Source organism: Crocodylus siamensis, chromosome 4, assembly GCF_052110815.1.
Source record: "Crocodylus siamensis isolate JL-2025a chromosome 4, ASM5211081v1, whole genome shotgun sequence".
Taxonomy (NCBI): Eukaryota; Metazoa; Chordata; order Crocodylia; family Crocodylidae; genus Crocodylus; species Crocodylus siamensis.
In genome coordinates, this window is record NC_143398.1 from 140,840,978 (window position 1) to 140,913,066 (window position 72,089).

Below are 72,089 nucleotides of genomic sequence, written 5' to 3' on the forward strand. Positions count from 1 at the left end.
TGTCGTCTCTGCTGCTTCCTGCTTTTTTGCCTCTTTTATAGATGTTCGTTGGACTGCCTCTATGACACTAACTATGATATAGGCTAAATATACAGAGATAGGATAATTTTCTTTTACATAATAATTGCTAGGCAGATTTTCTTCAATTTCTGCCAAAACAACACTTCTAGATAAGAAATGAAATCTACAGAATGTGCATGTGTAGCTTAATGCCAGCGGAGAAAAGTACAAAGCGTTCATTTTGATTAACAGTTAAGACTTCAAGGTTACAAAAATGTGAGAGTGCCGCACGCCAGTTATACAGAAAAGGGAAAATAATATAAAATATATGCTAAATAATATAAAATAGCTACAGCAAGTATGACAGAAGACCAGTTTGGCTTAACAGGGAACTTTTCAGTAAGCTAAATCACAAGAATAAAGCTTATAAGAAGTAGAAGCTCAGACAAACAACTATGGAGGAGTATAAGACTATTGTTTGGGTATGCAGGGATGAAGTCACGAAGTCCAAAGTGCAATTGGAATTTCAGCTAGCAAGGGATGGCTCTGTGGACATGGAGAGACCAGTAGACGTGGTATACCTTGACTTTAGCAAAGCTTTTGAGTGTCCTACAACATTCTTGCAAGCAAGCTAGGGAAGAATGGGCTGGATGAATGTACTATAAATAGACCACCAGATAGAAAACTGGTGGGATCATTGGGCTCAGAGAGTAGCAGTCAGTGGCTCAATATCTAGCTGGCAGGTGGTATCAAAGTGGAGTGCCACAGGGGTTGGTCCTGGGGTCGGTTTTGTTCAATACTTTGTTAATGATCTGGAAGATTGGATGGATTTCACTCTCAGAAAGTTTTCAGATGACACCAAGCTGGGGGTGTAATAGATACACTGGAGGATAGGGCTAGGATTCAGAGTAACCTATTCAAATTGGAGGACTGGGCCAAAAGACATCTCATGAAATTCAGCAAGGACAAATTCAAAATCCTGCACTTAGGACAGAAAAATCCCAGGGACTGCTACAGGCTTGGAACCAACTGTCTGGGCAGCAACTCCACAGAAAAGGACCTGGGGGTTACAGTGGACAATAAGCTGGATATAAGTCAGCCGTTTGCCCTTGTTGCCAGGAAGGCTAACAGCATCCTAGGTTGCATTAGTAGGAGTGTTGCCAGCAGATCAAGGGAAGTGATTATTCCCCTCTCCTCTGCACTGCTGAGGCCACATCTGGAGTGCTGTGTCCAGTTCTGGGCCTCCCACTACAGAAAGGATATGGAGAAGTTGGAGAGAGTCCAGCAGAGAGCAAGACAAATGGTTAGGGGGCTGGGGCACATGACTTCTGAGGAGAGGCTGAGGGAGCTGGGCTTATTTAGTCTGGAGAAGAGAAGACTGAAGGGGATTCAGTAGCAGCCTTCAACTACCTCAAGGGTGGTTAAAAGAGGATGGAGCTAGATTGTTTTCAGCAGTGAAAGATGACAGAACACGCAGCAATGGTCTCAAGTTGCAGCAAGGGAGGTTTAAGTTAGATATTAGGAAAAACTTTCTTATTAGGAAGGCAGTAAACCTCTGGAACAGGTTACCCAGAGTTGTTGTGGACTCTCCGTCCTTGGAGATTTTTAAGACTGGGCTAGACAAAGCGTTGGCTGAGATGATCTAGCTGGAGATGATCCTGCTTTGAACAGGGTGTTTGTCCCTTCCAACTCTAATTTTCTATGATTCCTGATTTAGTGACACAGCATGCTTTCCTTTTACAGAACTTCTTATATACAGATTTCTCGGCACCTCAATACCAAAAGTTAGTTAACTGTTTGGAGGGAATTCAAGGAATGCCAAAAGTTGGGAGCTGGGAAAGCTTGGAATTAAAGACATGTAGCTTCACCAAGCATTACATAATTTGTCTAATAAGTAATCTCATGACCTATCTCCACAAGTATTAGAAAGAAATAAGAAAGCAAATCTTGCAATTCAATTGTATAAAGGCTGTATATGGCAGAATACAAATACAGTACTGAAATCAATGACAGTCGGTTGACAGACCAGCTCTTCAACAATAATCTGTTATGCATTTCTGCTTCAGCAACGTCTGACATATTTACCCTACTCCAAACTTAAAGCCAGACCATGGAAAATACTGTCTGCAACAGCTAGTGCCAGCAATGTGCCTTGATCTGCCCTGAATCCCAAAATGATGGAAAGACCTCCTTTGTAGCCTTCAGTCAAACACCTAAGCTCTGTAGAGGAGCAGGAGCTCAGCTGGAACTCCAGGCCTTGTATTTCTTCTAGACCAGTGTATGTCTGTATCTCCCTGCTCAGCACCAGGGTGTTAAGAATTGGCCTTGAGAAAGGCTTAGGTCTCCCTGTTCACTGGCTAGGAGTCTTAGGCACTTCAGTAGCTAGCTCTTTACTAAACTAGCCTCAACAATTACTTATCACCAAGATCCACTCTTCTGAGAGGAACGTGTCACACCAGGATTATCCACATGTCTTTACCTCATCATTTAAATAGTAGGCCAAATTCATATTTGGCATAAAAGTGTGTGTGTAGCTCTGGAGGAGCTCAATTTTTCTCTCAGGCTTGGTGAAGTAACAAGACAGGAGCAGCCAGAGGGTAGGTCTGCAAGGTTTTCTATCTCTAAAGGACACTCTTTTGATGATGCTGACTCTTTCCTGGCTTTGTGATCTTTCAGGTATCTAAACAAAGGCCTGATTCTAGAAATAACTTGAGTACGTACTTATCTTTAAATATGTGATCAACACCATGAATATGCAACTGACCACCACTGAGCAATGTTTTCTTCACTTTTTTAATTATCTGGCTTTTCTCTGTATGTGTAGGTAACCAAACAACCATCCTGCAAGCTTCAATACACATACAAAAGTAAGAAATACTTCTAGGAACAGGTTGATCTATAAATAATGCCATAACAACAAGTGTGGTGTCCAGAATTGGTAATTTGCATGTGGGTCACCATAATTTCATGACCATGCACTGCTGCTCAAAAGGACCAAGTCAGAGAGGGCCACCCCTTGTTCATTTCCTTCTGTTGGGTCACACATGCCATTGAAATCAAATTAGCTCTATTTTTGTTGCACAGCATCACAGGCTTATAGCTCACCTCTGTCCATCCCTGGTTTTGTTCACCATTATTCTGTAACAAAGCTTTTTCTTCTTACTTGGGACCTATAACCAAGACAGGTAAAGTGCCCATCTGGAATGCATCTATTTTAGAAACGAAAGCAATAGGAGTGTTTGGCATTGGTGACAACTGTATATGTGGTGGTCCAGGGGCTGGAAATTGTGGTAGCCCTTTGATGTGTTGTATCAGTTTGCCATACTGTGTCAAAACCCTCAAGGAAGTGGAAAAGTTTGATTGATGCTATATGAGATCCTAACAGCATGGTGGCCTAATAGCACTGTGCAGTAGCACATCAGAGCACAAACAATACTAATATGCTACTGTGGAGTATTACTAGGCTACTGAGCAGTAACATCACTTAAAAGGCATTCACCAGCACTAACTCTGGTTACTTCACATTTATTTCGTACTTAATTATACAAGTACTAAATTAAATGTGCAGTAACCATTGTGCATTAATGAATGTGTAGATGTGCTCAGTGAGAAGTAAATTTTCTGTTTCCTCAATAAAGAAGGACAGAGAAATCCCACCAGTAACAAGCATCTCCTTTACCAGTGAAAGTACAAGGAGCAGAAAGTAAGAGCTTTTGTTTGCACATTGAAGCTTAAAGGCAATATGCATTGTTTTGCCAAATACTTCAAAAGTATTGCTTTGTCCTCCTCCTCCATCTAAACCCTGCACCTGAATGCTATAGGAAGATACATGCTAGGTGTTCTAAGACAGACACCAAGAGGCTACACAAGAAATATTAAGTTTGTTTTAACTTTCTGTTTAAAACCATCCAGGAAATGTGAGACTGGTGTACTGTCCCTGTCCTAAGCATGCAAAACAGTGGGGCTTTCATTTTCAGGAGTTCAAGTTGCAGACAAAAAATATAAAACTCTCTTAGTTTGCTTTATCGGGTTAAACATGCAAGTTGGACAGTGAAATATCACGGACCTCCTAAGTGGAGCATGGAATCGTTGTTTTTCAAGGCTTTTCTGTATCTACCCCTGAGCTGCACAGATTCTAATTTGCCATTTACAATGATCCATCCACTGTAACAATTTAGCTTTGTGCCAAGCCATCACCATTCACAGGAGTCTGTTGAAAAGCTCTCCCTATTCAGTCAAAGGATTACTGCCCACCAAAGTGTAGGAGCATTCCACATATACCATATTCTGTATTACCATCAAGCTACTCTGAGATCACATATTTATTAATTTGATTTATATGCCTCCCTTCCCAAAAAACGGCTCAGCGCAGCTCAGAAGAAATGATAAAATAACATATGAAAACAAAATAAATTCTGAAAATAAGAAACTATAACTACCTCCCATGCCCCACAAAAAAAGAACAGAAAAGAAAAGAAAAACTTGCTAAATTCAAAAGCAGTCCATCTCTCCCTACCTATTCAGCTCTGATCTGGGAGTGTTCACCTCTGCTCCACTCAGCATCAGTTCCCAACCCATATTCCCTTCCTCCATAACAGAAAAAAATATTTCCTTATTCTCTCCCTGCCCATTCCCATTCCTTTCCTAATGCAAGGTGTCCTTCCCTCACAAGCTTAATGTCCCTCTCATGATTTTACCTCCATGTCTTGCGGGGAGTCTGTGGCTGTCCCACAAACACACTCATCCTCTCTTTCCCCCCAAAGAGCACATAACTGAATTGAAGCAATTATAACAAGAACTACAATAACCTTCTCCTGTTCCCGCCTCTGTTCTTTGAGTGTTGCCCTTCAGTAATGCCTGCACTGGGTGCCCACCTTGTGACAGCCAGCAGTTCCTATAAACCCACCAAATGGCTGGGCTTTTCACTTTTCCAGATTGGCATTTTAATCAGACATTTAACAGACATTTTAAATCCCCAAGTGTTTATGAGTTAATTGGAAACCAGTATTGAGAGGATTAAACCCTGTGATGTCAGGACTGCCAAAAGGCATTCCTTTTTAAAGGAAGACTGTCATCCATAGATCCTGTAGGTCTTATGGCCTTTATGGGATGATGTCTTCTTCTTCTGTTTTATAGGGGGAAAGGGGTCACATATTACCCTTTTTACTCCTCCCAGTTGAAAAGATCTCACCTGCCATGATGTTCAATAATTATTTTTATTATTATTATTTGCTCTGGTTGTATTGGGAGGAAGTGACACACACACACACACACACACACACGTACACACACACCCCTGAAACAGAAGAAAAATAGGCTCTGCAAGGCACTGCACCGTGGCATGTGGTTATTGAGAAATATGGCACTCCACCATCCCCTACACCCCTTCCTCACGTCACATTGACCCTGAGAATGCCCTCAGGGTAAGAGAGTTCAAGAAATAAATACAAATAAAAAGGCCCTTCCAGTTTCTATGGTTTCAACAAACTTCTCCTTCCCTTGTCAACTACTTTAAACTGTTTTCACCCAGCGGCAATTCCTTTATCCCCTTCACTGAGGCTGCTAGATTCCCAGCCTTCAGTTCCCCAGCATGTTCCCCACAGGGTTTAAGTCATTCCCATGTTCCTCCACATATGAATCTCCCCTTTCCTTTCACTGAAGGGGTTCCCCAGTGGGACGTGCCACTCCTCTGCTCTCCCTCCGTCTGTCCTCCCCGCTTGGGGACCTCTGGGTGTATTCCACCCCTCTGCCACTGACTCCCCCTGCCAGCTCCCAGCTCCCTCTTTTTAGGGAGTCTCACCCCTCTGAGCTGAGCTCCCTCTCACCCACAACAAGTTGCAGTTCTCCATCTGTGTCCAGCCCCTCCAAGTTGGATTCCTTCCCCCTGGCTCCCCGCCAGGTTTGTCCAGTCATGCCTTGCCCCTCTGTACTCCGCTTCTTCTCCCCAGCTCACAGTAGGGACTTTTTGGGTGTGTCCCACCCTTCCAGATCCAGCTGTCTCTTGCCAGCATCAAACAGAAACTCCCCAGGCATGCCCTACCTCTCAGTGCTTGGCTCTCTCTCCCCAGCTCGGAACGGAGAGCCTATCTCTACTCTCCCAAAAGTCTCTCCTCCCTGGCTGTGTTTCCCATTTGGGGTTAGGTCTCCCTCCAGATGAGCGGCTGTCAGCTCTTCTTTCTCTTTTCTGAGGTAAGTATGGAGGGAGAGGAGAGGAGTTGGTTCCCTGGGAATTCCCTTCACTCAGTCCTTCTCTTTCTCATGCAGGCCAAAAATCTTGCTTTTGGGGAAAAAAAGCTGTGCTTTCAGGGCTGTTTCTGCATAGACAGGTAATGAAAATGATATCCTTCTGCAAGTGGCCTTTTCTTTGTTTATTTCTAGCATTACTGACAAATATATATTGGGAAAACCTTCAACTTAAATGCTCCATTGCAGTCAGTAGGAATTTATAGTTCTTATACCAACAGGGCATGTCTACACAAGATGCCTCCCTATTAATCATTCCATCAAAGACACGGTGGGCAAGAACAGAGGGTGCTGATTGGGCCAACTTAGCATGGTAAAGGGGCCTTGGGGAGATTATAGCCATTCTTAAGGACCCCAGCCCATGGCATCATGATTAATTAAAGTGTATTAACACACATTTAGACATGACCCAGCACTAACTTTAGTGCCGGTTCTGCCCAGCCACTAGGGGCTTGTGGCAGGGCTGCAGGGTTTTGACATAAACTTTACTGCCAAGTCTCTGCACGTGTAGACACCTGCCAAAAATCACTTAATGTGCATTAGCTTAATGCGCGTTACATTTAGTCTCACTTGAATGTATGTGTAGATGTGCCCACAGTATTTTAGCTTTGTATTTCTTAGTCCTGTTGATTATGTAAGTATTTACTCTAATACAGCCCAAGCCCATATCCACCAATCCACCCAGTACAAGTCTTCTGTATACTGGTATCTTACTCCTGCAATTTAGCTCTTTCTGGGCATGTCTACATGTCGCCATACAGTGATGTTAGCACTGTGCCATGTTTCAGTGCTTACTTTGGGGAAGTATTAAAAAATGGTACAGTAGCTGCTCATACTGCAGCATATGCGCAGCACATGGTTAGATTCACTAGCTATGTTGCTGTAGCAGCGCACTATATCCAGGCAGTGTGCCACTATGGTGACATACCTGATGATCACATGTAGACCCATGTGAATTTTATGTTGCTATAGCACAAGTCCTGGGGCCGACGCATGTTGTGTGTGGTGCATAGGCTTGACCTGGTACTGTGAGTGCTCTGCATGGTTGATCAGTCCTTGTTTGGTCTGCAGATTGACCCAACAACCCTTATCTAGGCCTCAAGGCTCGATGAGTTTTAGACCCCTTGTCTAACCCACACAGTTTGAGTAAATACTAATTAACCTGAGGTAATTTGCCAATATTCTGCAGTCTCATTAAACAGAAATGGAAGAGGCAGTTATTTATTTTACAGTTTTTCTGATACAAAGGGCATCCAGAAACTTTAAATGTCACAGGTCTTTTATTTGAGAAGAATAATAAGCAAGGAAATCTCCCTGAGAGGGCACAGTGTGGAGTCCCCATGACAGCAGCAGTGCGAAGAAATGAGGCCCACCCGTATGAACTATGATAACCAGGAGATTGGCACAGACCAGTGGTTTGCCGCAACCTCCTAATCTACTGTGTTACAGACAGTTGCAAAGGAGCAGCACTGGAGAGCGGGCATGTGTGCTGAGACCACTGCACATTGTGGAGTGCTGGTGGTACCACTGCTTCTCGTGGATGAAGGGGTGGGGGGTGCATATATGATTTCTGGAAACAAAATGGCTGCTCTCTTGAGGCAGTGATTTCAACCTTTTTTCATTTGTGGATGCCTTTGGAAATTTTGAACGGAAGTATGGACCTCTTTGAATTGTAAGCGTAGGTATTCACATACTTTTGATTGATCATAGTCATCTTTCATAGACCCCTTAGAGTCTCTGGACCCAGACCAGACCAGAGGTTGTCCACAGACCAGAGGTTGAAAATCACTCCCTTAAGGCAAGTGGTCCTAGAAATGTTGAGGTGGATTGCAACAAGAAACAAGGCCTTCCAGCCTCATAGCTAACCAGACTGCAGCTTGGGGCTCCTAGAGCCAAGTGAGAAGGTTCAGATTACTGCTCCCTCCTCCAGTCAAGTGGTTTATCACATGAAGGACAACAATAAAATCCCATCTTCTTCCCATGTCACAGCTAAGCATTTGGAGCAACTGACACTGGCAGCAGCAGTGAATGTTAGATAGATGGCGGGGATGACCTTGGGGTTGTGTATGTGGGCAGGACTTGGAATGGAGCAGGAATATATTCTAGCGGCTTTTCTTCTTTCCTGCTACCAGAGCAGCAGGTTCTGGATGCACAGCCTCCTTCTTGCAAATCCAGGAGAACGGCTCCTCACAAGAAATGCATTTGGCTTCTACTTTAGAGAGAAGTACACAGCACCCTGGGGTTGTCTCTTGGGCTACTGCAAACCTAGGATGGAGAGATATATATTACTGCCTGCTAATCCCACCTCCAGTCCTCAGCAGTGGTGCTTCTTGGGGGATTGGCTGCTGGGCTGGCTTTTCAAGTATATGTCATGTCTAAAGCAATTTGCAAATAAGTCTGTCCTTCATGAAACTCAGGTTCAAAAATCACTGGCAAAACCTAGACAGAGCAGGTCAGCTTCCTGGCACAGCTCTGCCAGCATCCAGTCTGGACATGCCATTCATGACGTGCAGAAGTCCTGGCTCTACCTGCCCATGGCCGTTTCCCAGCAACCCTCTCAAATGGGTCTCACTCCCCCTCTCACAGACCAGAGATTGCAGGTTCCTTCCTTTGACCAGCACTGAGGAATAATAGGAGGAAAAATACTAAAAACCACTGTGGGAAAGAGATGCCAGACACAGCAAAGTGCCCCTCCTGGCTGGAGGAAATCTCATGTGCCTTTCCCCACTGGGGTGTATAGAGAGGATCCTCTCTTCTCTGGCCCATCTCTTCCCTATGGCAGACTCTCTCTCTATTCTTGTTTAGGGCCATTTACCTCCACATTTCTCATGGGAGGGCTATGATATAAAGCAGCATTATTCAACCCACTGATGGTGGAAAGTGCACTATTAGCTCAAATAAAAGCAAATATTTCCTCATGACACAAGGGACTTACAGGTCTTTGGAGAGAGCAGTGCCATCCTCCCACAGCCAGGACTCACTGCCTGCCTGACGAGATAGTCCAATCCAGTGGGGAACATGTGCTAGTGATCTGAAGAGCTCCTGAATGGGAACAAAGCCAATTCAGTTCAACTCCGTCCACCCTTTGTACCTTTTCTTCCACTAGTGTGAGTATTTCGAAGTCTGCTGTGGCTGAAGAGTGTTTTTGTTGCAACTTAGTTCTTTTATCTTCTCTTAGGTCAACTTCAGCTCATCTTTCCCAATGAGGGCGCTGCCTGCGGTTACCTTCAGATCCAGTCACTGCCTCTCCTTAGTGAGGGGCAGGATTTGTTGTCCAGAGATGTGAATGATTCTCTCTGGGGTACCTCATGGCCACTCCCCATGGGAAGGCTTTAGTGGCTTAGGGTATAATCCAAAGCCTAGTGAAATCAGTGCAAGTCTTGTTATTGTTTTTGAGTAGCTTTGGATCAGGCTTCTGGGCACAAAGAACAGGAGAGGAATGATCCAGCCCAGAGATCTTGCACAACGCTGAGCAATGCTGACCCTTTCACATCTCATTTAATTAGATCAGTCAGGGTTAACACTTCTGCTCACACCTTTTTCTAGAATATAAAATCTGTCCAAAGATTGACTGGCTGGAATACTGCATATAATATACCCTGTTATAAAATCCTATTTTTCAGTTGCCAAACTTTTACTGTGGGGGCTGAAATTTTACAAGACAGTTTCTGTGTGGGTAATTTTTTCTCTCTTTCTAAACTGTGGCTAAAACAGTTCAGCTCATTTCTAGAACAAAACTAGAGAAAACTACATGATCTTGCCCATTTTTAACAAAAAGCTGAGAAGAAACTCTGGGAAACTTGACTTTGCAATTTATTAGACACCAGAGACTTTTGAAATTTGCCACGGGGGTGGTTTGTGTTTCAGATATATTCGGCCATGCTATATTTTTTTTAATTGACCTTCACAGAAGGGTTTCAATTGGGTCCAGTAAAGAAGACATGATGCCATCTATTGATAACTCAGGATAAAAGAGATACTGTATAGCTGTTCACCAAATGAATGCCATTCACTGTGCACAGTGAAGGAGGGCACTTGGCAAAAAATGGAATGTGATCATAGAGATAACATCTGTACCATAATGTGTACTCTCAGGCAACAGGGAATAAAGTAGTTGAGACCATCATTCTAGTATTTCTTGACTTTTCAATGCTTGACTTGGAAGTCTTAATAATACAGTTTTAATATAGCTTTTATGGGTAATTTGTTAAAATTCAGCATGTGCCATATTTTTTTGCTATGTTGAGTGGAAACCTCTTGGTGTAGTGACAGATATTTAAACAGAAAAATGTAATGAGGAGGAGTTTAAGAATTGAACTGATGAAGCAATAATCTGACACCAGGTCTATGTCTACTGCTGAACATGAGAACTACATTTGTGAATTGGTTGCAAAGAGTTCACTACCCTTTCGAGCCTGGCAAATTTATTCCAATGTGCAGGAACATCCTTTTTGGGCCATTCCTAGGTGAAGAATTTTTTGCCAAGTTGGCTGTGGTATGAAAAGCCATAAGAGAAGGGTCAATATTTGCCCCTTTTTATCAGTAGTGGTTTTCTACCCAGAGAACCTTGAAACCACCAAGACAGAGTACCAAACCCCATAAAAGTGAATAGTAGTTTTGGAGGGAATCAGTAACTGGGCTCCAGACCTTAAGTCAGAAAACCATAAAGATTTTCCCCTGTGTTTACATGCAGGCTGTGGAAAAGGAGTCCATGCTATTGGGCTTCACCCTAAGAACCACGCTGCTAACTCGCTCCCAGTCCTTGGGTGAGCTATTCCTGATCTGCTGCCACCATGGTGGGCAGAATCTGGCTACACCCTGAAAGAGGGCATTGATAAATGTTTGCACTGCAGCCCCAGCCACAAACTCTGAGGCCAGTTCTGGGGAGCAAAGGCAAAGTGCTCACCAGTTCTTCCTTATTTTTGATGTCAAGGAGTTTGGAGTCCAAAGAAGTACAATAATCTTTACTCTCTTGCCAGGATTTCCATTCATTAGTGAAGAGGTAACAGAAGTGTCCATGTGGTTGCCATTCCTTTGGACATGCACTGGTTGTATCCCCTTGAGAAAAAAACCCCACAGTTACACTCTTTTGAGAACTTCATTTCTGTGTGCTGATGTGTGCAACATAATCCCAGATGGTTAGGACAGGTGTCATTTCATGACTTATGCATGTGCCCCTTGTGTTGAATTGCAGAAAATTGGACCTGCTTGCAGTGCATAACAAGCAAAGTTCACACGTGGGACAAATACTGTTGGGGGTGCATGGTTCATGAGTGAGACCCAGGGAGCACGTGCGGGTTCCAAGAGTGTGGGAGGTGAGGGGAACACATGCGATTCCAAGAGCTGCAGGGTGCATGGGCATAGGGAGAAGCAGTCTTACCCATGCTGGCAACTCCCAAACAGTCCCTGGCTGAGCTGCTGCTGCTGATGCCACAGCCATGCACTCTGCCAGCCCCAGCTGTTGCTCTGAAAGCAGCAACAGCAGCAGCTGGGGACTGAACTGGAATTCCTGGCATGGGTAAGCTGCTGGGCACAGATGCTGCAGAGTTAAGGGGCAATTCCAGTTCCCCCTCTGTCTTGATGCCTGGGGTGGCTGTCCCTCTCACCTACCCGTAGCTGTGCTACAGCTTGGTTATGACTAATGCCTGTCCTTCCTGACAGAGGCCTGCAGCAAGGAGAGATCCCTGTACCTCCCCTGCCTGATACAGGCCTGTACTTTGGTTGCAGCACACTACAATCTCCATTCTGAAGAGTGTATGTGTGTGGTTTAGCTGTTGACAGACAACCAGTCCATAGACAAGGTTAGATGTCTCATAGTCTGGTCCTCACAGAAACCACCTCAACATCCCCATTAACTATTACTGATTCTATACCCCTCCAGAACAGACAGAAGCACTTCTGTGTGTTGCTGGAAAAGTGTTGCTGTCTTCCATAGCTAAAGAGTTGGAGAAATCCACCTGACTGATGTTGGTCCAACTCACTTTTGTTCCCACATCCCATGTAAGTGAAGCATTAAAGGCCAAATCCTATTTCACCTACTCACTGCATGCATGGATATAGGTGCATAAGCATGATTCTATTCTACACTGCCCAAGTTCCTACAAAACCTAATGAAAATATGGATGGGTCGCATTCCTTGCTGTCTTTTTGTGATGCAGTCTTATGAGTACGATAACAGTGTGTTACATAAGCAAATGTTAGAAAGAACTTCTATGGACAAAGGTAGTGTGAAAGAGAATTACACTTAGGTGCCTAAGTCCACTTAGATACCCAATGCAGAGAATTGAATCTGGCCTTATACCTGTTAGGCAAATGTGTAATTAGTTGCTTATATTCTTGCTCTCTATGGTATTCTTTATTATTTGAATTTAATTTACTCCAACTTCTGTTATCCATCTGTCCTGCTGTGGTGGGCAACATGACTACGCACCAACATTCAGGTAAATCTCTGTGTTCCAAGCTAATAGTTTGATGTGATCATGCTAACTACAGGCAGTCCTCAACTTATACCATTTTGAGTTATAACGTTTTGCACTTACAACATTTATAAACTGACACCCGGTTCCAACTTTATGATGTCAGTTTTGACTTTACAACGCTTGATCCAATGTGACACCATGCCAGCAAACAAGTTCACTGTGTCACTCATCTCCCTGGAGAACATCTGTCCAAACTTCCTTGGACACCTTCATTAAGAAAGCAGACAAGACTCCAGAAAAACCTGCAGCCAAGACTCCTGGGAAGACTCCAGCCAAGAACCCATCAAAAAGTCCAACCAAGAGCTTTTCAAAAAGTCCAGTAAAGTCACCTCAAAGAAGTCCTTCCAAATCAATAGGATTGCTATTTACAATATAAATATATTCATGTAGCTATATTACTCATCTATAATTGATCGAGTACAAAATGTTGGGGTATTTTTGGAGAAAATAGGCTATCAGGCCTTGGTTCATTATTGGGCCATTTATAACATTGTTTCTTACGAGAAAATTGGTTCTGAGTTATAATGTTTTGACTTAAGACGCAGTTTTCAGGAACCAATTTTGTTGTAAGTCCAGGGACTGCCTATAAAGCTCTCCATGTGCTATTCTTTAAGTTGTTTCCCATCTTGGTCTGCACAATACAAGCAGCAGCAGAGTACAGGTGTGGGGGGCTCTTACACATCCCTTCCTACCTGGCACTGAGTAGCTGAGTAAAAATGAACAAAAATTATGTATTTTCTTTCTTAAGCCATTGAGGAAGCAGTAAGTGCATGAGAATCAGATGAGCTCTGGTTCTCTTTTTTTCAATGTCAGTATAGTCAGTAAAGCTATTATTTTCTAACATTCCCTATAATGCTCACTCAAAATTTTAAGATTGGGCTGTTATTGAGACCTACATTTTGCATTAATATGAGATATACTGATGGTATACATTTTGTATATCATTTTTTTAATCAACCAGGAGGGGAGCTAAATAAGGAAGACATCAAATTCCACCAAAATGTTTACCTGTGATAGTGGGAGTAGTAGACGCTTTTTGATATTGAGTTATTCCCTGGTGAAGGGTAGATCTTTCCTGATGAATACAGTTTCTCTGGCTTTCACATGGTTGGCATTCCTGGAAAACTTGGATTGACAATAACAGAAAAACAGATAATGCCAGTTAAAACAAAACAAATTGAAATTATGTTTGAATGTGACAGAAATTGAGCTGGAATTATGATGTTGCTTTCTGTTCTTGTGAAATGTATTCTTTAACAGTGATAGCTTTTACTATATTTTTCCATATTCCATTAATAAATCAGAAGTTGTAAATCTTATTCCCCAAACATGAATGGAAAAACCTTCCTGAAATACATATAAAAGTTATAAAATTGTTAGCACCTGATTACCATTCTTTACATTAGTACAGTATCAGCGAATGGAGTTTGACACAAAAATGGATTCAAACAAGAGTAAATAAGGCCCCTACTCTTATTCCTGCAGAACACTCACATAAGAAGACAAAGACTGCTACTGTTCCCAGTAGCATAAGGCAGAGGATCCCCAGAATTCCTCCAATGAACCTCCAGGCAGAGGATGGAACAGGAGAATCTAAAGAGGAAAAATTAATGTAAGGATAAGCAAAGTGAGTCCCCTTTTGGGTATCTGGGTCAGACACAGCTTAAGGTACAGTTGCCCTTACATATGAAAATCACCCAGTTGACCAGGTGTGAAAACTCATACTAACTTTACTGCTTTAGTATGGTGGATGCACAGCAGAGGTACTTTTTCTAACTGCTAGAACAATGCGTTCTATTACCAAACCTCTGACTCCTACATGACATGCTTTACTGCGCAGTTGACTAATTGCCTGGTAAAGCATTACTAATTACATGTGCAGACATTGCACGGTAAATGAGTCAACTCTGTGGTTAATTAGCTACCTAGAAAATTACCTGCACTGTAGTTACTGCACAGTAGTTCATGTATAGACCCTGACCAGAAGTAAATTTGCTTCCAGGCTGCCTGGGCAGCAGGGGGCAGGAGAACAATCCTCTCCCTTAGACAGGATATCCACTTGCCTCTGCAGCAGGCAGCTGCCTCACAATGTCCACTTGCCATACAATGTCCACTTTCCCCAGCAGCAGGCAGTTCCTGGAGCTTTCCCTGGCTGCTCCCAAAAGGGAACTTGTGTAGATGTGCTCCTGGGTAGGCTTACTGTGTAGGCTGGGTAGGATTAGATGCGCTCCTGAGTAGTGGCAGGATTGTAATCTCTGAGGTTGCACAGAGGTGTGATCATTTTTACTGTGCAGTAAGCCTGCTTTGAATTAATAGCACACGTAGATGTACATTCTGTGACCAACATCCTAGATGCTTCAGGCTTCTCAGTGACATGGTACTTGGTAACATTGCAGAGGTATTTTTTTCCCCTTTGTATTCCAAAAACACACTGTTAGGTTTTAGAGTAGAGGAAGAAGCTTGGCTATGAGCAGTAGAAGCAAATTCAGGGTAGCCTCTTGGTAACACTCATTACAATACCTTTGCTCTCATTGTTCTGAGGCCGTTGGTTCTTTTCAGACTTCTGAGATCTTTGGCTCCTCCTCTCCTGTGAAGAAGACTGAAATCTCACCTCTGTATAATTCACCTCTTCTTTGCTCATTTCTGGAGAATAGCAAATGTGGATACTTTCTTAGCGGACAGAGATGGACAGTCCTATTTAATGAAAAATCAGTGGATGAATAAGGCATTCCACCCAGAGGTGAGAAATGAAAGGACACTGCTAAGATTGATAATAGCATTCCATACTACAACAGCAGTCAACAGGAGGAACAGAAACATAGAAAGAAAGGGCACGTTGAATTCACTATGTGAACCTCATCATCTCTCTCTTTCTGTAACCTTCCCTCTATTTATATATATAAACGATGACATTGTATTTTGGTACCTCTAAGTCTCACAAAAAGATATGTAAATGGAACATCCTAACCCTTTTTTATATTAGTCACAATGCTTTACATTGCAAACTTGTCAGGCCTGGGCAGTACCATGCAGCATGTTCATACAGTGTCTGGCACAACAGCACCCTCATTTGCTGGAGCTGCAAAGCAGTGGGGTAAGAAAAATTATAGTCACAGTGGGCCAGGTTCTATTCCATCTATTAGCACCAAGGTGGATTTAGGCACCGATGTACAGCCTTATTCCATCCCTGAAAAAAATTGTGGAACAGTCATCTTACAGTGTATGAGTTACACAGAGCAGTGAGCCAGAGGAAGATGCATCTGCCTTTTTCATTAACATTTTTCCAGGATTTAAGTGGAGTGAAACAGGAACACATGTAGGCATCTCACAAAACACTTTGACCTGCTGGGTGTGACTACACATGCAATAACTCCAGTCTAAGCTTACACTGGTGTAAACTAATTTGGTGTGAGCCTTTTCGGGCAGCCATCTACAAATGCGGGATTAGAGAAAAGATTTGGACCCAGTTTCCTGCAGCCCTGCAATGAGCCCCAGCTGCCACCATGGGGAGCTTTAGGCTCTGGTAGCAGCTGCAAGCACCTGGCAGCCATCTTCAAAATCCAGCCCTGCTCTCTGCTCCCTAACCAGCCCCTTCCTTGCCCGAGAGCGGTGTGCCAAGTGCAAGGACAGGATATGGAAGCTCTCTTTTTGGCTACTCTGCCTTCCCATGCTATGGCTGCTCCAGCACCTGCCCCTGGCAGCAATGACCAGCACCCCGTGCTCCTGCTGGCCAATGTGCTGGCCCTACTGGCCCACTGCACTGACCGCTGCCTGTCCAATGGCTGTTTTGCCCCACCCAGCTCCCCCATGTGCCCACCATCTTGAGTACTGACTGCTGTCCCAGGACCACCATCACCACGGTGCCCCTGCTGACACCAGGGAGGGATTCCACAATGCTACTGCCAGGGCTGCCATCACTCTCCTGGGCCTCCACTCTCTCACATCTTGGTTTGCTGGGTCAGCCAGCACTGGTGGCTGCCAAGACCACATTAACGCAGAGACAAACTAGGCACATGCCTAGGGCCCTGAGCTGCTGGGGGAATAGGCCCTTTGCTGCATGGCAGCTGAATGGACCCATCCACTTCCTTTCCCTTCCCCTCCACTCTGGCAGCTTCACTGACATGGTGACTGCTTCCTAGCAGTGGCTCCGAGCCCCACTCTCTGCAGGCAGCAGCACCAGGGTGGGGAGGGGGGTCTCAACCAGCCCAGGCCCCACAAATTTATTTTTCTAGGGCCCACTAAAGGATTAATCTAGCTCTGGTGCCTGCACATCATCCAGCACACCTGGGATGATGGGCAGTGGCTGGATGGCTTCTGCATGACCCAGACCACCTACTGCGACCTGCCCACCTGCAGCAGCAGCATACCAGCATACATCCAGCCCTCCCCACAGACACCCAGCTGGCCCTCGCTGTGCTAAAGTTGGCCACACCTGCCAGCCTCTGGTATATTCAGCACCTGTTTGGCATGGCCAAGACCACCTCTGGGGAGGCTACCCTGGAGGTGCACAGGGCCCTCCAGGATGTGTTGGGGACAACATACTCTGTGTCCATGAACCCCTGGTGGTGGTGGCAGGTTTCTGTGTCCCAGGATTTCCCAAGTGTATCAGGGTGCTGGACAGGACCCACATCCCTATCACCTGCCCACTTCATGGAGACTGCCCCTACTACAGTTGATTCCATGGTGCTGCAGGCCATTGTGGACCACCATGGCACATTTATCCACATGAGCACCAGCTGTGTGGGCAGCTCCCACAGCACCCACATGTTTCATAACTCCAGCCTGTTTCACAACTCCAGCCTTCATATCCACTCATGGAGAGCATGGAACTTTGTGCTGGGCATGCTGGACTTGCAGCTCAGCACTATCATGATCCTGCCCCTGCTCATCAGGAAAAAGGCCTACCCACTCGTGCCCTGGCTCGTGTGGCCCTACACCAGCCATCTGGACCCTTGCAGGTCCACTTTAACAGGTGTCTGGGATGGACCAGTGCCCTGGTGGAGTGCGCCTTTGGCCGCCACAAGGGCCACCTGTGCTGCCTCACTGTCCGCCTCAAGGTCACCCAGTGCAACCTCTCCTGTGTCATCATCACAACTTGTATGTTACATAATATCCACAAGACCCAGAGGGAGCTGTTCAGTGAGGCCTGGGTGGAGGAGGCACAGCGCACAGAGGATGCCTGGCAGTAGGAGCACCACCTATGGCAGGGGCAGTGATAGTGGTGGGCCCTGCCCCTCCACCAAGGTCCCAGGAAAGCCATACCTGCCCTGCTGGGTCTGGACTCTGCTAGCCAGAGGGGGAGCCAGCTGCACCAGAGGAGTACTGGCTGCCATCACCCCTGGGCAATCTGCCTGCCTGCTGCACTTGCTGCAGCATTCAGACCCGTGGGGGAATGGTCAGAGGACAACTCCAGGAAAGGCACACACCCACCAGTGGGGGCCATAGCACCAGGCATGAGGGCTCTACCTGACCACCTCCTGCACTCCCTACTATAGCCTTCCTGCCCCGCTGCCCATGGACCCCACCCTCCTGCCCACCCCCAGCACCATGCTCACTGTGCACACGTCAGAAGAACCAGCCTTTATTCCCTTCACGTCACACAGAGCCCCCTCCCTCCTCAACAGGCAGAGCCCCTCCACCACCCACTGAACTCACCAACAATAAAAAATCCTCTTTTCTGTGCAAACTACCATAAAAGCTCTGTTAACTGGCACCTTACAAGCCAGCATGCTCTACTAACCGGCATGCCAGCGGGTAAGGTAAAGTGAAACCAGAATTGTCCAATGTGGCATTTCAGGTTTCTCTGAGCCCCCATGGCCCAGGGCAAAGGAGCCTGTGCCGCCAAGCCCCCATGGCCCAGGGGCATAACAGGCTATACAGGACCTGCCTCCCTGTCCCGTGGGGCCCACAGGGCCCAGGAGGGGTGGTGACACCCCAGATGTGACTGGAGAAGCAGCAGCCCAAACCTGGGCCTGTTCAAGCCACTCAATTAACTGGTATATTTTGTAATCTGGCATCCCCCATTCCCGGGGGATGCCGAATAACAGAGCTTTTATTGTATTGATGAAGTGATTTTTGTGGTGCCCCAGAGTGTGGGGTCACGGGGTTTGGGACACCTAGGGGGTAGAGCCTGGGGGCAGATGGCTGGCACCCCAGCCTCCAGCCTTTCCCCCATGGGTCTAGATGCTATAGCAAGTGCAGCAGATGTGGGGCTTGCCCAGGCCTGACAGCAGCTTGTGCTTCTCTGGTGCAGCTGACTCCCCCTCTAGCTGGCAGAATCCAGGCCCAGCATGATGGGCATGAGGTCCTGGTGCCACTTCAGGCAGCTCCAGCTCTGCACCTGTGTGGAGCCGGGGTGAGCTGTGGGGCAGGGCCCAGGCTAGGGAGTTGGGTGGAGAGGCACTGATGTGCAGAACCTGGCTGAGGGGCTCCTGGAGCCTGCAGAGGACCTCCTCCCCAGCCCAAATAGGGACCTGATACAGAGTGGTGTGCAGCTCCCAGGTGGCACACAGGACTAGGGTTGGAGGCTTGGCAGCAGTGGCATGACCCTGACTGCCAGGGCCAGAATGGTATCCAGCACCCAACAGTTGTTGTCTGTGGTCTGCACTGCCTAGCCCAGGATAACATTCTGCTCCCACAGCACCTGGAACCACCTGCACTCCAGGGCTAGGATCTCGGCCTGAAACTCCCGGCCCGCCTAGTCTTTGCCTCCTCACGCCAGTCCTGTATCTCTTCCCACTGGTCCTGTGCATCCTTGAGGGTGATGTCCTCCTCCTGCCAGGCCTTTGCATCCTCTACCACTCCCCCACAACTACCACCAGCCTCTGAAGTAGGAGAGTCCTGTCCTGTGTGCACCCCTGGCACAGCTGACACATCTGGAGGTCCCTGGCAGTAGGCAGCAGCATCCCTGACCTGGCATTCCAGCTAGCCCCTGTGCCCTCTCCCCTGCATCTAGATGCTGGACCTGCAGAGCCATGAGACAGAAGCTTTTTGTGGGAGTTTGCTCCCAGGTCACATCTACATGTGCATTACTGCACATTAACTAACTCCTGAGTTAGCCAGTCTGACCAAGACTCTCCCAATCTAGCTCTCTTTTCAAATTCCCTTACTCCTAAATATTTAGTCTATATAGTGCTTTCATCATGAATTTTCCTTTTCCTCTGACTTTGCTTGAGCTGAACTGTGTTTCTGGTAAAGAGCATCCTCAAACAGAAGGCATCAATTGCAATTTGGTGTCATGCTCTGGAGCTGCCTCTCCTTTGAGGAATTTCCGTTACCGATTGATTGCCATGAAATTCCATCCATTTTCACTTTGCATCTCTTAAGATTTCCTGTGTGCAAATCCTTTTGTTCCTTTTCTTTTTCACGGTCTTCTGATTATTTTTCACCTGCTATGGTAATTTGCCCTTTGATTCTGGTTTTATTTCCTGCCAGAATTGTGAATTTTTCTGGTTATTTGATATTATTTTGCTCTCCTTATTGATGTCTGCAGCATTTTAATGTTTCCTTATTGTGCTTTTTACCCACTTCTAACACACATTGTTAGATATGTTAAGTGCACATACATTTAATTCAGTCCTATATGATAACCCCATAAGAGATATTCCTTATATATCAGTATATTATCATCAATATTTTCTCTCACCTGTCAGCTTTTTCTGGTCTCCAAACTGAACACTTTACTCCTTGGTTAGCAACCTTAGACTCTGAAAATCTAGCTTTCTTTTCAAATTCCCTTACTCCTTATTAGTTAGTCTATCTAGTAGGCCTCTGTGAAACAGCATGATTTCATTTTGATTTCCATTTCACCATTTTGAAGGGACAGCATTTCATTTCAACATTTCATATTGTTTGAAAGCACTGTTGTATTTCGTTTCAAAACTGTTTCAATGCGTTTCAACGTTTCGCCCATAGGCTATAATGCAGAATCATGCAAATGCCTATAATGTTGTCATTTCTTGCCCGATTCAAATGAAAACAGCCTGGATGGTAGCCTCTGCTGAGGCCACAAAGCCTGCCAAGTTTCAAGGAGACAGGTGGAGGAGTTTCTGGGAACCTGCACCTCAAACAGTTCAGAACAAAACTCATGTCACTTGTAAGTGTGAAGGCACAGAGAAAGCTCAGTTCAAACAATGCTTATTCTGCTGTTTTTCCATCCCTCCCCCAGAGCACTGGGATGGGAAGGGACCTCAGGGAAGGATCACAGTCACTGGCCAGCTACACAGTCAATATGAGAGCACTCCTTTCCCCTTTTTCCCCTCCCTCTCCTTAGTTTCTCTTTAGCTGCAAGCAAGTACAACTTCAAAACTCAAAACGTATCAAAACTTTTGAACTATTTTGACTGCCCTCATTTTGTTCTGAGGAGGTTTTGAAGCCTTTCATTTCGATTTCCCTGTTTTGAGTTCAAAATGAGTTGAAGCAGTGTTGAAACGAAACACCCGGCAAAAATTTGCACAGCCCTACTGTCTAGTGCTTTCATCAGGGATTTTCCTTTTCTCTGACTGCTCAAGCTGGACTGTGTTTTTGGTAAAAACATGTCCCAAACAAAAGGCATCACTTGCAATTTGGTTTCATGCTCAAGGGACTGTCTCTCCTTCAAGGACTTTCCATTAGCAAGGGATTACTGTAAAATTCCATCCATTTTCACTTGATTTTCCATGTGCAAATCCCTTTGTTCCTACTCTTTTCCATTGTTTCAGATTATTTTTCATCTGCTATAGTAGCCTGCCCTTTGCCTCAACTGATTCCAACTGATAGTTTTATTTGCTACTAGAATTGTGAACAAGTTCAAGCTATTTAATATTATCTTGTTGTCATTGCTGATGTCTGCAAAATGTTAATGTTTCATTATTGTTTTATTTACTCATTTTTACACACATTACTATATATGTTATGTACACACCAGTTTAATTCAGTACTTTCTGATAGCCCCATAAGAGATATTCTATATACATCAGACAAACATTTCTGTGTTTCACCTTAAATGTTTTCAATACAAATAATTCCACTCAGAACAAATCCATGTGAACTTTTTTTGGAAGTGTGCTCACTTGAAACTCTACGTTAAATGCTTTGTTACTATCTTTACATGCACTTTTTATCACCTCATTTTTCTGAGATGAATGTAGAGATTTTGTTTTGAAAGTTAACACCAATTAAGGATGGGGTTAAATATTTTTCCCACTGTTCATACTTGTTTAGATCCAGGAATTTAGCCCTACCCAACTCCATATCCAATGCAGACAAGCAGGGAAGCAGATTGTACAACTATATACATAAAGCTCTTATGTCAGAGAGAGGCTTTTCACCTTAAATCTTTAAATGTATCAATCCTAAAACTTACGAATGTAACACAGATAAAATGAAAGTTACACAACCAGTTACATTTACAACCATTTTACTGGGGTGGAAAAACAAATGCATTTTCCCAATAGTAAGATTTTACTTATAAAAACCACAGAAGCACTGAGGTCCAATAACTATGCTCGTACCTGCAGTTATTTAAGACAGTGGAGGGCTGAAATGGCCTTTTCTGTGTCTTATCTCATCTGGTCCCTTAAAAGAAATCCTTTTGGAGGCAGTGTGACACCTCAGTCTTCTGACTGTCCAATAGAAGGTGGACTGCAGATGTCTAGAAAAATATATTCTGGTTCAAACTATGCAGGAGCTTCATTGGCAGCTACTTTGAGAAGACCCTGTACACTAATAGTAAAGATACTTTCATCTTTGAGTTAAAGTAATAAAGGTTAGGCCTATGGCATAAAACTCAAATTTAGCACAGCCATTTAAATGATGAATTTTGTAAACTTGGTGTCTCTGGCATGATGAGTGGGCCTCCAACCATTTAGACCCCTGAACAGGGTTTTCCCAGTCTTTTGGAGCAATGTCCTCAAGGTAAAGCCTTGAAGTTCCAGCATGTGGGAAATGTAAAGCAATGACTGCATAAAGCCATAAATTTTAACTCTAACTGCTTGACTGAAGATGCAAAAAATGTATTCTGAGAATCTAATTCTTCCGTTCCTCAGATGAGTCAGCTGCAACTCCATTGATATGTAAATGAAAGGACATTCAAGTAACAGGGCTCTAATTTTTGCTTCCATGATTACAGCCCTTCTAGGAATTAGTCTTCCTACTCCTTCCTTCTCTTTTTGTTCTTTCTGTGTGCAGCCAAGCTGCAGAGAATACAAACATCTTATTTTAGCGTGAACCACAATGGACTGTATTACAGGACGCATATAGCATATGAGCGAGGTTTTGCATAGTTCTCTTGTAGATTTTTCAGTCTCCTAACTGCACTCTTTCCTTACTGGTTAACAATGATATTTTGTGTCTAGACCACTGTTTTCATGTAATGCATCATTTTATCTCTCTAGAACTTTAGTGCTGATTTACCTTTTCTCTGACTTTTCTGATATATTACTAGATCATTCTAATTTCCAAACTTTTCATATTCAGTATTTCATTATCATGTGATTTATCCATTGTGAAGACTGTTAGTACCTATGTTAAGTAAGTTTGGTGCCCCTGGGTGCTACACCAGGGACCTCTATCACAAAGGTGTATGATGTCTATTCCCTTTTCCCTTTGGTTACATCTCTGAGCTGTTTTCAGTAGAGACAACTTCACGTACAACAAAGCCAATTGAATTGCTTTCTCAAATGTGTTTTGTTGAGAATTAGTATCAACTACTTTGCTACTATCTGCATATATATTACATCTTTCATCTTCCCTGGCTGGTGGTTAGTGATAAGAGCTTGATTTGAAAGGGAAGAGAAAGACAATGAGCCCAACATTCTAGGTTGTTAAGATTCTCTCATGTATATTATATTAAGGAGGAATAATCAAAGTAATATAGACCGAGACGGACCTATCTCGACACAACATTTTTACATACTCCAACTCTAGAACAATAATTCAAACTACATAGCTGGAAAATACTCTATTGCTTATTTCCTGAATTAGAAAATTCAGATAACATTCTTGTAACACTGATATTCTAGTCTAACCATAACAGTCCCAGAAGCATCTGGCCATGGAGGATTTGACTTTACCTGCAGTTATTTAGGAAGAGCCTGGAGTGCTGGAAACTGTATTGTGTCGGATTGGATCCCTTAAATCTTCAAAGAAGAACCTGATGTCTGCCTCTGACTGTCCTGGTAGAAGATGGGAAGGGCTAATGAAGACAGAGCTTTCTTATGCTCTGGCTGAGGGTGCACAGGAAATTCATAGCTTGCTAATTTGAGAAGACCTACCCAGATTTTGCTTTGCACTCAACACAAAGGCACTTTCATCTTTGAACTAACATTATACAGGCTTAGCCTCTGGTGTTAATGTCCATTTTTAGGGGTAGTGAATTAAATACTGACTCCAGTAAAAGACAGTTGTCTCTGACACAGAGCAGGAATCTAAAAACTGTACCCCCTGAGGATTAAGTACTCCCTTCCAATTCCCCCACCTCTGCCTTTCCTCATAGCACTGCATCTATGCTCACTGGAGGTACCAAGTTTTTCTTTATGAATGTAGAGAGTGCCTGTGTGCCTCACCCTCTTTTCTTGAGTTACACACAAGAAGCAAGGCACCAGTTCCAGTCTTACAATATTTTTGCCAGTTTTGTCCAAATCGAGTCCCCACCGTCTTTTCTTCTATACGATCACAGAGTATGATGCCAATTTAAAACAATGAAAACATTGAAGGGTCAATCCCTGAGACAGTTTCAGTGTCATGGTGCCTACAATTGCTATGGAAGTTAGGGAGATACTTGCGCTCTTGCCACAGATATTTGAAAACAAGATAGGGTTGTGGACGAAAGTTTCTGCAGTGCCCTTAGCATAAGTGACTGGTGCCTCCTGAATCTGGGGGGGCGGGACTTGCCCTATTGACAGCATCAGTTTCAGCTGTTGTCGGGCGGGGGCACCAGACCTGTCGAGGGGCACATTCACCCCCACGCTCCACCTACCACCTGCCCTTGGTCCTTAGCTAGTGGGGAAAGGGCTTACTGAGCTCCCTAATAGGGAAAAAATGTTCTCACCCTGCTGTCTGAGTCCTCATGCCTGTAGTGTGGGGTCATGGATGAACATCTCCAGTAAAATCAGGCCTCTTTGTGAGAACTTTTGGTATATGGGAGAGGCCACAGAGTTCAGAAAGTAGCAGCCTGTGCTTGGGTGAAGGCTGAGACAACCATTACCTAATGAGTCCTTTGGCTTTGTGAGACCAGAGGGTGAGAGGGTAAAGCTAGTTAATTAAGCATGGCCTGCCAACGTGGTTAATCAATCCCTCCACCAGCTCAGGAGCAGCTTTTCTGTTTAATACCTACAGCTGTGTCTACAGTCGTGTTACAGCCTGCAATGTACGTTCTCAGGTAACCAGCCTCAGTGGCTGCTGTCCCAGGGAGATCTCCTACATTGGGCCCTGCACATGTCTAGCTGGCAATCATTTAATGCTGTGAAAAATGATGATGCATCATCCTGGAAATTCTGACGCTAATTCCCTTTATTGAACATGTACATCACATGTCGTGAGTGCTAAACATAGAGATGGAAATCAGGTTTAAACCCATTAGTCATACATAGCAGAGAAGAATCAAGCCACAGACATTTGAGTCTTAAAATGATTCGATTCGGCAGAGATTCAGCCCAATTTGGTTGCTGAATCTCTGAATCAACTCGAATCCGAACCCTCAGAATCGATTCAGAGAGATTCGGAAATATTCAGAAATTTCGACATAGGAACAGCTTTAAATGTTTTTTCTACATACCTCTAGGTAGCAGAGGCTCGTCAGTACTGTGATGCTGGGGCGCATGAAGGGTCCCACAGAAGTATGGGGGGCTCCTAGTCCACTCAGCAGCAGACCCAGAAGTGGACAAGAAACACTTCTGGTCCAATTCTGGGTCCGCCAGGGAGCGTGCTGGAGGCCTCTTCTGTGGCCCCCCTCCACCAGCTCAGTGACTGGTGCCTCCTGGACTGGGGGGCCAATCAGGGTCCTCCTGCAGCTGACCACTCAGCCAGGGAGGCACAGGAGGCCCCCCCAGTGCACTCCCCGTCAGACCCATAAGTGGACCATAAGTACCTCCAGTCTGCTCCCAGGCTTACTGCTGAGCAAGTGGAGGACCCTCCGCACTCCTGTGGGATGCTCCGTTTGCCCCAGCATTGCAGTGATCTTGAACCTAGCCTGCTACTTCAAGGTATGTAGAAAATACTTTTAAAGCTGTGTCTGTGTTTGAATTGCTGGTTCTCTGAATCAGCATCTAATCTAATCAGGAACAATTATACAAAACAACAAATCGAATTACTGTCCCTGATTCAGGCCGAATCCAAAATCGAAGCAAATGGGGCCCGCTTTGCATACCTCTGGTGTGAAGCTCTGAATACCACATGTAAATTTTCACTGTGTCAATCAAGTAATTCCTTTTTTCTTGTTAAAATTTACAAAGCCTTCAATGTCACTGGGAAGCTCCACTTTCACTTTCACAAGGAAATGCTTCCAGTCTCCTCTTTTAAAAAATGTAACAAGGAAAATGTATAAATATCATTAATAACACTTGAAGGAGAGAGAGGTAAAAAGAGTGAACATGGAATCGTTTTATCATAGAAATGTTTGAAGGCTAACTGCAGAAGTTAGTAGAGAGGAAGTGTAATGTATTTGTGATAATATTACCATGAAGTAAATGTGAATAAATAATATAATCCTACTCTGTGCTGCTGACTAGATACATAATATAGTAGTGAGTTCATATTTAAAGGAGAAAGTCTTATTACTGTGAAATTCTTTTCCTTTATTGAAGTTGTTTTTCCAGTTCTTTCTTCATTTCCATCACAAAGCAAGTGCACCAATGGGCAGGAATACAAACATCATCTCAGCATATTTAGAATTTAAAAGCTTAGCTCCCTGCACATTGAATCAATGTGTATGTCTTAAAGCCAGAGCTGCAATTAACTTTAATCACCTTTATTATTGCAGAAAGTAGGCTAGTGCAGACTGCTACCCTTGGAGCACCATCAGGCATGGCTCACTGGTAAAAAATGCTTAGGGGTGTCCTTGGTACACAGTCAGGATGCATCAAGCACAAGCAATGGATGCGTCCTGGAAAAAACGCAGGAGGAGATTACTTCATATCTTTCTCACAGACCCACAGGGCAGCAACTTCACAGCTAGAAGCATGGAAGGCACCACTTATTAGGACTCCACAGTGCTGGACATGGCTATTAACGGTGACTCTGTAAAAAGCACATGCACATAAGAAAGGGAATTAGCAAATGATGATGAGCAGCAATTGGTGACTGCCTACAAACACTGCCAGCAGTCTCAGTGGCTGGGAAGAGTGGGGTGGCAAGTGGCAACCACCCGCAGACACCCCGGGCAGCTTCAGACGCAGCCAATCTCAGGCCAGGCATGGCCAATCTCAGGGGGTGCAGGTGCACCCGCATGCACTCCCTACGCATCACCAGTGGCTACACGTATCTGTGTAACCTGAGAGAACCTTATAGGAGTGGGTGGAAAACCCCAGAGGGTTGCTTTTCAGAGGGAGTTGACTCATCACAGTGGAGGACAAAAGAAAGTGGGTATAACCACAATAGAGAAAACAGATAGTACATTGTGGGCAAATATACACATGATGCTATGTCGCTGTAGTGATGCACTATGGTGATGTAGCATCCACAGATGTATACACAAGACGAGCAGCTACTTCGCTGTAGCGGCACACTGTCCTAATATAGCGTGCCACTTCCGCAAATTAGTTCCATCCGGTGCAGTATAGGCGCTTAGTGTGCAATGCTTCAGTACTTCCAAAAGGAAGTACTAAAAAAACTGCACAGTTACAACATCGCTGTAGGGCAATGTGTAGATGCACACGGGTAGTACAATCTACTGGCCAGTGCTGAGTACTCACAACCATGAGGCTTACATTGCTATCTGTGCCTAGCACTCACTGGTCACCCCCAGCATGTCATGTTTCTTCTACTTCCCTCAGTTTCCTAGCCATGGATAAGAAGTAATATGAAAAACAACTCTGCCAACTGTTAAAAATGCCATTATTTGATGTCTGGCTGGAAGATGCTGATGTACCATTGTATCATTGTTACTATTAAGCCACTGAACAAATCCTGGAACATTTAAATAATTTTAAGCCTGTGTTGTTGTAGAAATTCTTTCTTTGACCTCAGTAGCAATGTTTGTACTTTTAAATATTGAATAGTCACTTAAAGTCTCAAGATTTGGACCACTTACACACACACATATACACCCCCCCCCCCAAACTCACTTCCTAACATTGAAGGCTGACCCATCTTCCCAGGCCCAGCCATAACTAGTTCTGTTCTTCAGCCCTATCCAGCGGGGTTCTGGGTGGATCACCTGGAACAACTCCTAAAAAGGACAAAGGAAAAAAATGTCACCTACATTTTCAACCCTAATCAGAAATACTATTGTGTTGGAAAACAATGAAGGCAAACAACAGGGTCTAATTCCAGTCTGGACCTGTTCAGTTAGATGAACAATTTCAGATGGGTCAGTAGTCCAGGGAGTTCAAGGGATGGTTGTCAGGATTCATGAAGGACTGGGAATTGGCAGGCAGGGAACATATGGGGGTGAGAAGGGAAGTCCTAACAGCCCAGAGTGCATAAAAGAGGTTGTTGGACCCCAATTCATCACAGTGGTTCTTCCTACACTTGTCAATTTTACATGCAAAGTGGGTAAATTGTGCTGCACCAGATGTCTATTCCTCTTTTACTCTGTAGAGCTGCAGCACAGATTCTGCTTTCCCCATAACCTTACATGACTCAAAACCTTCACATCTCCCAGCAGTGCTGCCATGAGGCTTGCTGTGTCTGAGGTCAGGGTGCATGGGTATTTACCATTTCCTGGGCATCACCGATCACCAGGAGATGAGAACCCTGTGCAGAACAGGCCTCCCGGCTGGAATTCCAATCCTTCTTTGCCCTAGAGAAGAAGTAACAGCTGCCCCTGTAACCCACCCACTGGTCAGGGCAGCGTAGGCAGGAGCTATCTGTAAAGGAATCATGAATACACCTTATCCTCTTTTTCATGACCAAGAACTCCAAAGTCTTTAACAGATACAATGTCTACAATATCTTTTGTCTTCTTAAGTAACACAAAACACAGCCTAGACACCCTCTGTTGATCGCCAGACTCAAAGCAACCCTTACAAGGAACTTCCACAGGCAGTGAGTAGATCTGCTTCTCTGTTTCACCCAGATGTTTCCCATGTATCCTTTCAATAGTCAGATACATGCCAAGGGTGATATGACTAAATTGTGCATTCATCCATCTTAGAAAAACAGGATTTAGTATTTTTACAGGGAGAAGAACTATTTCAAATTATTTCCAGTGATTCAGAGCATATTCCTAGCATTGCATCCTATTCTCTGTCAAAACCCTAAAGACAGACTATCTCCTTATTTTCAGTGGGGTCACTCTGTATTATGTCCAGTGGCATTAACTCCAGAATTAGACCTGTGATGACTTTCCCATAATCACTTACATTTGACTGCTAACGTCACTGCTGTTCCCAAAGCTGCCAAGAAGAGGACCCCCAGAATCACTGTGATGATCCTCAAGTGAGACGATGAAGCTGAAGCATCTTACAGAAAGAGAAAGAACATAAAGATGAGGAAAACAAGATCTTGCCTGAGAAATTTTCTATGAAGTGTAGTAAAGACAGACAGCACCAACACCCCAAATCCTGAACCCCAGTAACCAGGTCTCAGAAACTTTTTGCATGAAAATGCCATTATTTGGACACCCTGTAAATCTGGCAGCCAATGAGTATTCCAGAAAAAAGGTACTTTGTAGGCCTGCCAGCTCTGTGAGCCCTCATCAACAACCACTCAGTTTAGTCCAAGGAGCTGTCAATCCCCACAGCATGGCATAGTGATGCAGAAAAGGGACATTGATATTTTCCTGCTCCAAATATCTAATCTCTTGGACAATGAAGGTAATAAGGTAGGTTTCAAATGAGTTTGTATTAGGTTTATGGATTGGACTTATTTTTATAAATAATAAAGCATAACTATACAGGAATATACCAGACAAAACTTCACATGTGCATTCCTCAAACTGGAATATAAAATCTTTTAATATATCACTTGGCTCTTTGGAAGAAACTTGGCCAGAAATTAAAATAATATATCTACAGGTTTGTCCTCACTTCAGAAATGCCATACCTGAGCTAGCCTGGATAACATGGGTGTAGGTTAACCAAGACAATATAGGTCATGATAGACTAATTTACTCCCTTTTTAATTAAGGCTGTATGCAGCTCTTTCATTCCTACCTGGATGGATACCAGAATCTGATTTGTCTAAGTTAAAGTTACCTTGGGTCTCATTACATTACCAGGTAATCACTCTCTTTTACCCTAAGTCCTGCCATTCTAAGTACTGCCATTCATTCCTGAATTTTTTAACACAAACATATTCAACCTAGAGCAAAGAGCTGCTGCCCTACATGAAAAGTCCTACTGGAATTTAGAGATTAAATACTTCTGATACCTGTACATCTTCAGAAAAGAGTTGAAACCTCGCAATGGAATATAAACCAGTGTGTTTGTCCTGGTCCTGTATACGAATCTCCTGAAATGAACATGTGTGGTATCACCATCAGACTGCTCTGATAAAAGCAGGGCAGAACAAAGAACTCTTTGTTCAACATGTTTCAACTGAACCACACAGGAAGTTCATTGTCTCCACCCGAAATCAAAAGTGACTCATCTTTGACAGGTAGAATGACACTGACTTTATCTACTATGGCATTCATGGTAAAGCCTGGGTAGGACCATGCAGATTCTGAACTTATTGAACAACATATTTTCTAAAATGCACAGTCAATGGAGTTCCATAATTTGAGGATCTGGATATAATAATCTTTTGCATAAAACTTATGCCCATACTGCCAGTATGTTTACAAGCAGAATGGGCTACCTTTCCTCTGTTCATCAGTGAGAGATTTTTCTTCCACACTACCTGGAGTGGGGGGACAGAAGATGCACTTAACAGTTCATTCTTGTTTTAGGGATGCTTGGCAAACCAGCTTAAACTTAAGAGGTGAGACTAGACCCTTTAAAACTTAAACTAACCTTAAAAGTGTCTTTCATAACTTGGGTTCTCCATGCATTGTATTTACTTGAAATGTTCCAGTTCATTTCCAAGATTAGTTCAAAAATTGTGAAAATTTGTAAAATTATTTTCATTTTTTCAGATTTTTCAAGCAGACATTTTTGGTTTTTGTAGCTAGCCCTCAATTATATCTTTTCATTTTTCAATTACATGTTTTTCCTTTCCTTCATTTTCATCTTTTTTCCTATCAATTTTACTTGCTTTGTTCCAGTTGGTTTTTTTAAATAATATATTTTTTTTAAAAACCAGAAAAGAAAGTTAAAATATTTAACTAAAAATGTGGTTGTTCCTATGTTCTGTTTTTTTTAAAGGTGTCAAGACTGGAGTTTTGATGCAGAAGTGGGGTTTGTACTTGCTAGCTGCTATGAAATGAAAGAAAGAAAAAAGTTTTTTGTTCAAAGAATTTCAGTTGGTTTTATTTACTCCCCCAGTCTGCATCTCATGAGGCCTTGGAACAAAGCATTCAGTTCTATTTACCTCACTGAAAAGAAAAAATGGACAAAATGAAGAGGGATCAAAGTGCATCAACAAGATGTACTCACAGCATTATAAAGGCTGACTTAAGAATAAACTGTTAGAAAACATAAGATAATTTCAAATAAATATTTGGATTTAAATATTTACAATATTCTTAATATTTATCAGACCAGTTCCCTGCAAGTTGTGATTTCCTTACCAAGGATGAGTTTAGGTCCCACTGTTGTAGCCATGTTGCAGCTAGGTTGGCATTATTTAGGGTGGTTCATGGCAATGTGTTAAGAAGCAGGCTGGCATCAAGATCATCTGAATAGCTTTTATTTAATGCATTAAACCATAGCTATCTAACACCCAGGCAGCATGAGGCATGGATTACATTACTGAGGGCCCCTCACAACTCCCCAAGGAGCTCTCCTGCTGTGCAGGCAGCCCAGCATGCTCTTACCTGTTGCCTACACAGCAAAAGCAGTCTCCTTCCCTGCAAACACCCAGTGGTGTGAGCTCCACTCTGCCACACGTGTAAACCCGCACCCTTCCAGCCACAACTGCTGTCTATTTGCAGTGCGACCAGCCAACTCCTGCCTTTCTCACATGTAGCAAGTGCAGCATGGACACCTTGGTGACTTTGGTGAAGGACAGCAAGGCATCCTGAACAACCTAGTTGCCATAGCAGGAGCAACAGCACGGGAGGGAGGGCAGTGACAGCCAGGAAGGATCTTGTGGGTGGCACGCTAGCCTTTTGGGGGCTGCATAAGAAAGACACTTTCACACTGAGGCACTAAATTCCTCATCAGTGCAGCTAGGAACCTCCCACTTGCTTTCACCCTCCAAGAGATATATGAGCCCACATCATAGAAAGTGTAATCATGTCTGAGACCAAAACATTCTTTTTGGATCTTGGCTTAAGAAACAGCATTACAATCAGCCAAGAGGGGCTGGATGTTACCCCACATGGTGGGCCAATAGGGGGTGCTCCTGCATTGAGCTACCCTCTTCACTGCACCTGACCACTTCAAGGATCTGAGTGCCTCCCTGAGGGTGCCTCACATCCAGCTGACCCCCTTCCTGGAGCACATCTGCAAGCCTCGGGGTAACGTACACACCACCCAGAGTCTGGACTGATCTTGGACCTGTGGCCCGCTGGGAAACAAAGGTCTAGTAATCCTTGCAGATACTTGACCCACTGCATGAACTTGGTCTGCTTCCCTCAGTCTGAAGCACAAATAGTGGTCTCCCTTAGTCAGCCAAACCAAGGGGACCCCAAAAACTAATCTAGACCCTCTCCCAATAAGTCTCCCATGTAGATACAAAGGAGAACCTTATTGGTTACAAGGAGTAGGTTTGGAATAGGGTACAGGGTAGACCAATATCAGAGAAATACCTTAGAGCAAACAGTGGCATGGTAGCCTTTGATCATGCATCTGAGTTACTGCAAGTTATATATCTAGTTAGATCTCAGGTGGGTTACTCACAAGTATTATGCAGAGGCAGGTGGAGATTTCCTCTGGAGGCAAACAGTTCCTTGACCATGAGTTTCGAGAGAGAGAGTTTCAGATGGTCCAGCTTCTCTGTGAGTTTTCATCATGGCTACTGACCCTCTTCCTGGGCAGTCCTTCACTTATAAAGACCTTATGACATCTTTACCTGATCCAATAAAGGCCAGCAACTGTTGGCTGCCAGCCAACCAATTTTAAATGCATCACTGTTTGCCAGGTAAACTGGTAGGGTCTCTAGCCCCCTCCCAGTCATGATGACATTGCTTACAACAATAAGGAGTTTAAGGCCCCCCATCCATGTGTGTGAGGCCAGTCACATAGGCATAGGGAACAGGGATGGGGCCTGTGTGATCCAGAGATTCCCCTGATTCGGCAGCAGCCGAATTGCTGAATCAGATTTGCCTGAATCAATTCAGGACAGTGGTTTGAATTATCGAATCAAATCACTCTCCCCTGAATCATCCAAATCCAAATCCGAAGTGAATACTAGCCACTTTGGACATGCCTAAAAAGCATGTGCTAAAACTACAAGAGTGGGAATAATCTGTCATAGCCACCTGTGCTAAAAGCCTTCATTTCTTACTTATTATCAATAGCAGTTCTGGCAATCAAAAGCCCACTACCTAGGAGGCTGGTAAAGTGAAATTCATTGGCCTGGCTCTGAAAAGTGGTTTGTAAATTCAAACAAGCACCTAACCTCATCACCAGAACTGAAGCCAACTTTGTACAGCTCAAAACACAAAACCTGCCAACAATCTCTAGTATCCACAAAAACTGAACACCAGAATCTATCAAAAACAACAAAACCCAACTACTTGTGAGGGCACATTCCTCATCAAAAAAACACTCTGCCTCCAGTCTCTCAGGCCTGATCCTGAGAAGAAACAATTTACAAACCACTTTTCACAGCTGGGCCTGTGAACTTCACTTCATCAGCCTCCTAAATACAGAAACTCATGGACTCAATATAGACAGTGGAATTCTGACACACTGTGACCTCCCTGACATCTGACTCCCCAAGTACCTCTGCACTTTTACCTGAGCTGCTACATCCCCCTTCCCCCCCCACCCCAGCTTTTCCCTCACCCCCAATGCCTCCATTTCCATTTTCACTAACTACCTTTCTTGCCTGCATTGCATGCTAGGCCAGCCTCTGACTTCTTTACTATTAATAGATTTCATGGACATTAGGGCTGGAAGGGACCTCAGGAGATCATTGAGTCCAGCCCCCTGCCCCAAGGGCAGGAAGTCAGCTTGGGTCAAAGGATCCCAGCAAGATAAGTATCCAAATGCTTCTTAAAGAAGCCCAGAGTAGGTGCTTGCACCACCCCTGGAGGGAGACTATTCCAGGCCTAGGGGGCTCAGACAGTAAAGAAGTTTTTCCTTATGTCCAGCCTAAAACAGTCTTGAAGGAGTTTGTGACCATTGGTCCTTGTCATCCCTTGTGGTGCTGTGGTGAACAGGCCTTCCCCCAGATCCTGATGCACATCCTTGATGTACTTATAGACTGCCACAAAGTCGACCCTGAGCCTGAACTTTTCCAGGCTGAAGAGTCCCATAGCTTTCAGCCTGTCTTCAGAAGGCCTATTCTCCTGCCCTCTGATCATACGCGTGGATCTCCTCTGGACTCTCTCAAGCTTCTCTACATCCTTCCCGAATTGTGGAGCCCAGAATTGGATTCAGTACTCCAGCTGTGGCCTCATGAAGGCTGAGTACAGTGGGAGAATGATAATCTTGAGATTTACTTCAGAAGCATCTATGGATGCAAGCCAGAGTTTCATTTCCTTTACCAGCTGCAACATTGCATTGGTGGCTCATGTTCATCTTGTGGTCAGTCACAACCCTCAAGTCCCTTTTGGCCTTGGTGCTAGCAAATGTAGTACTGCTGAGCCTATAAGCATGCCGCGGGGGGGTTTCTCCCGAGTTGGAGTACCTTACAGTCCAATTCTGTATCCACGTCATTGATAAAGACATTGAAGAGAACAGGTCCAAGGTCCTTCCATCCAGAAACAGCACACACTCACACACCAACTGCAGGTGCTTCCTCAGCCTGACAAAGGGTTTTTCAACCCGAAAGCTGGCACCCCAGGCAGCTAAGCTGAGTTCACCTGGAGCCTCACAACTTCACTGCAACCAGCAAGCCTCAAGCCTGTCAAAGACACGACAGGTCTGGGCTTTCCCCAGCCAGGACTGTGTGCATGCGTGTGGTAGCTTGAGGTTATGGTACCTCCTACCCACCTTTCACCAGAGGGATCCTCGGTCCTGGCATTTACAGGGTTGCTGCACTGCCCTCAGTCCCACCAGGCCTCCCTGATTCTGGCAGAGTGCAGTTTTAGTGGTCATGCCCAGGACCTGGGGCCTCCTCCTTCCCCATAGCCCCAGCCCATACTTCCAAGTTTGTCCTGGCAGGAGAGCAAGCTCAGTAGGGACATGTTCTTCCCCTGCTGGCTGGTGATGCAGTGAGTGCCCCCTCCACTTTCAAAAGCGGGACAGTAACTGGTTTAAAAAAATCAAATGGAAATAGGTGCACATGGAGCGAGGAAGATGGCATTGGAGAGCTCCAGCAGCAGGAGATTCACCTTGAGGAACACCAACTGCTTCACCAAATCAGAATCCAAGCAGGTGCGGTGGGGTGTAACAACATCCCCAGCAATGCTGAACACTCTCTTGCACAGAACACTGGTTGGTGGACAGGACAGGTGTTCCCAGACAACTGTGGCCAGATCCTTCCACATCTGGCTGCAGCTTGCCCAGTAGGCCAACAGGTCACAGTCCAGCGGCTCCACATCCTCAGTGAGATAGGTAGCCACTGAAGCCTCAGCGCTATTTGTCCAAGGCTGGGGTCTGGTGCGTGTGGACACTAGCATTGAAGCCATGCCCATGGCCCACGTTGGCAGTGGCTGGCATGGAGAAGACTGGCTGGTGCTGATGCTGGTGCTTGGAGTCCTGTCACAGGAAAGTGGATCCCCCTCTTCCACATCCCCTCACCTCTGCCCTTCTGCCTCCCTGACTGTTGACCAACACCTGCGTCCAGTGATCGAGGGTTTTGGTGCTGGCAGTGCACATGCTCCCCTTCACCCTCAGGTCACACATGCCCGCCAGCATGTGGACTGTACTGGACCACAAGGGATCCAGCTGTCTCCTGATGCCCTTCTTCAGCCGCATCACCAGTGCCTGCACGTCCAGTGACAGCAACTTGCCCCAGCCCAGAACACCGATCCCCTGGAACTTCTCCATTTGGTTCTCCAGTTCCCTCACTATGGGGATCACCTGGCTAAGGAGGGCATTGCCAGCGCTGAGGGTCTCAGTGGCCTTAAGGAAGGGGTTGAGAACCACCAAGATCTTGGAAATGGTACCCCACTCAGCTCTGTTAAGGGGACCGCTGATCCCAATCTCCCTGAGCAAGGCCATCTCATGGATGGCCTTCTGTTGCTCCACCAGCCTTTCGAGCACCGGGTATGTGGAGTTCCACCGAGTCTCCACATCCTGCATGATTTTGTGCTGTGGGATGCTCAGCTCTTCCTTTTCTCCAGGAGTATCTTGCCCCTCTTGATGCTGTGGTGGAAGTAGCCCTCTACCTTCCTGCATTTTGAAATGAGCTGGCTGGTAGTGGTAGTGGCAGGGCCATCATCTCTGACTATGAGATGCAGCCTGTGTGCCACACAGCAGATGCCTTGACCATATTGACCCTGTTGCTGGTGACCATGAACCTACGGGTGAGCTCACCCTGCCCAATGAGCCACCCCGTACCATGTAGTTCATTGCTACCATGATCTCCCTTGCCATGTGGGACTCATCCAGCACCTCGGCTTGGAAGAAAGCCCACCAATGGCCTGACCGATCACACCAGTGCCCTGTGAGGGAGAGGTAGGCATGATCGCCACCCTGGCTGCTCCAGATGTCTGAGGTGAAGTGCAAGGCTACCTGTGGCCTTGCCTTGCATAGCTCTTCCCTCAAGTACTCCCCGCATGCCTCAGGGGGGGCACCACCGTCCTGGTAAAGGTGGTGCATGTGGTCACTTGGTAAGATGGGGCCATAAGCACCATAAGCTGCCTGAATCCTGGCCGCTCAACTAAGGAGAAGGTCTCGTTATCCAGAGCAAACATCTCCCCAATGTTCTGGGTGTTCTTGCTTGCCTTGGGAACACCCCCTTTGTCTGCAGCTTTCTCCCACTGCTTCAGGGTGGCCTGCCTCTGTTTCAGGGGGGACGGGGGCTTTGGAGTGAGCGAGAAACTTTCCATTGGGCACACTATCACTGGTGCCAGGCTGAGCAGGAAGAAGGGCAGGGGGTGCTGCCTCCTGAGATGCAGCAGCATCACTGTGATGGTGAAGTGTTTCACCTCCTTGCTCTAGCTGATCTGCCTTCGGCAGTACTGGCAGATAGCAAACCTGGGATCATCTTCCACCTCAAAATGATCCAACACTACACTATTCCCCTGCTTCTGGGTTGAGGATGGGGATCCTGCCTTATCTTGCTCCTCAGCAGGCTGAGGCGCAACAGCAGGAAGAGCTGACTAGGCTGAGCCACTTGCCTGAGCCTCTACAACCTTTATCTCAACCTCCTCCAAGGTGCTTTCCAGAGAAGGAGACCTGGGTCTAGGGGAACTTTGATGGGTGTGGAGCACAAACTCAGATTCCTCCTCAGTCCCCAGAATTGCTTTAGCTAGGGAGCTCAGTCCCCTGGTTCCAGCTTCAGCTCCTCCTCTGGCACTGAGAGGCTTATGCTGGGAAATGAAATTGGAGTGGAGGAGACTAATTCCATGATAGAGCATTACTATCTACACATGCAGACACTGTGCAGTAAATGAGTCAACTGTATAGTTAATTAGGTACCTGCAAAATTAACCGTGTCATAGTTACTACACAGTAGTTCATGTGTAGACCCCAACCAGAAATAAATTTGCTTCCAGGCTGCCTGGGCAGCAGGGGGCAGGAGAACAATCCCCTCCCTTGGAGGGAATGTCCACTTGCCTCTGCAGCAGGCAGTTGCCCCACAATGTCCACTTGCCATTCAATGTACACTTTCCCCAGCAGCAGGCAGTTCCTGCCCCTGGCTCTGTGATAGCTTGGAGCTTCCCCTAGCTGCTGCAGAGTGGGAGCAAATCTGCTCAGTAAAAGGAAGTTGTGTAGATGTGCTCCTTGGTAGGCTTCCTGTGTATGCTGGCTAGGATTAGATGTGCTCCTGGGTAGGCTTGGTGTGGCAGTATCGTAATCTGTGAGGTTGAACAGAGGTGTGATCTTTTTTACTGTACAATAAGCCTACTTTGAATTAATAGCACATGTAGCTGCACACTCTGTGAACAACATCTTGGATGCTGCAGTCTTCTCAGTGACATGGTACTAAGTAACATTGCAGAGATATTTTTCCCCCTTTGCTTTCCAAAAATACAGTGCTAGGTTTTAGAGTAGGGGAAGAAGGTTACGAACAGTAGAAAAGAATGCAGGGTAGCCTTTTTTTAACAATGCATCACAATACCTTTGCTCTCAGACTTCTGAGGTCCTTGGCTCCCCCTCTCCTGTGAAGAAGACTGAAATCTCACCTCTGTATAATTCACCTCTTCTTTGCTCATTTCTGGAGAATAGCAAATGTGGATACTTTCTTAGTGGACAGTGATGGACAGTGCTGTTTAATGAAAAATCAGTGGATGAATAAGGCATTCCACCCAGAGGTGAGAAATGAAAGGACACTGCTAAGATTGATATTAGAATTCCATACTACAACAGCAGTCAACAGGAGGAACAGAAACATAGAAAGGGCATGTTGAATTCACTATGTGAACCTCATCATCTCTCTCTTTCTGTAACCTCCCCTCTATTTATAAATATAAACAATAACTATGTATTTTGGTACCTCTGAGTCTCACAAAAAGATATGTAAATGGAAAATCCTAACCATTTTTATATTAGTTACAATGCTTTACATTGCAAATTTGTCAGGCCTGGGCAGTACCATGCAGCATGTTCATACAGTGTCTGGCACAACAGCACCCTCATTTGCTGGAGCTGCAAAGCAGTGGGGTAAGAAAAATTATAGTCACAGTGGGCCAGGTTCTATTCCATCTATTAGCACCAAGGTGGATTTAGGCACCTATGTACAGCCTTATTCCATCCCTGAAAAAAATTGTGGAACAGTCATCTTACAGTGTATGAGTTACACAGAGCAGTGAGCCAGAGGAAGATGCATCTGCCTTTTTCATTAACATTTTTCCAGGATTTAAGTGGAGTGAAACAGGAACACATGTAGGCATCTCACAAAACACTTTGACCTGCTGGGTGTGACTACACATGCAATAACTCCAATCTAAGCTTACACTGCTGTAAACTAATTTGGTGTGAGCCTTTTCGGGCAGCCATCTACAAATGTGGGATTAGGGAAAAGATTTGGACCCAGTTTCCTGCAGTCCTGCAATGGGCCCTAGCTGCCACCATGGGGAGCTTTAGGCTCTGGTAGCAGCTGCAAGCACCTGGCAGCCATCTTCAAAATCCAGCCCTGCTCTCTGCTCCCTAACCAGCCCCTTCCTTGCCCGAGAGCGGTGTGCCAAGTGCAAGGACAGGATATGGAAGCTCTCTTTTTGGCTACTCTGCCTTCCCATGCTATGGCTGCTCCAGCACCTGCCCCTGGCAGCAATGACCAGCACCCCGTGCTCCTGCTGGCCAATGTGCTGGCCCTACTGGCCCACTGCACTGACCGCTGCCTGTCCAATGGCTGTTTTGCCCCACCCAGCTCCCCCATGTGCCCACCATCTTGAGTACTGACTGCTGTCCCAGGACCACCATCACCACGGTGCCCCTGCTGACACCAGGGAGGGATTCCACAATGCTACTGCCAGGGCTGCCATCACTCTCCTGGGCCTCCACTCTCTCACATCTTGGTTTGCTGGGTCAGCCAGCACTGGTGGCTGCCAAGACCACATTAACGCAGAGGCAAACTAGGCACATGCCTAGGGCCCTGAGCTGCTGAGAGAATATGCCCTTTGCTCCATGGCAGCTGAATGGACCCACCCAGTACCCTTCCCTTCCCTTCCCCTTCCCTCACCTCCACCAGCCTCACTGCCATGGTGCTTCCTGGCAGTAGCTCTGTGCCCCACTCCCCATGAGCAGCAGCACCAGGGTGTGGAGGGAGGTATCAACCGGCCCAGGGCCCATGAGTTTCTTGGTCTAGGGCCCACTAAGGGATTAATCTAGCTCTGGTGCCTGCACATCGTCTAGCACACCTGGGATGATGAACAGTGGCTGGATGGCTTCTTCATGACCCAGACCACCTACCGGGACCTGCTCCAGCAGCTGTAGCCCACCTGCAGCAGCAGCATACCAGCATACATCCAGCCCTCCCCACAGACACCCAGCTGGCCCTCGCTGTGCTAAAGTTGGCCACACCTGCCAGCCTCTGGTATATTCAGCACCTGTTTGGCATGGCCAAGACCACCTCTGGGGAGGCTACCCTGGAGGTGCACAGGGCCCTCCAGGATGTGCTTGGAACAACGTACTCTGTGTCTATGAACCCCTGGTGGTGGTGGCAGGTTTCTGTGTCCCAGGATTTCCCGAGTGTATCAGGGTGCTGGACAGGACCCACACCCCTGTCACCTCCTCACTTCATGGAGACTGCCCCTACTACAGCTGATTCCATGTTCCTGCACGCCATTGTGGACCACCATGGCACATTTACCCACATGAGCACCAGCTGTGAAGGCAGCTTCCACAACACCCACATGTTTCATAACTCCAGCCTGTTTCACAACTCCAGCCTTCATATCCACTCACGGAGAGCAGGCACTTTGTGCTGGGCATGCTGGACTTACAGCTCAGCGCTATCAGGATCCTGCCCCTGCTCATCAGGGAAACTGCCTACCCACTCCTGCCCTGGCTCATGGGGCCCTACACCAGCCACTTTAACAGGTGTCTGGGATGGACCAGTGCCCTGGTGGAGTGCGCCTTTGGCCGCCACAAGGGCCACCTGTGCTGCCTCACTGTCCGCCTCAAGGTCACCCAGTGCAACCTCTCCTGTGTCATCATCACAACTTGTATGTTATATAATATCCACAAGACCCAGGGGGAGCTGTTCAGTGAGGCCTGGGTGGAGGAGGCACAGCGCACAGAGGATGCCTGGCAGTAGGAGCACCACCTATGGCAGGGGCAGTGATAGTGGTGGGCCCTGCCCCTTCACCAAGGTCCCAGGAAAGCCATGCCTGCCCTGCTTGGTCTGGACTCTGCTAGCCAGAGGGGGAGCCAGCTGCACCAGAGGAGTACTGGCTGCCATCACCCCTGGGCAATCTGCCTGCCTGCTGCACTTGCTGCAGCATACAGACTCATGAGGGAATGGTCAGAGGACAGCCCCAGGAGAGCCTCGCACCCACCAGTGGGGGCCAGAGCACCAGGCATGTCAGTAGAACCAGTCTTTATTCCTTTTACATCACACAGTGACTTCCCTCCTCAACAAGCAGAGCCCCTCCACCACACACTGAACTTACCAACAATAAAAAATCCTCTTTTCTGTGCAAACTACAGTATAAACTCTGTTAACCAGTACCTTACAAGCCAGCATGCTCTACTAAGTGGCATGCCGGCTTGTAAGGTAAAGTGAAACCAGAAGTGCCCACCATGACACTTCTAGTTTCTCTGAGCCCCCATGGCCCAGGGCAAAGCAGCCTGCTCTGCTGAGCCCCCCATGGCCCTGGGGCATAACAGGCTCTGCGGAGCCTGCCTCTCTGTCCCACGGAGCTCACAGGGTCCGTGGGAGGGTCGGCAATGCCCTGGATGTGGCAAAGGAAGTGGTGGCTCAAACAGGCAAGGATGCCTGTTCAGGCCGCTCAATTAACCAGCATATTTTGTTATACAGGATCCCCCATTCCTTGGGGATGCCAGATAATAGAACTTTTACTGTATTTACAAAGTGATTTTTGTGGTGTCCCAGAGTGTGGGGCCATGGGGTTCAGGACACCTAGGTGGTAGAACCTGGGGGCAGGTGGCCGGAACCCCAGCCTCTGGCCATTCCCCCCGTGGGTCTAGATGCCAGAGCAAGTGCAGCAGATGTGGGCCTCACCCAGGCCTGACAGCAGCCTGTGCTTCTTTGGTGCAGCTGTCTCCCCCTCTAGCTGGTAGAGTCTAAGCCCAGCAGGATGGGCATGAGGTCCCGGTGCCATTTCAGGCAGCTCCAACTCTGCACCTGTGTGGAACCGGGGTGAGCTGTGCAGTTGGACCCAGGCTGGATAGTTCACTGCAGAGGCACTGGCAGGCAGGAGCTGGCTGAGGGGCTCCTGGAGCCTGCAGAGGACCTCCTCCTCGACCCAAGTGGAGACCTGATACAGAGTGGTGGGCAGCTCCCAGGGCACATGCAGGGCTAGGGCTGGGGGCTGGGCAGCGTCGGTACAACCATGACTCCCAGGGCCAGAATGGTATCCGGCACCCAACAGTAATTGTCTGTGGCCTGCACTGCCTAGCCTGGGATAACATACTGCTCTCACAGCACCTGGGACCACCTGCACTCCAGGGCTAGGATCTCGGCCTGAAACTCACAGCCTGTCTAGTCTTGTGCCTCCTCACACTGGTCCTGTACCTCTTCCCACTGGTTCCGCACATCCTTGAGGGTGATGTCCTCCTCCTGTCAAGCCCATGGGTCCTCTACCAGTCCCCCACATCTACAACTAGCCTCTGAAGAAGGAGAGTCCTGTCCTCTGTGCACCTCTGGCACAGCTGACACATCTGGAGGGCTCCTGGCATTAGGTGGCAGCCTCCCTGACCTGGCATTCCAGCTGGCCCCTGTGGTGTCTCCCCTGCACCCAAATGCTGGACCCGCAAAGCCATGAGACAGAAGCTTTTTGTGGGAGTTTGCAACATTTCAGAGATAAGATTCTCTGCACCAGAGGCCGGGTGCAGAGGCCTCAGAACGGGGGTCAGCCATGCATGGGTGCCCAAGAACCATGGTAAGTTGGTTGGACAGGCCCGAGGCCCAGGTGACTTCCAACTGAGCTCCCCTATCCCCACATGCTCCCCTGCAGCTGGTGGGCCACTGGGTGTTGGCCGCAGGCACTCTGCTTCCTCCAGCCCATTCCCAAGGTAGGACAGGTCAGGTTCCTTCTGGCACATCTCCATATCCCACTTCCCCCCCTCTCCTCCTGCAGGCCACCCACCTTACTGCACTGCCACCCAGCCCACAGCACCTGGAGGCTCCTAGACAACTGGGATGAAGAGCTGTCCCATGCCCATGCCCCCACCCTCCCTGCAATCGGCCTCTCCACAGAGGCATCCTAGGGTCAGCCCCCTACCAAGTGTGTCCCTGCTGCATGTGCCCTGAGTGGTACACAGTGAGATGTTTGCATGGGCTGTGGGGTACTATGCCCTGCTGCTGCTGATCCTCATGCTGCCCCTGGCACACCTGCACTCCTGCTATGGAACCATGAGCTATGATGGTGTGGGGGCAAGCCCAGGCTCCCCTGCAATGTCCGCTTCTGCCTGGAGGGGTACCCGTGTTTGTGCTATACATCCCTGCCCACCACTGCTGATGACAACATTGCCACCGACATTCCTCGTCTTGTGAGAAGTCTGTGCCCACCTAGCTGTGGGGGCATGGGATGATCAATAATGTTCTGCACTGTCTCCTACCACTCTGTATGCTCTGGGGGAGAATCCAGGGCCAGGAGAGTTGGGGAGGGTTGGGCAGGGAGTTGGGGGCAAGGACTGGGGCCAGGGCAGGGAGGTCTCTCCCCGTCCAGTGTGTGGCTTACCATATGGCCAGGGCTGGTGAGGCTGGTGGTTCAGCATGGTCCTCCCTGTTGGCAACAGCATGTGGGTGTTCATGGTGTCCTCAGCCCATGGGGCACACCATGCTGAGCCCCCATCCTGGGAAGGACATGGTGCTGTTAGTGGCTGGCAGTGTCATGGCCAACCGTGCCTTGTTTCTGGCCCTGGGGCTCTGCAACTGGTGAGGCAGGTACTGGCCAGGGCTTCCCAAGCTACTGGTGGAAACTGCAGCTGGGGAGCTGGGTGGGATGGGGTGTTGCGTGCCCAACGGTCCTTGTTCACCAGAGAAGCCAGGCTGGGGTGGGGGCTCAGGCAGGCCACCCATTCTGCTAAAGATACCACAGCTGCAACCTGGGTCCCAGGGTGCAAGGATATTCATCAGTTGCGGCATAAAAGGCATGGACTTACAGGCACAGCTGAACTGATGATTGTGGTTGGTCATGGCAGTCCACTGTGTTTATTGTGACACTGCTACACTAACTGGTTGTGCCTGTGCTTCCACATTCAGCTTGATAGAGCCTCATAAATATTGGCTTTGGAGTACCCACCCTGCTCAAACTGGCACAGCACTTCTGCCTTATTGCACAGTGCCATCAGCTTGCCAGTATGCTCCTGGCTGCAGCTGGGGCCCTGGGTTGTATGTACGGGTATTTGGACACGTGGTTACAGGCCTGGGCAAAGTAGATGATGCCATGCTGAGTCCCACGCTGACTGTCTGGGCCCCTGCCTGGCTGTACCTGTGTTGCCATCCCTGGGCAGCTGCCTGCAGTGACCAGTGCAGGGCACAGCATAGGACTGGAAGTCACACAGCACCTGCAGGCAGAGGGCAGGCTGCTTGGGCATGCTGCAGGCAGGCAGGTGGTGCAACCCTGTTGCCCAGAAGCTAGCTGCAGGCAACCCTGGAAAGTCAGCAGGCCTGGCTGGACCCTGTTGGCCCAGCACTGGAGTGCTGGCAGGCAGCCACAGATAGCCTGTGGCCTGACCCAGGGGACACATAGGACTAGCAGTGCCCTCCCACTCCCTGGTGAGTGTTCCCCAGGGCTCAAAATGTCTGAAGCCTTTTATAGTCTACATAGAGGGTCTATTTTAAAAGCAGCTGAGCCCTGAACAGGAAAGGCTCCTGAAAACCCTGACCGCTCTCAGTCTCCTTACCAGACTCAGTCCATGTCCCTTTTCACCTGGGGACAGGCTCTCAAAATCCTAGTCACAACAGCAAAACAAATCAATTATTCCAGTCGCTGTTCTGCACACAATGTTCTGCACAGGATCTTTCCCATGTGCAGCAACGCTCTCACCTGGAACAGCAGTTTCCTCAGGCCTCTCCTTCAGATCCTCAGCTGAAACTCTGCTCCAGAGATTATCAAAAGCCATGTGTGTGCAGGCCTCCACCTGGCTCCTGCTCAGGGTCAGTACCACAGTCTTCCTCTGGCAAGTTTCGCAACTCTTGCCTGCAGGATGCTCAGACACTCCTCTCTCCCTGCCACTTGCAGGGAACTGACCCCTCTCTGCCCCTCTTCCTGGCTGGAAGTACTTCTTGGCAGCCTCCCTCCTCCAATCCAGAGCGAGATACTGCTCCAGAAGTGTGGTGAAAGTTTCTCTTCCCTTCCCGTCTCCAGCTGGAGCCCTGCCGGCCCTCTTCGCTGTGACTGTTGTTTCCAGGAGTTTTAGTTTGCTGCCCCTACAGCTGTGGAGTGAAACACTGGGCTCTGTGCAGCTCCACGGCGCTGCAGAAAGCCCTGCAAGCAGCCTGACAGCCCGGGAGAGCAACTCTGCCCAAGAAAAGTGGCAAGCCTGATCTCCCCCCCAACACCACCCTCCCCTCCCCTACACTGGAGGCTGCTTGGCTGCCTGTGTGCATGACACAGGGGTTTAATCAGCCCTAAATTGAAGTGGTGCTTTTTAAAACCCACCGCTTCAATTTAGGGCCCTTGTTTTGTCTACACATGCCCTATTATTCCAGGGCCATAAACAATCTCAAGTAGCTGGGATTTGTGTCTGTGAAAATTATTGTTCTTCAATTTTTATAAAATTTTCTTCCTGCACCATATTGGAATGTTACTTATCTAAATCTTGTTTCTTTTCACCTTATTTTATGGGCTTCTTTGACAAAGCCACTTTTGTTCTTACAACTCATCTACAAAACTTGGCAATGATATATTTCTTATAGCACAGTTACACTTAATAACGTTTGGTTATTAATCACTAAAACTATAATATACTTCCATATATTTGAGCTATTCATTTAAAGGTCGTGTGTGACTTTTCCTGACAGCTCTTTTTCTCTGCGGGATTTAACTTTACTACTGGTTAGCTGGGCAGGGTAATTGCTGATCCCACGGGTGGTAACATCTGGCAAAAGCCAATTGTGGGGCCATCAGCTTTAGTTAAACTTTTGTTGCTTGGTGTACATGGCCATGTCTGGCAACAGTAATCCAAAACCATCTCGCTCTGTGTCACTAGTGCTTACATCTCACAGACACCTGTCAGCTTTTTCTGATCTCCAAACTGAACACTTTACTCCTGGGTTAGCCAGTCTGACCAAGACTCTCCCAATCTAGCTTTCTTTTCAAATTCCCTTACTCCTAAATATTTAGTCTATATAGTTTTTTTAATCATGAATATTCCTTTTCTTCTGACTTTGCTTGAGCTGAACTGTGTTTCTGGTAAAGAGCTTCTCCAAACAGAAGGCATCAATTGCAATTTGGTGTCATGCTCTGGGGCTGCCTCTCCTTTGAGGAATTTCTGTTACTGATTGATTGCCATGAAAGTCCATCCATTTTCGCTTTGCATCTATTAAGATGTCCTGTTTGCAAATCCTTTTGTTCCTTTTCTTTTTCACGGTCTTCCGATAATTTTTCACCTGCTATGGTAATTTGCCCTTTGATTCTGGTTTTATTTCCCGCCAGAATTGTGAATTTGTTCTGGTTATTTGATATTATTTTGCTCTCCTTATTGATGTTTGCAGCATTTTAATGTTTCCTTATTGTGCTTTTTACCCACTTCTAACACACATTGTTAGATATGTTAAGTGCACATACATTTAATTCAGTCCTATATGATAACCCCATAAGAGATATTCCTTATACATCAGTATATTATCATCAATATTTTCTCTCACCTGTCAGCTTTTTCTGGTCTCCAAACTGAACACTTTACTCCTTGGTTAGCAACCTTTAGACTCTGAAAATCTAGCTTTCTTTTCAAATTCCCTTACTCCTTATTAGTTAGTCTATCTAGTAGGCCTCTGCGAAACAGCATGATTTCATTTTGATTTCCATTTCACCATTTTGAAGGGACAGCATTTCATTTCAACATTTCATATTGTTTCAAAGCACTGTTGTATTTTGTTTCATCAAAAACTGTTTCAATACATTTCAGTGTTTCGTTGGGCCTGGCATTTACGGGCCTGCTGCACTGCCAGCAGTCCCACCAGGCCTCCCTACCCTGGCAGAGTGCAGGTTTAGTGGTTATGCCCAGGACCTGGGGCTTCCTCCTTCCTCATAGCCCTAATCCCACACCTCCAAGTTCATCCTGGCAGGGGAATGAGTTCAGCAAGGACATGTTCTTCCCCTTCTGGCTGGTGATGTAGTTAGTGCCCCCTCCAGCTGAGAGTGGTTATTACTTGGCTTTTAGAAAACTCAAAAAAGGAAATAAGTGCAGACAGAGTGAGGAGGATGGCACTCGGTCTGTCTGCAGGTGGAGCTTGGGGAATCCCAGCAGCAGGAGTTTTATCTTTAGGAACACCAGCTGCTCCACCAAAGTAGGATCCAAGCAGGAGGAGCTGCCTCAGCTGATCCACTTGCCTCCACAAGCGCAGCCTCCTCCAAGGTGCCACTTTCTAGAGGAGACCTGGGCCTAAAGGAAACCTGATGGGTGTGAAGCACAAACTCTGATTCCTGCTCAGTGCCCAGGATTGCTTGAGCCAGCGTGCCCAGCATCCCTGGTTCCAACTCCAACTCCTCCTCTGGCAGCAGGAGGCTCACACTGAGAGCTGAAATTGGGGTGCAGGAGACAGTGATTCCACTACTGGTGCCTACTTCTGGACTAAGCAGAGGTGGTACAGGTGCAGGGACATCAGGTGTAGCCACTGCTCCCACCTCCTGGCTTCCACTGTTAGCACTGATGTCATGGCTCCTTGGGAAGAGAATGTGTCTCTGGTTTGGCGGGGGGGGCTCTAGCTCTCCCCCTGCCCCCTCTCCCTCCCCTGCCAGAAGACCTGGCACTTGCCTTTCCAGCATGCTTCATATTGATCTTTCCTGTGCTGCCAAAGGTCTGTGCGTGTGTGTGTGTGTGTGTGTGTGTGTGTGTGTGTGTGAGAATCCTTTTTTATTGTGCATTTTATTCCCTCTGTTACATGCATGCACTGGCCTCTTTGATTGTTTGCTTCAGTGCCGAGATATGTAAAAATTGTGTGTTGTCTGTCTGTCATCTTCTCCTATGAATATCTTAGTTTTCTCTATATTCTGTCTGTCTGTGTATCTGTGTGCCTGTGTGTGTGCCTCCCTGCACAGTGATGGATCACACTGGCAGGGAAAACACAGCTTTCTTTTTTCAAAGTTTCCAAAAAAAAGAGCAAATATAAATTCAAAGAAATGAATTGAATAGTAATTCTAATAGTAATTGAATAGAATAGCTAAGATAAGCTGAATCCTATCCAATCCTTTGTAACAAGAAAAAAAGAGCAGGCAAGTTCAACTACTGAGTACAGCCAGCAAGCTGCAATGCCTCAGTCTGAGCATTCCTGTCTCACACAGTTCCTAACAGGGAACAAGCTGGCAAAGGCACAGCATGCCTCCAAACAGAGGCTTTTTGCTGTTTCTAGTCCCACCCCACAGACACTGTCATTAGAAAGGCAGCCAGAAAGAAATCCTTCTCACTGGCCACCTACAGATGTCAGTTTCCCGCCCTACCCTGCCACTTCCCCTCCCCGCCCCCCTCCCTCCCTCCTCCAGCATTCAGTTAAGCTGTCCAAAGCATCTGAAGCATTTCCGAAGCACTTCAGACGCTCCAAACCACTTCAGACACCTTAACTGAGGCTGCGCTTCAATCCAGTTATGCCACTTCAGATGCTGAGGTGTCCGAAGCGGCACCGGATCCAAAGCGTGATCCAAAGACTCGCACAGCCCCACTCATTGCCTCAACTCAGTTTTATTTGCTACTAGAATTGTGAACTGATTCAGGCTATTTAATATTATTTTGTTGTTCTTGCTGATGTCTGCAAAATGTTAATGTTTCATTATTGTTTTATTTACTCATTTTTACACACATTACACAGATAAGTTAAGTACACACCAGTTTAATTCAGTCCTTTCTGATAGCCCCATAAGAGATATTCTTTATACATCAGCCAATCTTTTTTCTCTGTGTTTCACCTTAAATGTTTTTAATACAAGTAATTCCACTCAGAAGAAATCCACTTTTGGAAGTGTGCTTATTTGAACCTCTATGTTAAATGCTTTGTTACTATCTTTACACACACTTTTTATCACCTTATTTTTCTGAGATGAATGTATAGATTTTGTTTTGAAAGTTAACACCAATTAAGGAGGGGGTTAAATATTTTCCCCACTGTTCATACTTGTTTAGATCCAGGAATTTAGCCCTACCCAACTCCATATCCAATGCAGACAAGCAGGGAAGCAGATTGTTCAGCTATATACATAGAGCTCTTATGTCAGAGAGAGGCTTTTCACCTTAAATCTTTAAATGTATCAATCCTAAAACTTACATTGAATCTTACAGAGAAATAAAACCAAAGTTACACAACCAGTTACATTTACAACCATTTAGTTGGGGGGGAACAAATGCATTTTCCCAATAATAAGATTTTACTTATAAAAACCACAGAAGCACCGAGGTCCAATAACTATGCTCGTACCTGCAGTTATTTAAGACAGTGGAGGGCTGGAATGGCCTTTTCTGTATCTTATCTCATCTGGTCCCTTAAAAGAAATCCTTTTGGAGGCAGTGTGACACCTCAGTCTTCTGACTGTCCAATAGAAGGTGGACTGCAGAAGTCTAGAAAAATATATTCTGATTGAAACCATGCAGGAGCTTCATTGGCAGCTACTTTGAGAAGACCCTGTACACTAATAGTAAAGATACTTTCATCTTTGAGTTAAAGTAATAAAGGTTAGGCCTATGGCATAAAACTCAAATTTAGCACAGCCATTTAAATGATGAATTTTGTAAACTTGGTGTCTCTGGCATGATGAGTGGGCCTCCAACCATTTAGACCCCTGAACAGGGTTTTCCCAGTCTTTTGGAGCAATGTCCTCAAGGTAAAGCCTTGAAGTTCCAGCATGTGGGAAATGTAAAGCAATGACTGCATAAAGCCATAAATTTTAACTCTAACTGCTTGACTGAAGATGCAAAAAAATGTATTCTGAGAATCTAATTCTTCCGTTCCTCAGATGAGTCAGCTGCAACTCCATTGATGTGTAAATGAAAGGGCATTCAAGTAACGGGGCTCTAATTTTTGCTTCCATGATTACAGCCCTTCTAGGAATTAGTCTTCCTACTCCTTCCTTCTCTTTTTGTTCTTTCTGTGTGCAGCCAAGCTGCAGAGAATACAAACATCTTATTTTAGCGTGAACCACAGTGGACTGTATTATACGATGCATATATCATATGAGCGAGGTTTTGCATAGTTCTCTTGTAGATTTTTCAGTCTCCTAACTGCACTCTTTCCTTACTGGTTAACAATGATATTTTGTGTCTAGACCACTGTTTTCATGTAATGCATCATTTTATCTCTCTAGAACTTTAGTACTGATTTACCTTTTCTCTGACTTTTCTGATATATTACTAGATCATTTTAATTTCCAAACTTTTCATATTCAGTATTTCATTATCATGTGATTTATCCATTGTGAAGACTGTTAGTACCTATGTTAAGTAAGTTTGGTGCCCCTGGGTGCTACACCAGGGACCTCTATCACAAAGGTGTATGATGTCTATTCCCTTTGGTTACATCTCTGAGCTGTTTTCAGTAGAGACAACTTCACCTACAACAAAGCCAATTGAATTGCTTTCTCAAATGTGTTTTGTTGAGAATTAGTATCAACTACTTTGCTACTATCTACATATATATTACATCTTTCATCTTCCCTGGCTGGTGGTTAGTGATAAGAGCTTGATTTGAAAGGGAAGAGAAAGACAATGAGCCCAACATTCTAGGTTGTTAAGATTCTCTCATGTATATTATATTAAGGAGGAATAATCAAAGTAATATAGACCGAGACGGACCTATCTCGACACAACATTTTTACATACTCCAACTCTAGAACAATAATTCAAACTACATAGCTGGAAAATACTCTATTGCTTATTTCCTGAATTAGAAAATTCAGATAACATTCTTGTAACACTGATATTCTAGTCTAACCATAACAGTCCCAGAAGCATCTGGCCATGGAGGATTTGACTTTACCTGCAGTTATTTAGGAAGAGCCTGGAGTGCTGGAAACTGTATTGTGTCAGATTGGATCCCTTAAATCTTCAAAGAAGAACCTGATGTCTGCCTCTGACTGTCCTGGTAGAAGATGGGAAGGGCTAATGAAGACAGAGCTTTCTTATGCTCTGGCTGAGGGTGCACAGGAAATTCATAGCTTGCTAATTTGAGAAGACCTACCCAGATTTTGCTTTGCACTCAACACAAAGGCACTTTCATCTTTGAACTAACATTATACAGGCTTGGCCTCTGGTGTTAATGTCCATTTTTAGGGGTAGTGAATTAAATACTGACTCCAGTAAAAGACAGTTGTCTCTGACACAGAGCAGGAATCTAAAAACTGTAACCCTCTGAGGATTAAGTACTCCCCTCCAATTCCCCCACCTCTGCCTTTCCTCATAGCACTGCATCTATGCTCACTGGAGGTACCAGGTTTTTCTTTATGAATGTAGAGAGTGCCTGTGTGCCTCACCCTCTTTTCTTGAGTTACACACAAGAAGCAATGTACCAGTTCCAGTCTTACCATATTTTTGCTAGTTTTGTTCAAGTTGAGTCCCCACCGTCTTTTCTTCTATATGATCACAGAGTAAGATGTCAATTTAAAACAATGAAAACATTGAAGGGTCAATCCCTGAGACAGTTTCAGTGTCATGGTGCCTACAACTGCTATGGAAGTTAGAGAGAAACCTACACTCTTGCCACAGATATTTGAAAACAAGATAGGGTTGTGAATGAAAGTTTCTGCAGTGTCCTTAGCATAAGTGACTGGTGCCTCCTGAATCTGGGGGGGGGGCACTCACCCTATCGACAGCATCAGTTTCAGCTGTTGCGGGAGTCACCAGACCTGCCAAGGGGCACGTTCACCCCTGTGCTTCGCCTACCAGCTGCCCATGATCCTTAGCTAGTAGTGAAAGGGCTTCCCTGATAGGGAAGAAATGTTCTCACCCTGCTCTCTGAGATCTCATGCCTGTAGTGTGGGATCATGGATGAACATCTCCAGTAAAATCAGGCCTCTTTGTGAGAACTTTTGGTATATGGGAGAGGCCACAGAGTTCAGAAAGTAGCAGCCTGTGCTTGGGTGAAGGCTGAGAGAACCATTGCCTAATGAGTTCTTTGGGTTAGAGGGCAAAGCTCGTTAATTAGCCATGGCCTGCAGAGGTATTTGTGGTTTATCAATCCCTCCACCAACTCAGGAGCAACTTATCTGTTTAATACCTGCCACTGTGTCTACAGCCATGTTACAGCCTGCACTGTATGTTCCTAGGCAACCAGCCCCAGTGGCTGCTGTCCCAGGGAGATCTCCTACCCTCGGCCCTGCAGCTGTCTAGCTGGCAAACATTTAATACTGTGAAAAATGATAATGCATCATCCTGGAAATTCTGATCTAATTCCCTTTGCTAAACGCATACATTGCATGTTATGAGTGCTAAACATTTGAATGGAAGTCAGGTTTAAACCCATTAAAGTCACACACACCAAAGGCCTACCAAGCCCCATCTGTCTGATTCTTAAAGTTTACTGAGCTGCAAGGATCATTTCTCAAAAATAGTTTCAAGAGGGATAGTCTGAAGCTCTGAATGCCACGTGAATTTTCACTGTGTCAAATAATTGACTTCTCCTTGTTAAAATTTACAGTGCCTTCAGTGTCACTGGGAAGCTCCACATGCACAGGAAAATCAAATATGCCCCATTCATTACTTTATAGACCTCTGTCGTACCTTCTTCCAGTCTCCTCTTTTCAAATATGTAAGAAGGGAAATGTATAAAAATCATTAATAAAACTTGAAGGAGAAAAAGATAAGAGTGAACATGGAATCTTTTTAACATAGACATGTTTGAAAGCTAACTGCAGAAGCTAGTAGAGAGGAAGTGTCATATATTTGTGATAATACTAATATAATGTAAATTTGAATAAATACTCTAATATAAGCCTATCCTGTGCTGCTGACTTGATACATAATATAGAGATGAGATCGCATTTAAAGGAGAAAGACCTATTGCTGTGAACTTCTCCTTTATTGAAGTCGTTTTTCCAGTTCTTTCTTTATTTACAGTACTATGAGTCACAAAACAAGTATGCCAGTGGGCAGGAATACAAATATCCCACCATATTTATGACTTAAAAGCTTAGATACCTGCATTGAATTGAATCAATGTTGTACGTCTTAAAGCCTGAGCTGTAATTAACTATAATCACCTTTCTTAATGCAGAAAGTAGGCCAGCGCAGACTGCTGCCCTTGGAGCACCATTAGGCATGGCTAACTGGTAAAAAAATATTTAGAGGTGGTCTTGGTATGACGTCAGGATGCAACAAGCAAAAGCAATGGTTGTACTCTGGAAAAATGCAGGAGGAGATTACTTCATATCTTTCTCACAGACCCATGGGGCAGCAACTTCACAGCTAGAAGCCTGAAAGGCACCACTTATTAGGACTCCACAGTGCTGGACATGGCTATTAATGGCGACTCTACAAAAGCGCATGCATACAAGGAGGGGCAGTAGAGAGGGGTGCTCTATTAAAACAGGCAGAATTAAAACTTAGAACTTTTCAGGTAAGAGAGAGAAGATTCCTAGTACCTAGCAGGAGTGACTGAAATGGAAATGTACTTAAGGCAAATGATAGTGAGATAAAACCTCAGTTAGCTGTATCAAAGGCAACATTTGATACTGCTGACAGAATCACTTTGTTATCTTGACTACACATATATCTGTGTAACCTAAGAGAACCATATACAGGTAGGTGGAAAACCCCAGCACAGGAGGCCTGCTCTTCAGGGGAGGAGGGTGACTTATCAAAGTGGAGGTCAAGAGAAAGTGGGTATAGTAACAATAGAGAAAACAGAAACATTGTGAGTGCATGTACATGTGACACTATGTCACCGTAGCCACGCACTATGGCAATGTAGCATCCACAGGTGTCTACACGTGACAAGCAGCTATTTCACAACAGCCGCATGCTCCCCTATTATAACATACCACTGTGGCATAAGTAGCTGCTAAAAATAATTCACGTGTACAGCGCAGTACAGGCAGTTACTGCACCAGGCTTTAGTACTTCCAAAAGGAAGCACAAAAGTATGGTGCAGTAACAATGTCACTGTAGGGCAATGTGTAGACGTGACCTGTTAGTACAATCTCTACTGGCCAGTACTGAGTATTCACAACCATAAGCCTAGATTATAATGCTGGCTATGCCTAGCACTCATGGGGTAACCCCCAGTATGACATGTTTCTTTTGTTCCCCTCAGTTTCCTAACCACGGACATGAAGCAATATAATAACAAAGCTGCCAACTATTAAAAAGGCCATTATTTAATGTCTGGCTAGAAGGTGCTGAAGTATGGTTATATCATTGTTACTATTAAGCCAATGAACAAATTCTGGAACGTTTAACCAGTTTTAAGTTTGTGTTATTGTTTCCTTGAGCTTAGTAGCAATTTTTCTATTTTTAAAGACTGAATATTCACTAAGAATATTAAGACTTGGAGCACTGACACTCACACACACACTGAGTGACTGACTGACACCAAACTCACTTCCTAACATTGAATGTTGACCCATCTTCCCAGGTGTGAGGGAGTGGGGCCTAGGAGCGGCCGTGAACTCCCTAGTGCCCCCGTACCGTCACTTAAGGTGGACTCAGCACCCTCTGTTTCTCGCCTGCCACGTCTTTGATGGTAATAAGTCTAGATGGGAGGCTGCCTTTATTCCCCTGGTGAACGGTGTGAGTGTTCCTACCCCTACTCCATATGGGGTGCCTCGGCGTCCCGTGCCTTAAGGGCTATGCGTGCCTCCTACCTCCCCTTTAGCACGCCCCAAGCCTCACAGCTGATCTCTGGATGTTGTTTGGCCCCTTGCCCTCTGGTGCCCTCTCTGGCGCCCCTGGGCCTATCACGCCCTGGTGCTCCTTTCTGGTACCCCTGGGCTTACTACACTCTTGGCACCCCGAGGCTGTCCTGCCCGGGCGCCCCTCACTAGAACTTCTGTTGTTACCGGCACCCCTGAGGCTGGCATGTGGCCGCCGCCCTGTTACCAGCGTCCCTGAGGCTGTTGCGCCCTTGGGCTACCACTCAGCCCGCTGCCCCACTCTGGGGCCTATGCCGCACTTTTCACGGCTGCTGCCCCCTTCTGGGCCTATGTTGCGCTCTTCACACCCACTGACCGCTTCCGGGACCTAAGCCGCGCCTCACGTGCCCTTCTGCCCGCTTCTGAGGCCTAAGCCGTGCCCCACGTGCCCTGCTGTCCCTCTCTGGGGCCTATGCCGTGGTCCGCGCGCCCGTTGCCCTCCCTAGGGCCTGTGCCACGCCTCTCGCACCCACTGCCCCCTTCCAGGGCCTTTGCCGTGCTTCCCGCACCTGCTGTCCCCCTTCCAGGGCCTTTGCCGCGCTTCCCGCACTGGGGCTACAACCCCCACTCACTGAGCGCCTCTCCAACACTTGTCTGCTGTGCCGACTGCATCACACACTCCGTGGCCCCCGCTGGGCACCAGGAGCCCCCAAGCTACTGAGGCGCTCCTGTGAGGCCTCCTCACGCCCCTACAGCCTCACCCAGTCCTCCAGTGTAACCATAACAAGCCGTGAGCCACACGGCTACAACACAAGCAAAAAGCCCACCGGCTTATAACACAAACCACACGCAACGCTGGCTCTCACCAATACGTCTGTCTGGGCGCTCTCTCTCTCTCACCCGCATCATTACAGCCAGTCAGACCACCACCATTGACTCTGCTGCTCAGCTCTCCCACAGAGCTGCAGCTCCTGCAGCTGCCAGAGGGGAACTGCTGCTAGGCCCCGGCCTGAGCTGTTATAAAGGCCCCGGCCCTGCCCCCTTCCGGTCACCTGACTGGCTGGTTGCCATAGCAACCCGCAGCTGCACTGCCCTGCTGATTGACATCTCTCCTTCCCCTTATCTAGGGCACAGGACACCTCAGTGCTCCTGTAACACCAGGCCCAGCCATAACTAGTTCTCTTCCTTAGCCCTATCAAGCGGGGTTCTGGCTGGACTACCTGGAACAGCTCCTTGAAGGGACAAAAGAAAAAAGAGAGACGCCTGCACTTTCAAACCCAATCAGAAAACAGCCATGTAATGTGATGGAGTGAAATACTACTCTGTTGGAAAACACTGACTGGAGACACCAGGGTCTAATTCCAGCCTGGGCCAGCTTAGTCAGCCAAACAATTTCAGATGGCTCAGTAGTCCAGGGAGTGCAAGAGGTGGTTGTCAGGATTCACGAAGGACTGGGAATTGACAGGCAGGGGGCATGCCCTGTTATGGGGGTGAGGAGGGAAGTCCTAACCCACACAGAGTGCATGAAGGAGGTTGGTGGACCCCAATTCATTACAGTGGCTCATAAGTGTTTGATTTGAAAGGTACAAATAACCAGTGGAAGAGAAAGACAATGTCCTCAAAATTCTAGGTTGTTTAGATTCTCTCATCTATATCACATTAAGGAGGAATAGATCAAAATATTATAGACCAAGATGGAGCTATTTTCACACTGACTATTTATATACTCCAATCCTACTGCTTCTTCTGAATGGAAACAGATAGAATAATAATTCAAGCTACATGTCTAGAAAATACTCATATTTTCATAGTTTCACATATGTTAGGGGCTGCAAGGGACCTTACAGATCATTGGGTCCAGCCCTCCTGCACATGGGCAGGGAAGACTGCTGATGTCACATGACCCCAGCAAGGTGGCCGTCTACATGCTTTTTGAAGACTCTATTGTTAATTCCTGAATTAGAAAGCTCAGATAACATTCTTCTAACATTAATATTTGAGCCTAATCATACCAGTTCCAGAAGCATCTGGCCATGGAAAATTTGACATTACCTGCAGTTATTTAGGAAGAGCCTGGAGTGCTGGAATCTGCATTGTGTCTGATTGGATTAATTAGATCTTCAAGGAAGAACCTGACATCTGCCTCTGACTACCCTCGTAGAAGATGGGAAGTGCTAATGAAGACAGAGCTTTTTTATGCTTTGCCTGAGACTGCACAAGAAATTCGTAGCTTGTTAATTTGAGTAGACCTACCCAGATTTTGCTTTGCACTCAGTGCAAAGGCACTTTCATCTTTGACCTAGCATTATGCAGGCTTGGTCTATGGTTTTAATATCTGTGTTTTGTGATAGCGAATTGAATACTGACTCCAATAAAAAACTGTCTCTGGGCACTAACGATGCCGCCAGGAGAAGCCCTGAGCGCCTGATGGAGGACTCTGGGGTGCATGCTGAAGGAGATGGGCGCACAGGTGGTTTTCTCTTCTATCCTGCCAGTGAGTGGACGAGGCAGATGGCATGAAACGTGTATCCTGGAGACCAACTGGCAGCTGCAGGAATGGTGCTTCGAGGAGGGCTTTGGCTTCCTCAGCCATGACCGGCACATCATGACGAGAAACATGCTGGGATGGGATGGGCTCCACCTTTCCCCTAAAGGTAAGCGTGTGTTCTCTTCTAGGTTGGCGGACCTCCTTCAGTGGGCTTTAAACTAGGCTCGTCGGGGGAAGGGGAAGATGAGGGCGGAGGAAACATCAGACTGCCAGACCAAACAGCACACACAACTACAGCCCAGCCCAGACCAACGAGCGAAGCGAATAAACAGGTAAGAGATAGGGGCCAGGGTAACGCTGGGACTAGGGGGTCAGTATACATCCACAGGAGGCCTCAAATACCTCTACACAAACGCTCGTCGTATGGGTAAGAAGCAGGAGGAACTCACCCTCCTGCTGGCTGACACCAGCCCGGACATAGTGGGGATTACGGAAACGTGGTGGGATGAAACGCATGACTGGGCAGTGAATGTCAAGGGCTATAGGCTGTACAGGAGGGACAGGATAGGAAAGAGAGGTGGGGGAATGGCATTCTATATTAAGGAGGAATACACATCCTCGTCAATTAGCAAGGAGTCAGGGGAGGGGCACTCTGAAGTGCTTTGGGTTAGAGCACAAGGCAGTCGAGGGGAAAGGGACTTAATGGTGGGGGTCTACTACAATCCTCCCAACCAGAGAGAAGAGCTTGACCAGGAATTCTTGGGTCAGCTCACAGAGGTAGTGAAGGCTAAGGATGCGGTAGTCATGGGGGACCTGAACTTCCCGGACATCTGATGGGAAGAACAGTCAGCCAGGTCTGAATGCTCCCGTAGGTTCTTGGCCAGAGTGCAGGACCTCCATCTAACCCAGGAGGTGCACAGCACCAGCAGGGGGGATGCCTTGTTGGACCTAGTGCTGGCCACGGGTGATGACCTGGTGAGGGGGTTGCGGGTGCTCGACCACCTGGGCGACAGCGATCATCGCCTGCTGGAATTCACCATCCAGCGCAAGGTGGCTAGGGCATGCAGTAAGGCGGCGGCCCTAGATTTTAGGAGGGGAAATTTCAACAAGCTAAGGAGGATAGTTGGAGAAGTGCTGAAGTCCCGGAGGGGAGGGGAGCCAGGTGTCCAAGGAGAGTGGTTGCTCCTTAAGGAGACGATCCTCCAAGCCCAAAGGAAGGTAATCCCAATGAGAATCAAAGGGAGCAGGAAAGCACACAAGCCTCTGTGGCTCACCAAAAGCATCCGGGAATGTCTCCTTGCTAAAAAGGAGGCTTACACCCAATGGAAAGAAGGGGTCATCACCAAGGAGGACTATTCTGTAGTTGCTCAGGGATGTAGAGGGGTAGTTAGGAAGGCCAAGGCAGAGATGGAACTGGGACTAGCTTCCCAGATTAAGGACAATAAGAAGTCCTTTTTTAAATACATAGGGGGTAAAAAGAAGGTCCCGGGTAATGTGGGGCCCTTGAAGGACATGTCAGGAAACTTGGTCATCACACCAGACGGCAAAGCTAACATGTTTAACGATTTCTTTGCCTCCGTCTTCCTAAGTAGGGACCAGAACAGCCACCTCCCTGCTGGGCCCCCGTCGGGCCCCGGGGGAGGCACATCTGGGCCACGGGTTAGCGAGGATTTAGTTAGGGAGCTTCTGGAGGGGTATTCAAGTTCGCCGGTCTGGATGATCTCCACCCTAGAGTTCTAAAGGAACTGGCTGAGGTCATTGCAAGTCCCCTGGCACGGCTTTACGAGCACTCGTGGTGCTCTGGTGAGGTACCGGAGGACTGGAAGAGGGCCAACGTGGTCCCCATCTTCAAAAAAGGCAGGAAGGAGGACCTGGGAAACTATAGGCCGGTTAGTCTTACCTCGATCCTAGGCAAGCTGTTCGAGAAAATTATGCTGGCACACATCTGGGAGGGGCCAGCAGGGGACTGCATGCTTAGGGGCAATCAACACGGGTTCATCAGTGGCAGGTCCTGTCAGACCAACCTGGTAGCCTTTTACGATCAGATCACCAGATCATTAGATGCAGGGGTAGCAGAGGATATAATCTTCCTGGACTTCCGGAAGGCTTTTGATACTGTCTCTCACCCCGTTCTCATTAAGAAACTGGGGGGCTGTGGTGTCGACACCCACACAGTCAAATGGGTCGCCAACTGGCTGGTGGGCCGCACCCAGAGGGTGGTGGTGGATGGGTCCTTCTCAACCTGGAAGGACGTGGGCAGTGGGGTTCCGCAGGGCTCGGTCCTCGGGCCCGCACTGTTCAACATCTTCATCAGTGATTTGGACGAGGGGGTAAAAAGCACCCTGTTCAAATTTGCTGATGACACTAAGATGTGGGGGGATGTGGGCACACTGGAAGGGTGCAACAGGCTACAATCAGACCTGGACAGGCGACAAGGGTGGGCAGATGAGAATAGGATGGGATTCAGCACAGACAAGTGCAAGGTGATGCACCTCGGGAGGAACAACTAGCACCATACCTACAGGTTGGAGAACTCCCCTCTTGTCAGCACAGAGGCGGAAAAGGATCTGGGGGTCATCACTGACTCCAAGATGAACATGGGCCGGCAGTGTGGGGAGGCAGTTAGGAAGGCCCCAACTGCACCTTGGCATGCATCCACAGATGCATCCTGAGCAGGTCCGAAGAGGTGATCCTCCCCCTCTGTGCGGCACTGGTCAGGCCACAGCTGGAGTACTGTGTCCAGTTCTGGGCGCCGCAGTTCAAGAGGGATGTCGACAGCATGGAGAGGGTCCAGAGGAGGCCACTCGTATGATCAGGGGACAACAGGGCAGGCCCTATGTGGAGAGGCTGAGGGACCTGAACCTGTTCAGCCTCCAAAAGAGAAGGCTGAGGGGGGATCTTGTAGCCTGTTATAAACTAGTCAGGGGGGATCAGCAGGCATTGGGGGAGTCACTGTTCCCCCGAGCACTGCCAGGAATAACGGTCACAAGCTGGCAGAGGGTAGGTTTAGGTTAGATATCAGGAGGCGCTACTTCACGGTCAGGGCGGCTAGGATCTGGAACCAACTTCCAAGAGAAGTGGTGCAGGCTCCTACCCTGGGGGTGTTTAAAAGGAGGTTAGATGAACACCTTGCTGGGGTCGTTTGAACCCAGTACTCTTTCCTGCCATGGCAGGGAGTCGGACTAGATGATCTGCTCAGGTCCCTTCCGACCCTAGAAACTATGAAACTATGAAACTATGAAACTATGACGCAGGGCAGGAGTCCAAAAATTGTAACCCTCTGAGGAAGACTAGGCAGTCTGAATTATGAGCACATAGAGGCATCTAATATGTAACTCTAAATAAGGTGCCTTTATTCCAAGAAGAGACAGGAGTTCAGGGACATGGTGTGTATACATGTGTGCTATAATATGTGATAGAATATTTTACTGAGCATTAAGTGTCATGCACCATGAAATCAGGCTAATGCACAGTAAAATAGTCTTCTTCACATTAAGCATCACTTTAAGAAGCATGCAAATACACTCATGAGCATGGGTGACTGGTGCCCACCTTTCCCCACAGCCAATTGTGCCGACCGGGCGGGGGGGATCTCCCCACGGCCAATTGTGTTGACTGGGAAGCGGCTCTTCTGGAAGTGGCTGCAGCGCTCCTAGAAGTGCCAGGGGTGCTTCACTTGGCGCCCTCACTTCCTGGCCAGCGCTTGGAAGGGGAACACATGCACCCCCTACATATTGCCACTGCTACTGAGCATTATTGTAGCCTAATGCACATTAATTTAGTAACTCACATTAGAGGTACTAAATTTAATGCATGTTAGAAAAGGCACTTTAATGCACGTGTAGGCACACCCACTACTCTGGTTAGCATTTCCTTTAAGTATTTCTCTCCAATTCGTCCACCTCTGCCTTTCCTTATAATTGTGGATCTAGGCACATTGGAAATACCAAGATTTTCTTGATGAATGTAGACAGTGCCTGTTTGCCTCACCTTTTTTTCTTCAATTACACACCTGAAGCAAGGCACCAGCTCCAGACATACCGTATTTTTGCCATTTTTATCCAAATCAAGTCCCCACAGTCTTTTCTTCTATTTGGTCACAAAGTGAGATGCCAATTTAAAACAATGAAAACATTGAAGGGTCAGTCCCTGAGACAGTTTCAGTGTCATGGTGCCTACAACTGCTATGGAAGTTAAAAAAGAACCTGCCCTCTTGTTACAGATCTTTGAAAACAAGATAAGGTTCTGGGTGAATGTGTCTGCAGAGTGTCCTTAGCTAGTAGTGAAAGGGGTTACTGAGCTCCCTAATAGGGAAAAAATGTTCTCACCCTGTCCTTTGAGTCTGCATGCCTGGAGTGTGGGGTAATGGATGGACATCTCTAGAAAAAGCAGGCCTATTTGTGGGAACTTTTAGTATATGGGAAAGGCCACAGAGTTCAGAAAGTAGCAGCCTGTGTTTGGGTGAAGGCTGAGACAACCATTGCCTAATGAGTCCTTTGGCTTTGTGAGACCAGAGGGTGAGAGGGTAAAGCTAGTTAATTAAGCATGGCCTGCCAAGGTGGTTAATCAATCCCTCCACCAGCTCAGAAGCAGCTTTTCTGTTTCATACCTACAGCTGTGTCTACAGTCGTGTTACAGCCTGCAATGTACGTTGTCAGGTAACCAGCCTCAGTGGCTGCTGTCCCAGGGAGATCTCCTACATTGGGCCCTGCACATGTCTAGCTGGCAATCATTTAATGCTGTGAAAAATGATGATGCATCATCCTGGAAATTCTGACGCTAATTCCCTTTATTGAACATGTAGATCACATGCTGTGAGTGCTAAACATAGAGATGGAAATCAGGCTTAAACCCATTAGTCATACATAGGAGAGAAGAATCAAGCCACAGACATTTGAGTCTTAAAATTTACTGAGCTGACAGGATAACTTTTCAGTAGTAGTTTGCAGAAGGTTAGTCTGAAGAAAGGCTATGTGGAGCTTCAGTCCCTGATTCAATTCAGCAGAGATTCAGCCCAATTCGGTGGCTGAATCTCTGAATTGACTCGAATCGGAACCTCAGAATCAATACAGAGAGATTCGGAAATATTCAGAAATTTCGACAGCTTTAAATGTTTTTTCTACATACCTCTAGGTAGCAGAGGGTCGTGAGTACTATGATGCTGGGGTGCATGGAGGATCCCACAGAAGTATGGGGGGCTCCTAGTGCACTCAGCAGCAGACCCAGAAGTGGACCAGAAGCACTTGTTGTCCAAGTCTAGGTCCACCGGGGAGCGCGCTGGAGGCCCCCTCTGTGCCCCACCCTCTGCCAGCTCAGTGACTGGTGCCTCCTGGGTCAGGGGGGCCAGCCAGGGTCCCCCTGCAGCTGACTGCTGAGCCAGGGAGGCACAGGAGGCCTCCCCAGTGCACTCCCCGTCAGACCCATAAGTGGACCATAAGTACTTCCAGTCTGCTCCCAGGCTCACTGCCGAGCAAGTGGAGGGCCCTCCGCACTCCTGTGGGATGCTCCAGGTGCCCCAGCATTGCAGCGATCTTGAACCTAGCCTGCTACTTTAAGGGATAAAAAAACTTTTAAAGCTGTGTTTGTGTCCGAATCGCTGATTCCCTGACTCAGCATCTAATCTAATTAGGGACAGTTATCCGAATCAACAAATTGAATCACTGTCCCTGATTCAGGCCATATCCAAATCCAAATCAAATAGTATGAAGCTCTCTATACCACATGTAAATTTTCACGGTGTCAATCAAGTAATTCCTTTCTTCTTGTTAAAATTTACAATGCCTTTAATGTCACTGGGAAGCTCCACTTTCACTTTCACAAGGAAATGCTTCCAGTCTCCTCTTTTAAAAAATGTAACGAGGAAAATGTATAAATATCATTAATAACACTTGAAGGAGAGAGAGATAAAAAGAGTGAACATGGAACTGTTTTATCATAGAAATGTTTGAAACTGTGTTTGTGATAATACTAACATGAAGTAAATGTGAATAAATAATACAATCCTACTCTGTGCTGCTGACTAGATACATAATATAGTAGTGAGTGAGCTCATATTTAAAGGAGAAAGTCTTATTACTGTGAAATTCTTTTCCTTTATTGAAGTTGTTTTTCCAGTTCTTTCTTCATTTCCATCACAAAGCAAGTGCACCAATGGGCAGGAATACAAACATTATCAGCATATTTAGAATTTAAAAGCTTAGCTCCCTGCACATTGAATCAATGTGTATGTCTTAAAGCCAGAGCTGCAATTAACTTTAATCATTTTTATCATTGCAGAAAGTAGGCCAGTGCAGACTGCTACCCTTGGAGCACCATCAGGCATGGCTCACTGGTAAAAAATGTTTAGGGGTGTCCTTGGTACACAGTCAGGATGCATCAAGCACAAGCAATGAATGCGTCCTGGAAAAACGCAGGAGGAGATTACTTCATATCTTTCTCACAGACCCACAGGGCAGCAACTTCACAGCTAGAAGCATGGAAGGCACCACTTATTAGGACTCCACAGTGCTGGACATGGCTATTAACGGTGACTCTGTAAAAAGCACATGCACATAAGAAAGGGAATTAGCAAATGATGATGAGCAGCAATTGGTGACTGCCTACAAACACTGCCAGCAGTCTCAGTGGCTGGGAAGAGTGGGGTGGCAAGTGGCAACCACCCGCAGACACCCCGGGCAGCTTCAGACGCAGCCAATCTCAGGCCAGGCATGGCCAATCTCAGGGGGTGCAGGTGCACCCGCATGCACTCCCTACGCATCACCAGTGGCTACACGTATCTATGTAACCTGAGAGAACCTTATAGGAGTGGGTGGAAAACCCCAGAGGGTTGCTTTTCAGAGGGAGGTGACTCATCACAGTGGAGGACAAGAGAAAGTGGGTATAACCACAATAGAGTAAACAGATAGTACATTGTGGGCAAATATACACATGATGCTATGTCGCTGTAGTGTTGCACTATGGTGATGTAGCATCCACAGATGTATACACGAGACAAGCAGCTACTTTGCTGTAGTGGCATGCTCCCCTAATGTAGCGTGCCACTTCCGCAAATTAGTTCCATCCGGCGCAGTATAGGCGCTTAGTGTGCAATGCTTCAGTACTTCCAAAAGGATGTACTGAAGCACTGCACAGTTACATCGCTGTAGGGTAATGTGTAGATGCACACAGGCAGTACAATCTACTGGCCAGTGCTGAGTACTCACAACCATGAGGCTATCTGTGCCTAGCACTCAATGGTCACCCCCAGCATGTCATGTTTCTTCTACTTCCCTCAGTTTCCTAGCCATGGATAAGAAGTAATATGAAAAACAACTCTGCCAACTGTTAAAAATGCCATTATTTGATGTCTGGCTGGAAGATGCTGATGTATCATTGTATCATTGTTACTATTAAGGCACTGAACAAATCCTGGAACATTTAAACAATTTTAAGCCTGTGTTGTTGTAGAAATTCTTTCTTTGACCTCAGTAGCAATGTTTGTACTTTTAAATATTGAATAGTCACTAAAAGTCTCAAGATTTGGACCACTTACATACACACACACACACACACACACACACACACACACACACACACACACACACACACACACACACACACACACACCCCCAAACTCACTTCCTAACATTGAAGGCTGACCCATCTTCCCAGGCCCAGCCATAACTAGTTCTGTTCTTCAGCCCTATCCAGCGGGGTTCTGGGTGGATCACCTGGAACAACTCCTAGAAAGGACAAAGGAAAAAAATGTCACCTACATTTTCAACCCTAATCAGAAATACTATTGTGTTGGAAAACAATGAAGGCAAACAACAGGGTCTAATTCCAGTCTGGACCTGTTCAGTTAGATGAACAATTTCAGATGGGTCAGTAGTCCAGGGAGTTCAAGGGATGGTTGTCAGGATTCATGAAGGACTGGGAATTGGCAGGCAGGGAACATATGGGGGTGAGAAGGGAAGTCCTAACAGCCCAGAGTGCATAAAAGAGGTTGTTGGACCCCAATTCATCACAGTGGTTCTTCCTACACTTGTCAATTTTACATGCAAAGTGGGTAAATTGTGCTGCACCAGATGTCTATTCCTCTTTTACTCTGTAGAGCTGCAGCACAGATTCTGCTTTCCCCATAACCTTACATGACTCAAAACCTTCACATCTCCCAGCAGTGCTGCCATGAGGCTTGCTGTGTCTGAGGTCAGGGTGCATGGGTATTTACCATTTCCTGGGCATCACCGATCACCAGGAGACGAGAACCCTGTGCAGAACAGGCCTCCCGGCTGGAATTCCAATCCTTCTTTGCCCTAGAGAAGAAGTAACAGCTGCCCCTGTAACCCACCCACTGGTCAGGGCAGCGTAGGCAGGAGCTATCTGTAAAGGAATCATGAATACACCTTATCCTCTTTTTCATGACCAAGAACTCCAAAGTCTTTAACAGATACAATGTCTACAATATCTTTTGTCTTCTTAAGTAACACAAAACACAGCCTAGACACCCTCTGTTGATCGCCAGACTCAAAGCAACCCTTACAAGGAACTTCCACAGGCAGTGAGTAGATCTGCTTCTCTGTTTCACCCAGATGTTTCCCATGTATCCTTTCAATAGTCAGATACATGCCAAGGGTGATATGACTAAATTGTGCATTCATCCATCTTAGAAAAACAGGATTTAGTATTTTTACAGGGAGAAGAACTATTTCAAATTATTTCCAGTGATTCAGAGCATATTCCTAGCATTGCATCCTATCCTCTGTCAAAACCCTAAAGACAGACTATCTCCTTATTTTCAGTGGGGTCACTCTGTATTATGTCCAGTGGCATTAACTCCAGAATTAGACCTGTGATGACTTTCCCATAATCACTTACATTTGACTGCTAATGTCACTGCTGTTCCCAGAGCTGCCAAGAAGAGGACCCCCAGAATCACTGTGATGATCTTCCAGTGGGAAGATGAAGCAGAAGCATCTTACAGAAAGAGAAGGAACATAAAAATGAGGAAAGCAAGCCCTTTCCTGAGAATCTATAGTTGAAGGGTAGTGAATAGAGGCCGCACCAACACCCCAAAGCCAGAACCCCAGTAGCCAGGTCTGATAAACTCTCTTCAAGAAACTGCCATAATTTAGACACCCCGTAAATCTGGCAGCCGATGAGTATTCCAGAAAAAAATACTTTGTAGCCCTGCCAGTTCTGAAAGCCCTCATCAACAACCACTCAGTTTAGTCCAAGGAGCTGTCAGCCCTCACAGCATGGCATAGTGTTGCAGAAAAGGGATATTTCTACTTTCCTGCTCGAAATATCTAATCTCTTGGACAATGAAGGAAATAAGGGGGTTAAACCCATCAGTAATACATTAAGGAGAAAGTTGGCTGTTACTGAACAGTACCTTTGTTCTTCATGTTCCTAGGTCTTTGTTCCTTTTGTTTCTCGGTCGGTGTGTAGAACTTGGTATTTACGTAGATTGGCTCTTGGCTCCTCATTTCTGCTAAGTTAAAATGCTGAATGTTTTAGATGATGCTACAGTGAACTTCAGAGTTTAGTGATTAATTAGAGTCTAGACAAAGACCTCAACATCCAGATGAGTTTGTATCCATGTTCATAGATTGGGCTCATTTTTATTAGTAATAAAGCATAATTCTATAGAGGAATATACAGCACAGAACTGTACTTGAGTGTTTCTCAAACTGGAATACAAAATCTTTTAATATACTGTTTGGTTCTTTGGAAGAAACTTGGCCAGAATTTAAAATTATACATCTAGAGATTTGTCTACACTTCAGACACAGAAATGCCATACCTGAGCTTGCCTGGGTAATATGGGTGCAGTTTAAGAAAGGCAATACAACTCATAATAGACTAATTTAGTCTCTTTTAAATTAAGACTGTATGCAGGCTCTTGCTTTCCTAGCTGGATGGATACCAGAATCTGATTTGTCTAAGATAAAATTAACTTGGGTATCTTTACATTACTGGGTAATCACTCTTTTCCCTAAGTACTGCCATTCATTGCTGAATTTTTCAATACAAATATATTTAACCTAAAGCAAAGAGCTGCTGCCGTACATGAAAAGTCCTACTGGAATTTAGAGATGAAACATTTTTCGTACCTTTACATCTTCAGAAAATAGTTGAAACCTCGCAATGGAACCTAAACTGGTGCGTTTGTCCTGGTGCAGTATATAAATCTCAAGAGATGAACATGTCTGGTATCACCATCAGACTGCTCTGAGTAGGGCAGCAGACGGAGGAAGAACTCATTGCTCAACATGTTCCAACTGAACCACACAGGAAGTTCATTGTCTCCCACCCGAAATCAAAAGCGACTCATCTTTGACAGGTAGAATGACACTGACTTTGTCTATGGCATTCATGCTAAAGCCTGGGTAGGACCATGCAGATTCTGAATTTATTGAGCAACATATTTTCTAAAATGCACAGTCAATGGAGTTCCACAATTTGGGGATCTGAATCTTTTACATAAAACTTATGCCCATACTGCCAGTATGTTTACACACAGAATGGACTGCGTTTCCTCTGTTCGTCAGTGAGACTTTCCTTCCACAACGTCTGGAGTGGAGGGACAAAAGGTGCACTTAACAGTTCATTCTCATTATAGGGATGCTTGGGGATCCAGCTTAAATTTAACAGGTGAGACTAGAACCTTTAAAACTTAAATTAGCCTTAAAGGTCTGTATATCATAACTCGGGATCTCTGTGCATTGTCTTTGCTTGAAATGTTTCAGTTCTTTGCCAAGATCAGTTCAAAAATTTGTGAAAATGAATAAAATAATTTTAATTTTTTCAGATTTTCAAACAGACATTTTTGGTTTTTAGTAGCTAATCTTAAAATATATCTTTTCATTTATCAATTACATGCTTTTCCTTTCCTTCTTTTCCCCTTCTTTTTCCCTATCAATTTTATTTTCTTTGCTCCAGTTATTTTTTTAAAGAATATCTTTTTAAAAAGAGAAGAAAAGAAAGTTAAGATATTAAACTATAAACTTTCTGGTTGTCCCTGTGTCTCATTTTGTAAAGGTACCAAGCCTGGAGTTTTGATGCAGGAGTGGGGTTTGTACTTGCAAGCTGCTTTAAAAGATAGGAAAAAAGTGTTTTGTTCAAAGAATTTCAGTCTGTTCTATTTACCCCCCAGTCTGCATCTCATAAGCCTCTGAAACAAAGCATTCACTTCTATTTACCACACTGAAAGGTAAAATGGACAAAATGGAGTAGGGTTCAAAGTGTATCAACAAGATGTACTTACAGCAGTAGGACAGTTGACTTAACAATCAAGTGTTAGAAAACATCAGATCATTTCAAATAAATATTTGGATTTAAATGTTTACAATATTCTTGATATTTATCAGACCAGTTCCCTGCAAGTTGTGATTAGCTGGGGAATGATTGTAATAAATGAATAATGTTTGAAAAAATCTAAACATTGCAATATTTAGGGTGGTTTACGGAAGTGAAGTAAGAAGCAGGCTGGCATCAAGATCTTCATTTAAGTGTCTGTTATTTAATACATTAAACCATGGCTGCCTGACACCCTGGCAGCTGAGGGCTTCATGAGGCATGGATTGCAGTGCTGAGGGCCCCTCACAGCTCTCCCAGGATCTCCCCTGCTATGCAGGCAGCCCAGCATGCTCCTACCTGTTGCCTACACAGCAAAAGCAGCCTCTTCCCCTTAATACAGCTGGCTGTGTGGGCAGGAAGGCTCCCCTCTGCCACATGTGCAAGCCCCCACCCTTCCAGCCACACCTGCTGCCCATCTGCAGTGCGACCAGCCAACTCCTACCTTTCTGACATGTAGCAAGTGAAGCATGGTCACCTTGGTGACAGTGAACAACCACAAGGGATATTGAACAACCTACCTGCCATGGCTAGGTGGGGCGGACAGCAGTGACAGCCAGGAAGGACTCCATGGGTGGCACGCTAATCCTTTGGGTGCCACATGTGAAAGGCACTTTCACACTGAGGCACCAAATTCCTCATCAGTGCAGCTAGGAACTTCCCACTCACTTTCACCCCCCAAGAGGTATATGAGTCCACCCCATAGAAAGTGTAATCAGGTCTGAAATCAAATTTTTTTTCCTGGATCTTGGCTTAAGAAGCAGTGTTATAATAAGCTAAGAGAACTTGAATGTTACCCCACCTAGCTGCAACATTGCTACAACAGTGAGGCCTAAACTCGTCCTTGGTGAAGAAACTAAACAAGGGAAAATGTCTCATCTTCGAACAATTCATGTTGTATTAGGCTACACTGGGCACATCTACACATGCAATTAATGCTGCTAAATAAATTCCAGCACAGTTTGCACGTCTGTCTGAGACCGCAGCATATTAAAACAGGGTGGAGTAGCCCTGACTGGCAAGAACTCTGAGGGTCAGCTTTAGGCTGACCACCCATCCCTATAGACAGGACAGTCCCCCAGTGAGAACCTTAAGTCCTGGTCCCAGGCTGCATGACTGTGGGACAGCATTTGTCCCAGATTTGCAGTGTTATGCAGGGATCCATGGGAAATTGCAGGTTCCCCCTGCAGGCTGGGAGTAGTCCAGCCTGCAAGGGGCTACCAGGAGTGAAACTCAGGGGGTACCACACGTATGTGTGAGAAAACAGCTCAGCAACAGTGCAGAGCAGCTTCCTTCAGATAAGTCTATGTGGGGGGAGGGGGCAGGTCATGGCACCCCATTGTGAGGGTGGGATTGTGGTAGCAGCTGGGGGTGATGCCCAGACATGATGGTGTATGCAGAAGAACACAGCCATGGGTGGCTCATCCATGGGGCATGGGGTGGGGCTCCCCACTGCTATGCACACTCTGGGGTGGCATATGCCCCCCAGATTTGTGCACCCTGATGCCCTCTATCTGGTGGCAGCATGGAGTCTTGTCCCCTGCTGCTGCCCGGTGGGCAGGGGGTGTGCAGCCAGCACAGAGCTTCCAGGGAAAGGGCAGCAGGGTGGAGAGCATTGAGCTGGCAGCAGACACCCTGCATCTGCCCCTACCTCTGCCCCCACCTCTGCCCTGGCCATAGGACATTCCTTGTGTCTAGTAGTACTATCTTATGGCACAGTTAAATTAGTTTACTCCCTCCTAATAGCACCACTTGTGTAGACGGTGATGTTTTACCATGGAGCAAATTAGTCAACTCTGCAGTAAACGTCTATTTTAAATGTGTCCACTGTCTGTTACTTGGCAGAGACTTTGTGCCTTTCTGCTTATTAAAAGGACAGTAGTACACAATAAAGAAAATGAAACCTTTTTGAAGGCCCTGTCTTACACCTCACAGGAAACTTTATACTGACATTGCTAATGAGAAGTTTTGCACCTCAACCACAGGATTCAGATAAGAGGACTTCTAAATTTAAAAGCATGTAATCTGGAAAAAAATAGTCTATTATTTTTTCTTAAATAATAATCTGTGTAAACATACAAAGATTAATTTGTATGTTTGCAAAGACAATTTTGTTATTTGGCATTTGTTTTGTGTGTGTGTGTGTGTGTGCATGCATGTGTGTGGGTGGGTGGGTGTGGGTGTGCACGTGTGTAGGAGCAAAAACTTGCATACATTCAGCAGCACACAGTTGCAAGTACACAGGCCACCATCCTAAAAGTCTGCTGACATTGCTCTAGTGCATTTAAGCCATAGCCACAGGCTACCAGTTCCTAACCCCTACTGTCGATCCCGTGATGCTCTTATCCCCACACTGCTCTATGCCCCATGTCTGTATATAGGGTGCCACCAGAAGCCACAATGAGCAGGGAAGAGAAATTCGGTGACAAGTGCAACTACTTATTCTTTTAATGATTCCGGTTAAGTATAATCTCAGATCCCCCTTCAGCTGCAAAGCCCTCTCCTGACATTCTACTCCCAAACCTGACTTTGAGGGATTATGGGGGATGTCAAAATACCACCTTTAAGGATAGGATGAATCATTTCAGTTTACAGTAACACTTAAAAGATTAAAAGTAAAATGAATTCACTTCCCTGGGCGTGTCTAGATGCACCTTAAATTACTTTGGGGCGCAACAAACTAAAGAGTTTTAGTTTGCTGCTCTACAGTCGCTACAGAAGCACTGGGCTCTGTCCAGCTCAGGGCTGTGCAGGCAGTCTGGCAGCAGCCTAGGAAGGAAGGCTTCACCAAAGGGGAAAAAAAGAAAGCGGTGAGCCTGATCTCCCCCTCCAATGCCAGTGAGTAAGGGGTTGGGAGGCTGGAGGAGGGGGGAGGGGACCATGGAGGGGGACTCCTGATGGCCCTGCCCACTCCCCCCGAGCCCTGCCCTGTCTGGCCCCACCCCCCACCAGCCCCCCCAAGGCCCCCAACCCCTGCCGTGGCTGGCCCCATCCCCCCATCCCTCCCTGAGGCCCCCAACCCTTGCCCTGGCTGGCCCCTCCCCTTGCCAGCCCCCCCAAGGCCCCCAACCCCTGCCCTGGCCAGCCTAATTCCCCCTGAAACCCCCCAATCCCTGCCCCCACCACCCCATAGTTTAAAAAAACAAACAACCCCCCCATCCAGTACTTACCAGCAGTCTGGCTGCCATCTGGCTGACTGGGGCCCCGCCCACACAGTGCAGGGCAGGGTGACAGCCCCAGCGGCCCCAGCCCAGGCCCTGCTGGCCCCCCCCAACTGTGCTGTGTTGTGCTGTGCTGCCTGGAGGGCTGTGCCGGAAGGCTCTGGAGCCCTCCCCACCACCCCTAATTCTAAGGTAAGCAGAGGCTTTTCTTTTGGGGGTGCAAGTTGGGGGGTGAGGCTGGGTGGGGCAATCATTGGGGTGTCTGGGGGAATAGCAGGGTTGGGCTGGGTGGGGCAGCC

General features: G+C 46.4%; 1 protein-coding gene across 1 annotated transcript; it reads right to left on the reverse strand.

The window, feature by feature from the left end:
- Positions 1-8,345: 8,345 nt before the first annotated feature.
- Positions 8,346-38,397, reverse strand: LOC149866599 (natural killer cells antigen CD94-like). Its single transcript, XM_090041624.1, has 6 exons — positions 38,304-38,397; positions 15,231-15,392; positions 14,217-14,315; positions 11,150-11,301; positions 9,179-9,285; positions 8,346-8,508 (listed from the first exon to the last, which is right to left on the reverse strand). Exons 1-6 carry the CDS (start codon positions 38,395-38,397, stop codon positions 8,346-8,348), a joined length of 777 nt encoding a protein of 258 aa, XP_089897750.1.
- Positions 38,398-72,089: the final 33,692 nt, after the last annotated feature.

Excerpts from the sequence above, each read along its gene's own strand:
- LOC149866599 (XM_090041624.1), bottom strand. The coding sequence starts at position 38,397 with ATGAGCAAAGAAGAGGTGAATTATACAGAGGTGAGATTTCAGTCTTCT. Across the intron at positions 15,393-38,303 it reads TCAGAAGTCTGAGAGCAAAG|AAAGTATCCACATTTGCTAT; the intron begins GTATTGTGATGC and ends CTGTCCGCTAAG. Across the intron at positions 14,316-15,230 it reads GAGCAAAGGTATTGTAATGA|ATTCTCCTGTTCCATCCTCT; the intron begins GTGTTACCAAGA and ends TTTCCTCTTTAG.